The 72,089-nt window shown below is 40.2% G+C and overlaps 1 protein-coding gene across 2 annotated transcripts; it reads right to left on the reverse strand.

Moving 5' to 3' along the window:
- Positions 1-471: 471 nt before the first annotated feature.
- LOC127623259 (selenocysteine insertion sequence-binding protein 2-like) lies at positions 472-35,833 on the reverse strand. 2 transcript variants are annotated; one of them, XM_052097631.1, is made up of 18 exons: positions 35,454-35,833; positions 23,996-24,162; positions 22,743-23,058; positions 22,129-22,258; positions 19,613-19,830; positions 19,478-19,502; positions 18,703-18,812; positions 18,479-18,586; positions 18,293-18,385; positions 18,032-18,199; positions 14,578-14,719; positions 10,893-11,053; positions 10,672-10,792; positions 10,426-10,588; positions 9,751-9,971; positions 5,170-5,324; positions 4,845-5,064; positions 472-3,240 (listed from the first exon to the last, which is right to left on the reverse strand). In XM_052097631.1, the coding sequence occupies exons 1-18, from the start codon at positions 35,472-35,474 to the stop codon at positions 2,654-2,656; spliced, it is 3,126 nt and encodes a 1,041-aa protein (XP_051953591.1). In that variant the 5' UTR covers positions 35,475-35,833; the 3' UTR covers positions 472-2,653. The 2 variants fall into 2 exon arrangements, with proteins under 2 accessions (XP_051953591.1, XP_051953590.1); XM_052097630.1 differs by having other exon boundaries at positions 22,129-22,261; positions 35,454-35,832.
- Between the last annotated feature and the right edge of the window lie 36,256 nt (positions 35,834-72,089).

Consider the following 72,089-nt stretch of genomic DNA (forward strand, 5'->3'; position numbering starts at 1 on the left):
TCGTTGCATTTCCTGTTTCACTTGTAATTATATCACGTTATGGAAGTAAAATGTGTGGCGAAAGCAGTATCTCGTTGCATTTCCTGTTTCACTTGTAATTATATCACGTTATGGAAGTAAAATGTGTGGCGAAAGCAGTATCTCGTTGCATTTCCTGTTTCACTTGTAATTATATCACATTATGGAAGTAAAATGTGTGGCAAAAGCAGTATCTCGTTGCATTTCCTGTTTCACTTGTAATTATATCACGTTATGGAAGTAAAATGTGTGGCGAAAGCAGTATCTCGTTGCATTTCCTGTTTCACTTGAAATTATATCACATTATGGAAGTAAAATGTGTGGCGAAAACAGTTTCATGTTGACTTGGATAGGATTTCAACATCCAAATGCACAAACTTCACCTTTAAGCCTCCAGTCATACTTTCATCCTGCAAGTTCACATGACTCACACACTTAATGAGTCAAACACATGGTAGAGGAGGTAGTTTACTGAAAACAGTTTAATTGTATTAACGATCAGTCAACAGTTACTGCATGTACAGATGAAAAGACGCTGTGACTTCATAATAAATGCTAAAAATGACACATCAGAGATGAGTGCTAGGTTCACATTAGTTACCAAAGCATGTTCACGTTTATGTACATAGTGCAAAAGACACGCCAATGAAAATCACTCCAAACACAGAGAGAGAGAGAGACACAGATCCATTAGCTCCACGCCGACCCAAACATAGTGGTGCCAGAGTCCTGCTACAAGAAGCTTATTGCACTGAGATGTTGCTCCAGAAATTTTCAACGGTTTACACGAGAAAAACAATCACAACTGTTGCATTTAATTGGATCTGACAGCTCTTAAACATTCAATTCACCCTACCATTAGTCATTAATTAAGCCTTTCATATATACATTTACCATGAAATTCTTTTTGTGAATGTACATCGAGATAACGCCATTATATTGTCAGATATCCTTCATTTGGAGTTTAAAGTGGTTTAGCTTTGATTCCTTTCTCAAAAACACTCAGACCTGTTAATAATAAAGATTAAGGAGAAAGACCAGTGGAAATCAGAGTGAATAACAGTTAAAGATACACATGCCCACCGTGGAAGTCAGGGGGGAATCTCATGAGAACATGTCTGGCTCATATTTTACCCCAAAATCAAACAAAGGAAAATGAGGCCAATTTTTAGAACAATTAAAACTTTTGTCATTGTGACATTGCATCACAAACACATTCCAAAAACTCTCATTACTGAAATGCTACTGTACTATAATGATATTTTTATATTAATATTTAGACAATGTTTGCTGCTGATTTAAATCAAATCACATGTATTTTTACAGTATTATATTGCAGTAATGAATCCAATTTGTTGTTTTTTTTAATCACCTGAGAATAATACAAATTTGGAGGAAAATGTTAAATTGTCATGAAAATGTTACAATGCAAAAGATCTCAATGGTCCTTATGTATTATTGGAGTGAACTGTGACCTTGCCATGTTTTCATTAGACTCACTCAGATTCAGATGTTCAATTTCTGATTGGACGGAGAGCTGCAGCAGTTGTGACTGACGGTTCTTATGTCCAACTGAACCAGGACATTTTACCAGCCAATACCTACCCAAAACTGCTGCCACCCAAACCAAAAGCACCAGTATACAGTACAGCAATTTACCAATATAAACTACCTGCACAAAATGATTTAACCAGTACAACTAGTACCAGGAGAAATAAATCCACCTGAACGACTCGGACAGAACAAATGATAAACAAAAATAAAACCAAAGAAACACCCTCAAAACCAGCTGATCGGATTTAATTCAAGCACGACAAATACAAGTGAACAAGACTGAGTATTAGAACCATTTAAACATGTTATTTACAACAAAGATTCATTCATATGTTCATAAAATTAGTTCTGCATGAGTCCCTCTCACATCTTGTCGTCTGTTGTGTTTTTGTTAATAGTTTATATTTGTTTAGGTCGCATGTACTGGATTCTTGCTGACTGTTAAAGCAAACACACACTCAGACAAGAGACAGTGAGAAAACACACATCCATGTGTCCAGACATGTCAGCGATCTGCAGAAAGAGACGTGTGTGTGTGTGTGTGTGTGTGTGTGTGTGTGTGTGTGTGTGTGCGCGGAGGAATGGATGAGGAGTTTTGCTCCAAACCGGTATGACTTTTCTTTCTTCTGTGGAACACAAAAAGAGATGTTTAGAGAGCTCCTGGAAAGGGGAAGGTTTGAAATTTGGTTTGAAATTTAAATTTAGGTCTGTTCCTCACAAAGCTACTGTATGATTTCAGAGGACTTGGAATATAGCACATGATTCATATAGACTGCTTAATCAAATTTGTATGGTTCTTGAACGGCCTTTTTTGTCCTTTTTGGCGGTCTCTGTTAACTGTATGGAAAACAGCAGCGTGAACAGAATAAACATCTCTTGTGTTACACAGAAGAATTCAGACAGGTTTGAAATGATATGAAAGTGAATAAATGCTGAATTTTAATTTTGGGTGAACTATTCCTTTACAGTTGTGTGGCTACAGAGTGTCTGTGTGTGTGTTGGTCTGTCCATTTCAATTTCCTGAGTTAATGTTTGTGTTTTGTGACACTGAAACTTCGGGTAATGAGGTGCGTATGGTCGCTCAGCCTGCATGTGTGGATGGTTCAGGGGTTTGTTTGCCATCCGCCACCGGCTCAGCGAGATCAGACGATTCAAGCTCTTCCTCATCGCTCAGATGCCCCTCCTCATCTTCATCTTCCTCATCTTCAGTACTGCCGTCACTTGGTCTGTGCAGCTGCAGATTCTCCAGTGTTTTGGAGACCCACGATTCAATCCTGCAGCTGAGTGGGGGCACCTGCACTGAAAGGGGCTCGGGGGTGTAGTCTTCTTCCTCCTCCTCATCCTCGTCCTCCTCCTCCAGCATTCCGGGCACCAGTGTGCTGGTGGTGCTGGTGATGGAGGAGTTGAGCAGGTCTCGGCAGCTGCCGTCTAGAGAGCCGGTCTCGGTGCTCTGCTGCGATGCCCACTCAAGACAATCATCTGTGCGAGACTCCTCCTTCTCTGGAGCTCGAGTGGCCGCAGGGTTCGTGTTCGAGCTCGGGTTCTGGTTGGGTGCTGGCAGTGGATGGGATGACGTGACCTCTTTTTCTTTAATGGTCACTCTGCTAGGTTCAGATTTGACCGGTTCTGGCGCGTCTGTGTTCTCCACCATTGTCCTCCAGTTGGTCTCTATACATTGCACATAAAACACATCAGTCACTCACTCATGGCTGTGATAAAGACCTGATTAAAACTTTAAAAACCAAATGTTTTTTTTTTTTAAAGAGCTGCCCCCCAAAATATATATGTTTAAGTATTTAAATTAAAATCAAACATTCGACTAGTCGAATAATGCTTTAATGGCCTTGTCGTCAACTAGGAAAATCTTTGCTCTGGGGCAGCCCTAGAATATTTAGCATTTTATCCTCATTTTATCCTTTATTTATAGATGTTTACCACAATAACTAGTACACGCTGTGGTACATTAATGACGCAAATGTGGTTCCAAACCAAAAAAAAAACAAGCCAAGTGAGAACACAGGTATCCAAAAGGCAGGAGTAAAACTTGTATATTTTTCAGGGCTGCACAATTAATTGTAATCGCTATAAAATCGCAATATGACCATGTGCAACTTCTAAACTTCAGCAAGCTGCATTTATTAACACTGACGAAATGTCGCTACTCAGAATGCAATTTGCAAAAAAGGTACCAGCAAAGAAACCCCCCCCAAAACAAAACAGAAATCAGGATGGTTAATAAAAAAAAATATTAAAATAAGATTTTAAAAAATTTGTAAAAGATAAGGAAAAACACGAGCCAAAATCACATACACACAAAAAAACTATTTGCAAATCACATATATATATATATATATATATATATACATATATATATATATATATATATATATATACATATATATATATATATATATATATATAATAAAAACATTTGCTATATGATTTTTTTTGTCCATATTGTACAGCAATATGCAATACAGTATACTGTATATGACGGCTGCTTTTACTGCAGTGTAAGAAGTCCTTCAGACCATTCGTGCTCTTGTGCAAAAAATAAATAAATAAAAGCTTGATGCAGCACAACAAATACAACAGAATGCAGTGGTCTCAAAATACATTAAAATAAAAGTTAATTTTGAAGGGTCACTTCCCACCAAAATGAAAATTCAGTCATTGTTTACTCACCCCTGTCCTGTTATAACCCCATTTGACATTAAAAAAATGTATTTAAAAAAGGAGTTTTAAATTGAATGCCCTGTCTCGTGGCAGATACTGCTCTCCTGAGAGATGGACGTGACGCTGTATGGAGAATTCTGACTCGCTGGAGAGAGAGACGCAGTGATACGGAGTAGATAAATGGTCGGTCAACAATTTCATTAAATAATACATTGGATTTCAGTTTGTTTCTCACCAAACCTCATCGTATGCTTTCATAACAATTGAGTCTCATGGAACACTTTATTAGATTTCTGAATTATACTTTTGTGTCCTTTTGAAGCTTGAGGTAGAGCTGAACTGCCACTGCATGACATCAGTGAGAACAATTATTCTTTTGAATTTCTCAAATGGGGTGACACATGGGTGAGTAAACAATGACTGAATTTTCATTTTGGGGTAAACTAACCCTTTAACTTGACATGGCTTCTGAAAAACATTGCGCTCCTTCAAGAGACACTAAAAAACAGTGAGATGTGGTGCAACATACGGATGCAAAACCATGTTTGAACAGGCCCTAGTGTTCAAGAATAGTGTTACTGAAGTGCATGTTTTACCGTATTCCTTCTCGTTGACCTCTGATATGGGTTCTGATATGACGCTGCAGAAGGAGATGGCGCTGGCAGCAGAAGGGTTTCTGGAGTGGCCCATGTGATGCGTGACCTTCTTGACATTCTTCAAGGCCTCCTCGGCCTGCTCCTGCTCCAGAGCATTTACCATGTCCTTATACGCCCTCCGCGCCTCTTCCGTCAGAGATATGAGCTTATTAAACAGACCCTAAACATACACCACAAATACAAATCGTTAAATGTGTAAATACGGGAGTGTGCGAGAGGATGTGCATGTGTAGTATTATGAGAATGTGCATGTGTGTGTGAGTACCTCTGCTCCAAAGTAGTTAAATATCCCCACTACGCTCACAGGAACGAGTTTATTCACACAGCGGCCCAGAGCTTTGCGACCCAGAGCAAACACAAACGGGATCTCCTGTTCCCTCGCCATGGCAATCACGTTATATAGAGCCTCATCCAGTCCACCTGTGTGCGCGCGCACACAGAGAGAGAGAGAGAGAGAGAGAGAGAGAGAGATATCAACATGATTTGCTTCACCCTTTATAAAGTGCATTGAAGCTTTTGTACTTGCAATGTATGGCATTGACTAATATTTTAAATTATAATTAAAAAGTAGTAAAAAGTATGTGGACACCCTCTTTTAATTAAAGCCAGTGTCACAGGGGGTCTGGGTATCAGAGTGGTAAAGACGCTGGCTTCACTAGTTTGAATCCCAGGGTGTGCTCCAGCCGGGACTCCTAAGTAACCAAATTGGCCCGGTTGCTAGGGAGGGTAAAGTCACATGGCGTAACCTCCTCATGATCGCTATAATGTGGTTCTCGATCTCGGTGAGGTGCGTGGAGAGTTGTGCATGGATGCCGCGGTGGATGGTGTGAAGCCTCCAAACGCACTATCTTCGCGGTAATGCGCTCAACAAGCCACGTGATAAGATGCGCGGTTTGACGTTAGCGCAAGCTTAATTTACATAATTGCTGGCCAGTAGGAGACAGATGGAGCACACATTAGTGCCTGCCAGTGGGAGGCCATACATTTCTTGACTGACAGGACTCCGTGCAGAGTTAAAAGTTTCAGCATCTGGGAAAGCACATCAAACAGAACAGAAAAAAAAAAAACTTTCAGTCGCTGGGCTTGTAAATATCTCAAGTGACCAATGAGGTTAATTTACTGAAGAACTGTCAAGACGTTATGCTCTGATCTGAACGCTTGTAGTCGGCCAGCTTGTTTGGCTATTCCATAACACTACGAGGTCCATAAAGATATAATATACTGACTAAGGCTGTCAAATAAAAATTCGAAATTCAAAAATTCGCCGAATTTAAGATAAAAATGCTAAAGAGCGCATTCTAACTTTGGATGTGTCCCAAGCACTGCTTAAAACTTATAAGCAATATTCAGAGTTCAATACACATTAAGCTCAATTAACAGCACTTGTGGCATAATATTGATTAGTAGGGTTGGGCGATGTCCCCTAAATTGGCAGTTGACGATGTTGACAGTAAAACATCACGATGGACGATGATATCGTCGGTGGGGTGGGGGTTATATAATTTCATATAATTTTCAAAAATTATATGAAAAATTATCATTTCGTTATTTTACTAACCCAACCCATCGTCGGTGCTTTATCAGTAGGTTGCACGACACGTGAAGCATTTTTTTTTTTTAGCTTTCACTTAAGAAGAGTTGTGCACTTTTTATTTTAATATATCTCTTTACATAAATACTATTTTCCACTTAAAAACTATAACTTCGTTATTTTACTATCCCAACTGACTCATCCGGCTTTCCAATAGGTTGCACGTAAGGGGAAAAATATTTCTTCCACTTAAGAAGAGTTGTGCACTTTTAAGCACTTTTTATTTTAATATATCTCTTTACATAGATATTTTTTTTCTACTGAAAAACTATAATTTCGTTATTTTACTAGCCCAACTAATTAGTAGCCTACTCATCCGGGCTTTTTAATATATTGCGCCTAAGAAAAAAAAGTCGTCTTTGGGCAGCCTTCTTGCGAAGAGAGCAGCCACAGCCACACTCACTGATGAGCAAAAGGTGGAGGCAGAAATAAACATGTACCTGCAGGAAATGGCCATTGATGGGGAAGAGGATCCGCTGACTTGGTGGAAAACGAACGACAAAAGGTTTCCGTTCATGGCAAGATTAGCACGGAAATATCGGTGCATATGTGCTACCAGTACTCCATCAGAGCGGGTCTTCAGCACAGCGGGTAGTGTAGTTACTCCAATCCGCAGCTTATTAAAACCAGATAAAGTGAATATGTTGGTATTTCTGGCCAGAAACAACGAAATTTAAACATGGTCTATGGTGAAAGATATTAGACTTCTTTACACATTTTTCGCCATCCGTTGCGGAGCTATTCGATTTTGAATATTATTTTTTAAACGTTCATTTGTGTAGTTCATATGACCACTTTACAATATTTCAATAACATAATTTATTTTGTAGCCTGTGCTGAAGTTAATTGTGCTGCTAATTATAAGTGAAATGTTAATGCCGAGTTTCGGTCTGAGTGTTGTTCCCGTTTTCTTGTTTTATTTGTTGTTCTTCTATGTTTTAATAAATGTGTGTTATTCATATTCACCTTGTTTCTTTCATTTGATTTGACATTATGGATTTATGGCCAAGGAAATTTTTCTTTAAAAGTATTAACCAGACAAAAGTTATTTGACGTTCGCTGGTCTGGGTTTATCACTGCCGCTTCAGTGTATACAAGAGCTATGTGACAATGAGCAAGATTTTCTGAGACGCTACAACTACTAATAATTAATTAATAAAGGTTATTTTCTTGTAGCCTACAACATAAAATATTTTAATCTAAATGTACAGTGTAAGACATGTAAAAAAAAGACAAGAAGCTAACAATGTCAAGATCAATATTTGTGTAGCCTGCCTGACACGGTATTTTCACAGACAAACACGTCACGCCTCTGGCATATACTACAGTATTTAAAATAGCATATATGCATTAGTTATATTCTCAATTTAATTTACAGAGCAATCCCTGCAAAGTTTTTAGGTTAACTATAGAAGAGACTTGGATTAGTGGATCACACTAGCAAGACTCGCAAAAGGGGGCGTGGCATCACGATGGTGGCTCGACATCGTGATGTTGGTCAGCCATCACGATGGACGATGATATCGTCCATCGGCACAACCCTATTGATTAGCACAAAAAACTAAAAAAAAAATACTATCTGGGTTACGGTAAGGCACTTACAATAGAAGTGACTGGGGTCCAACAAGTTCATGTTAAAATAAATCCTGTCTCAAAAGTATAGCCACAAGCCATAAACAATATGCGTGTAAAGATGAATCACTAACCTTTTCTTTGTAAAGTTATGGCCAATTTTAATACTTAATTCGCTGACGATGGAATGTCAAACAAACCCTTAAACCCTAAGAAAACTAACAAAATTACAATTGAAACAACTTTACAGCTAAACAAAATACATTTTTAACAGTAGAATTAATGTAAATGCTTTTATAAAATTTTAAGCTTCACATTTCAGCCTTTAATCCCTCCAAAAAAAAAAAAAAACCCCATTGACTTCCATTGCAAGTGCCTCATTGTAACCTTGATTTTTGCTTCTTTTTTGTTAAAGGACTGACGAGTCAAAAATAATTTTTGTGGTAATCAATATTATGCCACAAATGCTGTCGATTGAGCTGAACTTGTATTGAACCCAGAATATTTCTTTAAATTCTTGGGCTTAAACAGGTGCAGTGCAATGAATAAAATAGGAAGCTGGTATCTCAAGATGTGTTTTATAGGTTGAATTTCTTTTTAAACTTAGTGTCTGGGAAAAAAAATGCATCGCTACAGCACGAGACACTGAAAAAAAGTGCGACACATGGCACAAGGGTCAAAGACGTCCATCTAGCGCATGCTTACATAAATAAAAAGACAGACGAATTCGGGGGGAAGGGCCCCCAGAGTTGGATGTCTTTGGCAGTCTTGATTAAGCCTTGCTTTCTTATCAGCATCTTGTTGCACAATAGGTACATACTGTACATACAACTGTATTTAATGAAAAACACTGTGGCACCGCCAGTATTATGAAGCTTGAGTCCGTGGTAGTACTATAGCACCTACATGGGTGTATATGCAACACAAAGTGAACATAGAACTGTATTTTGAAGGGATCTTTCCCCTTTTTAATTTTTACTTAATATTTGACAATATAAACTGTCTAAATCCTTTGACTTTATCATTTTACACAAATTTGTTAACAGCCAGATATGTTCTTTGCATAAATAAAATTAAATAATTAGCTCTACCACTGTGCTGACTGGTTTATTTTGATACGTTGCGCCTTCTTGTGGACGTCAAATCAGATGTTGTAGATTTTTACCAATACCTGAAATAATATCTTTAAAATTTGAATATAATTGGTATATAGTAAATATTTCAGTGGAAAAAAATAAATAATCTTTTTCTAAATTTGCCATTTTGACAGCACTAGTACTGGGTATGGTGTGGAAAAACTTGACTGGCCAGCACAAAGCCCAGACCTGAACCCCACTAAACACTTTTGGGATGAATTGGAAGTGACTGCTAGCCAGGGTCAATCACCCAACATCAATCTCACTGATCCTCTTGTGTCTTAATGGGAGCAAATCCTATTTCTAAATCAAATGGAAAGACTTTCCAGAAGAGTATAAGTTACAGCAGCACAGATTGAGATGAATCATTGTGGGTTTTAAATTAAATGTTCAACAAGCACATATCAATATTGGTGTTCAGGTGTCCACAAACTTTTGGCCTACAGTATATGTTTTAACAGAGTGTTACTTTGAGTGTAGAAGAGAATTACACATCTTAATTGTTGTTGTATAAGGACTGAGATTGTACAGAATGTTTCTCCCTGACCTTTGGCCTGGATCTTCTCACAGTTGGGTGAGATGATGACACACTTGATGTTGTGTAGTTTCATGTGTTTTGTGACCTCTCTGAGGCCCATCACCAGTCTGCGTTTGGCTTTGGCTTTGCTTGGCTCCTTCTGATACACTCGCTCTTGGAAGCGCACCAACTCCTGAAGGAGCATAGTCACGCTTTCATCGATCTCCTTACTCAACACCTGATTACAGTACCTGACAGAGACAGGATTTCAGGATACAGGCACTTCACTGAACATAAAACTGCTTTGCATAAAAACAAATGCAACATCATTGGATGTACAGAATAAATTCCCCTATAGCATGTTGTCACAGCATGCACACACACTCCATTGAGGAGAACAGAGCTTTGCACTGTTTCAAACCTACTGAATATGGTAGAATGGTAGGTCAAACCTACCAAGAGTCTCTAGAAAGAGCGACACAAAGACTCATCTCAGATGTGACAGAAACAGAACGTGATCAGGAGTTTTTTCTTTATAGCTGTGAACTCTTGTGATCTCTGACCCCTACAAGAAACTATTTCCTCAATTTTGTTCATTTTTGGCAAACAGAACTTTTTTTGGCAAACAGATCTTTCTAATAGGCTCAGCCGAATTAAATCGATGCTCTCACTAATTTAGTGAAACCAACAAGTGTGTGTACTCACTCTCTGAATCTACGGCTGTGTATTTTGGTGATGGCAGATGCAGCCATGGGACTCCCGATTCCTGAGCTCGCTGGAGACCCCTGAGAGATGGGCGTGATGCTGTATGGAGAATTCTGACTCGCTGGAGAGAGAGACGCATCACTGGGAACGCTGAGACCGTTCTCTACAACACAAACACAGACGAGATAAGAGCTGCTGCTCTCTACACTTTTGCAGCTGGATGTGTTATTAGATGTGTGTGTATACCATCTTGCTCTTGTGTGAGTGTGTCGGTGAAGGTCAGACTGTCTCTCTGCTCATCAGCGCCAGACGCAGTGACATCAGCAGAACCCTTGCCCTTCTTCACCTCACGCTCCTGCAGAATGATCTACAAACAGAAAGCATGTTAATGTTGTGTGATATCATATCCTGTCATGCTCAGTGTTGTGTTGTGTCATTTCCTGTCATGGCCTTGTGTTCTAGAGTACCTTCTTCATAGCGGTGGTCTTCTTGACTCTGGGAAGCTCTCGTTCTTTTCCTCTCTTGATGCGGGGTGCGCTGGAGTCCAGGATGTTGTGTGGGGGGGTGTATGTCACTCGACTGCTGCTGCTAGTACTGTCTTTACTGTGTAGAGCGCCCATTGTACCAACTGACCATCACACACACATATACACACATACACAACATCATGAAAATTTCATATTACATACAGTATATACATTTTACTGTGTGTACCTCTGTGAGCTTCATTCACAGAGCACAAATTTTCACTGCAACAAGACAAATTTGTATTGAATATGAATTGTATTGGTGTGGAAAAATGCTTGATTTTCTTGGCGATTTTAATTGCTTTGTCGTGTCATTTTAAGGCCAGAAACATCCTCTATGTTACGCAGACATGAATGTTTGGCCAACACATTGCAAGGGTGCAGTCCTGTTGTGCATACTTAACATGCATTCTTGTTAATGGCTGTAACAAACCTTATTACTCAAAGGGGCGATATAGTTTCCTTCAAATGTCTGTGACATTAAACCAGATGTGTTGTTCTTATTAAGGTAGATAGTAAAACACATCATGTTCAACTTCAACTACCTTGCTCAACAAGATTCTCTTCAAACATTTTCTCCACCATGTACTTTAACTGAAAGAGAAAACTGACCGAAAAAGATGCTAATGCCTGCTTTAGCACACCCTTGAATGCGAAGTGTTCCTGCATTACACGTAATTAATAAATTCTGACATATTTAAGAAAACTGTGACATATGAAATCAAGCTTGCATATCTAGAAGTGCTTGCATTTACCTACTTGCATAGGGGATGATTTGGGCCTGTGTGTGAATAGGTCTTAAGTAGAGATCCTTACTCGGTAAACCATTCAACGCGTCTATATTCGAATACCAAAATTATTATTCAGTTATTCTACACATGCAATAGAGGTCTACAACCAGACCCGATCTCAACAGGATCTGAGAAACCATCAGGTGTTGGGCCAGGTTCAGGTCAGTTTTTCAAGTATAGGCCAAGTTAGGGGCTGTTCACACGTGTCTTTGCTTGTCTCAATTGTTTTTCTATTTAAATGCACTGGACAGACATCCTTATCCATTGCATTTTTAGACACCATGTCAAGTTAAAAAAAATGTCAATATTTATAAACACACCTCCTCATAAAAGACACCTGTGTTGTTTTTCATTCGTTGCGGTGCTTGACTTCATGTGACTGGCACACTGTTACACATGATTCACCTGGCAAAGTTTCAGTGCTCGATAAACAGTAAGCCAATGTTTTCCCCTTTGCTCTGGAGTGCAGACAATAATTTAACAAGTTAAAGACTTAGCCCAGTGGTTCCCAAACATTTTCAGTCAAGACCCCCTTTACTAATCGAAAAATGTAATCATAAAATGCACCTTTCATAGTAAAATGAGTTGTAATTGTTGCATAGTCATAAAAAAGCTATTTATTGTCTCTGTAACAAGAATACAAAAGATAAAACTTGTAATTGTAATTAGTTACTAATTTCGAAATAGTTACAAATGTGCTGCACATTAAAAATGCTTCAACAGGGTTTTTCCTGGGTCAAAAATGGTCTGTGGTGTTGGGATGCAGGGTTTTTTTAAATTTTTTTTTAACATAATTGCAATTAATATTTAAGATACGTAGTTGCATTTCATGTTCGTAATGAATATAATTTATTCGATCATCTGAGCATCTAGAAACCTCTGAATTCAACAGAGTGCTGTGGAATGTCAAATTAACTTAACCCCTTATTTCTATAGACCAAGTTTTAATATTCATGAGTAAACCACTTTACTGATTGGGGAACTGTGCTACTATAGAAGAAAGGTTTGGATTCTACTCCGAAACAGTCAGATATTGTTTTCCTTTTACCAGACTCTTAATGATTTTGGATTCCAATAATAGAAATATCTGACACCAAACCAGGCCAGTTTATTTCCATCTCAAACATCGTCAGAACAGGAAATGTATTAAAATAGTAACCATGAGTTTGGTATTATTATTCTATGTTGTACATGCCCTTTTGTTTACCATAGTTCTTTCATTGTTTAACAGTTGCATTTGTAATGCCATAAATCACAAGAAAGACCATGGATGGCTCCTCATTACAGTCCTTCTTAAAAATAAACTGTTTATTTGTTTAAAAATAATAGCTTAAATACATTTAACACCACTTTTATACAACTTCCACAGCAGCGATGAAACATTCCGTTACAGTTTACGGTTTACTTTTAAATGTTAGTAAAGGTAATGTTGATGTGTAGATGAGAAAAGTCTTGTAATTGATGCTAGTGAAGAGCAGGTGTTTTCCCTTGTTCAGAGCTGTTATTGATTTAAATTGTTAAAAAGCTCCATAGCTCTTTAAAAAATGAAAACTCTCATGAAGAATTCAAATGGGTCACATAGGTTTTGTCGTCTGCACCACGATATTGAGATAAGCCCAGTTTAACGAGACAGTCATGTGATCCGCTCTGCACTATACTGTCACAGGAGCTCATGTATCGAGGGAAGCCTGGTTGACACACAATGCGCATACACCTGCACGCTCCAGAAATACAGTAGGATAGAGCAGAGCGTGTCTCACGTGTGATTCTAGGTGGATCGCACAACACTCAGGGAAACCAGTCTTTAAGCACCCCGTGCTCATCACGTTCCAGATAAGAAGCATATTTAGTGCTGATGAAATGGCAAAAGCAAGATTAATTTGAATGTCATATAATTTGCTTCTGCCGCTGAAATTTCACTTTGACAGTCGCCGAAAAAATTTAAATGCAGGAAAAACTGTTCTCACAAAAGCAGAGGATTTAACAGTGGATTTAAATAACACTTTAAACTGTACAACAAGAAAACAAACTTGGCAGCCATCAACATTATAGCTGAAATGTATCAGTCAAATGCACAATTGACACTCAACTGGATTGGAAGTATGTTTCAGAGTTTACGCTTAATAATAATAATAATAATAATACAAATTATTATTATTATTATTATTATTATTATTATTATCCAACTAGTTTTTTATGGATTTCTCCTCCAATCCCACCATCTCCCTGCACCTCCTCTGCAATGCCTTCACACTTTGGTGAACACTGGCATAACCATTTAAAAATTAAAGCATCCCAAAGAGGACTATTTGTTTGTAGATGAATTAGGAGTGAAAAGTGATTGAAAATACATAGGCAAAAAGGTCAATGAGAATGTTTATTTATAGGCATGTTACACCAGCAGAGTAGACTCAGCTGGCCCTGAGATTTCACCACTGACAATACTAGTGTTCGCTGCCTTATGGAAATGTGAACTTGCCCGGGCAAAGCATCAGGTTTTGCAATTAAATGACAAAATTTCCTTTTGTTAAGAATACTATGTTGCAGGCAGTGACAATTTAATTATTTGGGTTTGTCTTTATTGTGAGTGATTTTATCATTATTCTCATGCTTAAATGTTAAATGATGTATTGTGCTATTTACGCTCATCTGTAACAGTGGACTTTATTCTCTGGTATTTTGATGCATATCCATTTCAATTAATGTTCTTTATTCCCGACAAAAAACGGAATAACCGTTCATGAACCATCGTTGGTTAACAGATATTAAAAACAGTTACTGTGCACATCCCTCGTCTTAAGACAATGGTTTGATTTGTGTGCATGTACCTGTACCTGTATAAGTCAGTGGTTTGGTGTTGTTGAGTTGTCGAGCTCTCATGGCCTGCTGCTGTTTCTCTAGTGCCGCCAACATGTCACCCAGATCCAATTGTACTGGAGTCCGGCTCTTCTTACCTGCTGCTTTAGAGAGAGCCTCCTACACACAGACCAGAGGTGGGGACTCAAGTTAATCCTGCACTAAAAGGCTACATGTATCAACATAAAGTGCACTTCAAACTCCTCAACATATTCAATATTTGGAAGCTGTAGATCACTATAAGTAGAAGGAATAACCTAGCTATAAGAATGCATTCGAGCAGGGATGTTGTGATAATGCTGATTGAATATTTTAATCATTAGTTGAAATCCCACATGAACACCCCAAACACTTCAGCTATTGTTTCATATCTGTCCGAATTAGCATTAAGTGCTTGCTTAAAAATGGAAGCGAGTGTGTGCAGTTTCGGCTCACCTGCGGCTCTTTCTCTGGGTGATGTCGGCGTAAATTATTAATCATGTATCAATGTATTACTATAGCGGCATCTTAATGGCATTAATCAAAGCGCATTATTGATGCTCATGATAGATTGCAGCTCTGCGAGGAAATGGAAAAACTTAAGTGCACATTTTAAACAAACCCTCACGTGCATTATTGACATATATTACCAGTATACAGCACTCGTGTCGAGTGATGTCTGCAAACAGTGTTGGTTTTGTATATGTCTTTTGACCATCGCTGTTGTAATTTACAGCTAAAAAGAAAATGTTCCCACAAAGTATAAAACGCAAGGGGCTTCTGTATCAGCGTTTTGTTTTCTCCACTTGCCATTTTCAACTACACACAATGCTTGCAGAACAGTGATGTCATCAAGCTGACCCACGTGAAACACAGGTGGAGCGTATCCATTTACAGATCCATTCGCGGAGGTTGTAACTGTGCCTGTCTGTTTGACACTTTGTTTTCTTGACCAAAACTTGTGCTCCAGATACTTCATTAAACGTGAGGTGAACCGACCGCAGTGCCAATGCTTCCCGAACAGTGGGTGGCAAACCATACGATTCGTTTTTTTAATCGAGAACCCTTACACCCCTAGTCTTTTACATTTACATGCTGTTCGCTTCCCCTCCCTGCTGGCATTTGCCAGGAGGCTTCACACAGGTGGTTTCTTTTCATAAAAATCTGAAATGTGCTAGTCACAAATCTTGAGACATTCCCCAACGTAGTTCATTGAGATGATCCAAAAATATGTTTCTATGTGTGGTGTTCACATAAGAATGTTCTCATATAAAAAGACATCACATGCTATTCACTCCCCACCAGAGTTAGCCGGGATGTTACACGAAATGTTGTTTTCGTGTGATGTGCTAAATAAAGAAAGATCCTTACAAAAAGTGAAGTGTTTGTGATACCTTCACGAGATGCATAAAACCTTCTCATTTCTCTCCCTGCTGGAGTTTGTTGGGACTGGAATATTACACAGAATGTTGCTTATGTGTGTTGTGTTTAAATGTGGATGGAAGGATGTTCTCATATGGAAAAGCACTTGTTGCACTGCATGAGGCGCACACAGTCGAGGAAGCCCTTCAGGCTTCTTTTACCGATGCACCCATTATCTCGCTTACAACGTTTGGTTATCTATGGTTCTGGCTGGGATGCGCCTATGTTGCACTCAGGAACTCACAATCTCCTCAGAGAACCTGATAGAGATTGTTCCGAACTGCGGTGTACACAAAGGTTCTGCAGCTGATGTCTTCTGTTCTGTAGTGAGACAGCAGGCTTCGGCCCATTTTAGATCAGAGATGCTTGAATCATGTGCTCGCAAAGTGCCCTTTCAAAAAGTATCTCAAAAACAGATTTTACCGTGCATCTGCCCTCGGACTGATTTGTGTCAATAGATATAAAGGATGCATGCATACTTTCATGTACGAGTTGCACCTTGTCTCAGGCGGTTTTAAGATTTGCATTCGAGGGAACAGCTTATTAATTCAGAGTCCTTTCCTTGGCTTTCCCCACACTCAAAAGTATATCGATGCAGCCCTCGCTCCGTTGAAGCTGAGTGTTGTGCGAATTTTGAACTACCTCTATGATGGGTTTTAGCCTGATCAGAGGCTCTATTGTGTGGGCATGGGAATTTACTACTCTTGAGGCCCAGGCTCAACAAATGGCAATGTCAAATTGGGTGAAACACATCCGCCATCTCACTGTTTGTTCTTTTACACGAGACCTCTCCAACACTGGCGGCACACCGGTCACCAGAGGCGCATGCGCATTGGCTAAACTCGCCACTGTCTGGCTGCTCTAGCACCTTGGACAGCTCCAACGTTTTGACAGCATCACGCTGAGTCAGGTCTTCTGGCAAAAGGTGGTAATCAATGATGCGTTCAGCGCAGGCTGAGGCGCACTGTCCGGAGGGCGCCCAGCCTTCAGCACCTAGCACTTCAGTCGTCAGGATATACATCAGAAGTGTACATGCACCTTAGCCAAATACATTTAAACTCACTTTTTCACAATTCCTGACATTTAATCGTAGAAAACATTCCCTGTCTCAGGTCAGTTAGGATCACTACTTTATTTTAAGAATGTGATTTTTTTTTTTTAATTATAATTGATTATTTATTTCAGCTTTTAATTACTTCATCACATTCACAGTGGGTCAGAAGTTTACATAAACTTTGTTAGGATTTGGTAGAATTGCATTTAAATAGTTTAACTTGGGTCAAATATTTTGGGTAGCCTTCCACAAGTTTCTCACAATAAGTTGCTGGATTTTTGGCCCATTCCTCCAGACAGAACTGGTGTAACTGTGTCAGGTTTGTAGGCCTCCTTGCTCGCACACACCTTTTCAGTTCTGCCAACAAATTTTCTATCGGATTGAGTTTAGGGCTTTGTGATGGTCACTCCAATCCCTTGACTTTGTTGTCCTTAAGCCATTTTGCCACAACTTTGGAGGTATGGAGTTATTTCTTTTAATTATTCCATGATGTTAAGCAAAGAGCCACTGAGTTTAAATGCATCTACAGGTACACCTCCAATTGACTCCAATTAGCCTATCAGAAGCTAATTGCCTAAAGGCTTGACATCATTTTCAGGAATTTTCCAAGCTGCTTAAAAGGCACAGTTGACTTAGTGTATGTAAACATCTGACCCACTGTCTGTAAACAATTGTTGGAAAAATTACTTGTGTCATACACAAAGCAGATGTCCTTAACGACTTTCCAAAACTATAGCTTGCTAATATGAGATCTGTGGAATGGTTAAAAAATTAGTTTTAATGACTTCAACCAAAGTGTATGTAAACTTCTAACTTCAACTGAATTAAAATTTTGATAGTCACCTGTATATAGGCTGTTGTTGAAATTACATCCCTTAGAATCCACAAGGCATTTTCTATCCCCTAAATCTAACCTTTACACAAACCTCTTGGAATTTGTACATTTTACAAGCATGTTTGTTTCTGTGTGTGTGTACCTGTAGTTTCTTCTGCTCCATACTGATCTCTGAATACTCCTGTGCTGTGGCGAGGGCAGCGGCGAGAGCTTTCTTCCTTTGACTCTTGGCTCTTTTTGGCACAGAGCTGGTAATGGGGATTGGTGTCTGTACGATACTAATTGGAGAATTCTCTGAAAGATTATCCAGCTACACACACAAAAACACAACACTCAGATTTAGAGTGGGGTCTTTGTATGTGGAACTGATTTAATTTTCTCTCTTATTCTGTAAAACACTCACCAGGTTTTTGGGCAGTTTGGTCTGTGCTGCTAAGTCTGTCTTATTTCGCTGAGCAGCGCCACCTGTGGCCAGATCAGGAAACTCTTCCTCATCCTACATGGCAGGAAACTCTTCATTAGAAAAACAGACAGACAGACAGACGGCTGGATAGATGGACAGATAGATAGGTTATAAGTGTCTGTGTACCTGAAAGTAAAGTGGTTCAGGGGTGAGATGTGTGTTGGGTGTCTGTGATGACACAGGCTGTGACCTCCTCGGTCCTCCTCCATGACCTCCAAAATTCATCTGGAAGTCCTACGGCAGGTGATGTTATAGAATAATATACTACACATTTAATGTCATAGAAAATTACACATTTTCACATGAATGCAGTGATGTCACACATGTGTTTAATATGGCAAGTGTGTTACCTGCGAGTAGTTCCTCAGCTCAGGTGTTTTACTGCCTCTGTGGTAGGCCACAGATCTGTCTGTCCATGCTTTCTGAGTGACATGTGATCCAACATTCCCCCAGCTAACAGCTGCACACACACACGTTTCAAATTGTGGTTGACCGATATATACAATTTAATTAATGAAAATGTTCAAAACATTTGTTAATTTACATGAATAACTTTCTTTACCCAGTTTACTCAAAATTCACAAAAAATATTAGAAAACAGGAAATGTGCACTACAACAAGGCTGTCGGTAGATTTTGGAACTGACACTAGTTGAGCACTTCTGATAATCTGCAAATTAAGTAAAGGATAAATGTACAGTCAGCCGGTTATTGCAAAATAAACCTGACAGGGTCATCAGAACAGGTTTTCTATCAGCCTGAAGGGGTTTATTTTGCGAGAACAATTGGCTGACTTTACATTATCCTGCTTATTACACAGCTACTAACCAAATCATTAAATACATTTGATTAGCTTACTAGTTGAGATCTCACAGCGATCCATCAATTAGTAAAGATGGCTCGCAATACCCAGATGATCTGTGGATATGCAGATTTTACTCAGATATCAGACCGCTAGATGGTGCCACTGACCAATCAGAATAAAGAATTCCAGACAGCCGCGTAATAAGCACATTTATCAGTCGATGCCAATGATCTCAAAATTGACAGATTTCTGCATATTATGGCCGATATATCATGATTATGCCACAGTCAAACATGAGAGTTCAGGTGTGCGGTCTCTTACCTGTCATGACGCCTGCATCCACAGCCTGAATACAAAAGCACACACAAGAGATCAGCAACACTACATGCACTGCAATAAATAAAATCTGAAACAGACATGTGTATCAGGCCAGAGCTGTACTGGAGCTGTGCATACCGTTGCCGCTGTTTGTTGATTGGTTGAAGTGTTGGCGGCTGTCTGGTTGTGTTTGGGGCTGCAGTAGCCGCTGTCACTGTCAATGTCGGCCTCGCTGGCTCCTTGCTCACTGGACGACTCCTGCTGTGACGTGCGTCTGCGACGAGCTTTATTCTTCCACTGCAGAACACTCATCTGGTCAGATGAACATCTGCTGCTGCACGACTCTCCTGGGAAGTCTGAACAAACACAAACACACACACACACACACACACACACACACACACACACACATCAGGGTTATAATAGTCTTAAGTTTATAATTCAGATTTATTTCCATTTTATTTAGAATTCATCCTTACAAATAAATTTTTCACTCTGTGACTGTTAGTTTTATTTTATTTTTTAGTTTCTCAGCATATTTCATTTTTATTTTAGTATTAGTATTTTAGGGCTGCTAAAGTGAGGTTGGTAGTTCAAGGGAAAGATCATCCAAAAATGAAAATTCTCTTATTCACCCTCATGCCATTCATTCCTGACTTTTTTTCTTCTGTAGAACAAAAATTATGAGTTTTGGGAGAATAATTCAGCTCTGTAGGTCTATACAATGCAAGCAAATGGGTGCCAACATTTTGACACTCCAAAATGCACAAAGGCATCATAAAAGTAGGGTCTGGGTAGCTTAGCGAGTAAAGACGCTGACTACCACACCTGGAATTGCAAGTTCGATTCCTGGATGTGCTGAGTGTCTCCAGTCAGGTTTCTTAAGCAACCAATTGACCGGTTGCTAGGATGGGTAGACTCATGTTGGGTTAACCTCCTCACATTCGCTATAATGTGGTTCTCATTCTCGGTGGAGCTGTGCATGATGCCGTGGAGAATAGAGTGAAGCCGCCACATCCACTAGGTCTCCATGGTAATGCGCTCAACAAGCCACGCAATAAGATGTGTGGATTGACTGTCTCAGATGTGGAGGCAACTGAGATTCATCTTCCGCCACCAGGATTGAGGTGAGTCACTATGCAACTACGAGGACCTACAGCGCATTGAGAATTAGGCGGGGAGAAAATACCCCCAAATAAAAAAAGGTATCAAAAGTAATCCATACGACTCCAGTGTTTTAATCCAAATCTTCAGAAGTGATATGATAGGTGTGGGTGACAAACAAATCACTATTTAACCGATCAATATTTTTCACTTGAAATTCTTCTCCTTGCCAAGGTAGGGAGGCGGTATGCATTAAGAATGTAAATCATCAAAAACACAAGAAGAATGTGCAAGTGATCGGTTTCTCACCAACACCTATCATATCACTTCTGAAGATATTAAATTAACCACTGGAGTTTAAAGGATTACTTTTAAGCTGACTTATGTGATTATTGGAGCTTCAACATTTTGGCACCCATTCACTTGCATTGTATGGACCAAAAGAACAGAAATTCTTCTAAACATCTTTCAGAAGAACAAAGAAAGTAATATACATCTGGGATTGCATACGGGTGAGTAAATGATGAGAATTTGAATTTTTGGGTGAACTATCCCTTTAAAGTGATATTTTTTTGTTTAATGAAGTTCATTTTCTCAGGTTCATCTAGAGTTGAGCCCATCCATTGGTATTTCCATGTTTAATGAAAGACATTTTTTAAAGATTAAGTTTAATTAATGAATGACCGGTACATTTATACAGCACTGTTCTGACACTGCACTCAAAGCGCTTTACACAGTGAACAGGGCACTCCCCTCAATCACCACTACTGTGCTGCATCTACCTGGATGATGCAACGGCAACCATAGAGCGCCAGTATGCTCACCACACACCAGCTCTTGGTGGAAAGGAGAGAGTAGAATTATTGAGCCAATTAAAGGATGGGGATTATTAGGAAGACATGATTGATATGGGCCAATGGGGGAATTTGGCCAGGACATCGGGGTTACACCCCTAATCTTTTCAAGAATTGTCCTGAGATTTTTAATGAGCACAAAGAGTCAGGACCTTGGTTTAACATGTCATCCAAAGGACAGTGCCTTTTTACAGTATAGTGTCCCAGTCACTATACTGGGGCATTTGGACACACACAGACCGCAGGGTGACCACTCCCTGCTGGAATCCCTAATACCTCTTCCAGCAGAAACCTTAGTTTTCCCAAGAGGTCTCTCATCCAGATACTGACCAGGCTCAACCCTGCTTAGATTCAGTGGGCAACCAGTCTTGAGCTACAGGGTGATATGGCTTCTGGCAAGTTTAAAATTTCATAAACCAAAAAAGTATTTGTGGTCATTTTTATTTTAGTTAGTTTTTAAGTTAAATGTATTTTAGTTAAGTTCCAGTTTTTCTAATTATGTTAATTACAATTTTTCTTTTAGATTTATGAAAACACTGTAAAAACACTGATGCAAACACATACAAAGTCTGTGTCAGTCCTGAAGCACAGTCAACATTCCAGCATGAGTGTTTGGTTCTTTGTTTTTCAGGCCCTCTGCATGGGTTAAAGGTAAAGGGTCAGTTCAGAGTTAAAGGTCAAGAGTCAGTTTTGTACCAGTCTGCTGTGATGCATCCACCAGCAGCACAGTCTTGGATCTCCCATCAGGTCCGGCCGTGCCCACCTCCTTCTGTACCGCCACACTCTGCATCACAGGGCGCTTCACTCTCATTGGCTGAGACATAGGCTGCTGTAAACAAAAGGCAAATGACACAGGAGCATTTGTTTAGAATATTTTAATTTGTTTCCTAGAAAACGCAGCTGAATGGATGCCTGTATCTTCGAGATCTTGTGTTTGGAGTTCTCTTTCTGTGTTCAGAAAAGAATACTAACATACTTCTGATTGCATACTACATGCAGTACTGCAATTTGTCTACCTTTTAAAAATAGCATGAAACAGTATGCAACAAAATTTACAAACAGTACTTTGCCATGTTGTCAAATGAGTTTGTGCTGCATGTTTGATTCAGTGAGGGGCATCTAGATATCATCTTGGAAATACAGTTAGCTTGCATTTTAAATCCACTTGTGTAAACATGTCATCAAAATTAGTTCATTCATCACACTGCAAATGGAAAGTTGAGTCAATTGCATTGCTTTGTGTGATACTGTATTCCACAAACTGTGCTCTGTTAATTACTGCACATGTTGACAAATGTAGTAGATCATACCTTATGCATGACAGGGGCTCGTGATATACCCCTCCCTCTCTGTGTTTGCCCCTGTGGAGGAGCTCTTTCGCCGCAGTCTGACACGGGGTTCAACACGCCAGCCTGCAGTGGCCCTGTGTACGGCCCCGGGAACGGCTGGTAGAAACCCATCACAGGAGGGCAGGGCGTAGGCATGATGGCGTGATAGTATGTGGGATAATCACTGGTGACCGGGGGCTGAGGTGAGGAGAGGATGGGGTACGCCAGGTATGGCCCACCAGGACCTGGGTTTAACTGCTGCCAGCGATGGTCTCCATTATACATGGGAAGCTGCCGACTAAACACATGACATAATTATTAATAATTATGCAATGGGTTTTGCCATTATACATTATAACAGCCCTATATTCCATTCATCAGTCATCACAGGCTGTTCTTAACATATATTTTATATATATATATATATATATATATATATATTTCTAGTAATCTACTTTAATACATGAAAAAATCATATTTGCATATCAATATCCCTTCCACTCTAGAACTCACATAAACACTGAGTAGCCCAATTAATGCACTTCCTCAAATTCACTGTGAAAAGGAAGGAAAAGAGGCAGAATCCAGAGGGTAGAGTGTGTGTCAGGGTTCCCACTCTTTTCAATACACAATTTTCCAGGCCATTTTATGTGCCCAGCGGGTGTAATATTTAGCATCACGATGTATATTGTGATTAATCGATGGTTATTTCCCTATTCCATATTCGAGAATTGTATTATCAAAATGATGTCTAATGAAAAGAAATCATTCATTACAAACACAAATTTATCAAATTAAGTGTTTTTTTATTTTTTACAAAATCCTCGAACATTCCAAAAACACTTGAGATAATAAAATCACAGTAAATATGACATTACTGTACAGAAGAAATATAATGTGTTTTCCCTGTTTCATGTGCCCATTTAAATCAAGCTTTTATTTTGGCATTTCTGTTTGTTGCTGACAGTAGTATCTCACCTCTGGATTAGCAGTTTGCTACATGGCCAAGTGTAATTATTAAACCCCAAAAAGCCACACGCACGCACCAATAGTTGAATTATTTAATTATTGAATGTGTAAAGGTTGAATCACTACGCTACACTAAAATATTTTCCAGGACAAGATCATTCTTTTCCAGGACATTTAGGTATTTTTCTAATTTTCCATGACTGGAAAAATGCATTGCAAAATTCCAGGTTTTTCAGAACAGGTGTGAGAACCATGTGTGTGTGTACCTGTTGTTCTGGTTCTCCTGTACAAATGGGTAGCATGTGATCAGGTAGGAGGGGATTTGTGTGGGCTCAGCTCCACCCTCACTGCACAGACTCATGGGTAATAAAGATGCATCAACACCTTTCTTCTGAGGAATAAATGGCTCCACTTCAGCTGAGAGCTTCACATCCTAACAACACACACAAACACACACATTCATGTATTTACACATGTTCCAAGTATTATTTTAGAATTTCATCAGTGCTCATTTCAACGTTATTTCAAAGAAAAAAAAAGTTATCATCATAATGTAACGCTCCGCCTCGCTCCGCCTCTGAAATGACATTGCTTTTTGGCTGATGTCATGAAGCCTTTTTATTATTCAATCTCATAACATATAGAAACCACTTTACACCATCAAATCAATTCCTGATGGATAAAATAAGGCTTCATTAACAAATGTTACATAAGACTAGGTCTTGATAGGTCCAGATTCTATTACGATTTTGATTAAATATATTCAATATGTGTTTATTTCAGTTATAATGTCCCTTCTGCTCACATATGTAAGAAATTATTTCCCAACTTATTCTGTTAATTATACAGGGGACCTTCTAACTAGGTAATTTATGAAAATATAGATTTTATTAATCATATTTTATTAGGTTTTCATAATTGTGGTCAGATTTGGAGTTTTTAAAAATACGCAAATCCATGTATTCTATCAATAAATAAGATATTATATTTAATATATAATTTTTGGTTACATGTTTACTGCTTAATTGGTTAATTTATTTACAAGTATTTACATTGATTTGTTGAACATGTGAAAACTGGTATTTCCTCTAACAAAAGAGCATCTGTAGAAGAGCGCATGTTAACAAGAGCCTTGAATGGTTTTACATTATATATTCTATGCGTGATTAAATTAAATGTTACATTTTTTTTGTTTTTGAACAACAACTTACTAAAAAGAACAGAAAGGGTATTTCAAGAGAGACATTATTTAAATGACAAATATGTCACATGGAATTCGTCTTTGGACACACATTACACGGAACAACTTTTACGCTCAACATGCTGTGATCTCACTGCCAAATATTTCACCACTTTAATACACAATCACTGGTGAGTGCAATCTAAACATTTACCAGCTAATTGCAAAATATATACATTTACATTTTAGCCACATAGTGCAAATATTGGTTGCAAATGCTAGTGATTTCATTTCATTGTATTAGAGACGGTTGCGCATTGATTAAAACATTGATCTTGGGATTTAACAATTGATATTGAGATTGTCAAAATGTGAAATAAATATTTTTCTAGAGCTGCAACTAATGTTTATTTTGATAATCGACTAATATAACGATTATTCGACTATTCGGGTGATTATTGCAACAATTAATCATTACCTCTTAACCTACTATTCTCATTGTGCCTTGACTTAAAAGATTGTATTAAACGTGCTTACTAACAATAAAGAGGATAAAATCATCTTTTAAAAATACCTCTAAATTACATTCTCTGAATTAAACAACATAAGATATTTAGACTTGGTCTGAAATGTTGCTTCTCAGGAAAATATATCTTGTTATAAGGATTTTTATACATTTAAAAATCTTTAAATATGTAATATTATATTCAACATTCTCACATAACAAAATGTTTTTTTGCAGTATAGCTCCTAAAGTAAATGTATGTTGTTTTAAAAGGAGTTGTATATATTTATATTGGAAAACAAGCCAAAACATTTATTTTGTTGCACTGTATTATGGGCTAAGACCTCGCTTTTGTTCACTTTGGTTCATTGTTTTCTCCCCAATTTGGAATGACAAATTCCCAATGCCCTCCAAGTCCTCGTGGTGGCATAGGGACTCGGCATCAATCCGGAGGAGGATTCTCCACAGTTGCCTCCACGTCTGAGACAGTCAATCCCCACATTGAATCAGGAGGCTTGAGCACATTACCGTGAAGACGTGGCATGTGAGGAGGCTCACGCTATTCTGCGCGGCATCCACGCACAACTCACCGAGAGCGATCCACATTATAGTGACTATGAGGAAGTTAACCCAATGTGACTCAACCCACCCTAGCAACCGGGTCAAATGGTTGCTTAGGAAGCCTGACTGGAGTCACAACTCTCTTCTTAATTTAGCTGCGTATCAGATTTTCTTCATAAGATACACACCGAAACACATATATAGAATAATTCAATACATCATGAGCAGCACGTGCGGGGATAAGTGTCCCCGCACCAGAATGTGTATCAGCCGGGTGGTGTTTTAATCTCACCCCCTTAGATCAGATCAATTCACGCGACTCGTAGAAGAGGAGCTGACCGCACAGAGAAAAGTCAGTTTCGGAGTTTGTACATATTTACACCTTTTAACCTGCCTCATTACTATTGGGACTTTAATAAAGGATGCATTAAGATAGAATACCAAGGTGTTTCCTTTAAAGATACCGCTTTATTTCCAAACCGGAGTACTTCTGTATGCACTTATTTTGTATAATTCCTCATATTTTGCAATCTATATCACCTGAAGCTGTTTGGAAAGTTTGGAGTGCATCTGGACTTTGAGCTGTGTGTTCTTCCTCTCCTCAATCAGGCGCAAGTTGCTGGGCTCTTCAAGCGCACTATCATTAGAGGTTAATGTGATCTCATGTTAAGACTAATGACTAATCATTTCAGCCCTAATTTTTAGCCATCCCTAATATTACATTATGGAAATAAAATGGGTTGTGAACATGTTTTCACTGATTTTAAGACCCCGATCAGATGGTGGTGTTTGTTAGATCATAAAACATAAGCATTTTCCACTCAAAATACCAAACCACAGTAAAAATAAGGGGAATGGAATCAGAAAATAACGCAAGCCAGACTCAAACTTGCATAAGCCACGGGAGCACCATAGCTTAATGTGTCAGAGCACATTTAAAAACGACTAGAAGACAAGACTAGAAGGCTTCAACACTGGCCATTCTAACTCTTGTCCTGCATTGATGATAAGAGTCACTTGAGTGTAAAGATGGTGTCACCATATGAGGCTGAGTAAATAACAGTATTTTAATTTTTGGGCTATTCATTATCTCATTCTATGGCAACATGTTTATTTGGCAGTGTACTGTAATTTGGACAAACAAATAAGTAATGAACTTGATTGTAACTGAAAGCATTTTTTTCAAGGCAACTCTGACGGAATGAGTGCTTGAAGGCTGGTCATGTGTTTAAGATGTCATTGCATTACTCAGATACCCGAGTGTCTCAGGTGAAACCAGTGGAAACAAGTCCTGCTGTTTTACCAGCACATTACATAATCAAACAGGCAGAGTTAATGATTAAACAGCAGCAGGACACCAGAGCATGTATACATCCAGCAGTATAAACGAGAAGCATTCAACTCACACGCGCCAACATCATGCATCAGGTCAGAAGCACCTTGTCCATCTCAATGTTTACAAACATCACAACGACCATCTGCAACCAAATGATTGACAATGGAATGCCTGCAACATTATACTTCATAATACTGCATTGATATTCTCACCAAGATTCTGTACTTTTAATAAAAACTTTCATATTAACATTTCTGGAACAATTTATATTGACCACCACTCAGAGATTGTCTGCGAAAAGGTGAATTGTACTGTGCCGTTAGGTCAATGCACACTCAAGGATATTTCAATAAAGTGCAAACCCTGAATGAGGTCAGAAACAAGTTTATAACTTATTTTATTAGTAGTACTCTCTGCCCAATTAGCACAGTAGACAGCAAGGGTTTACATGTGAAATCTATTTATATAGCAAATTTAAAAACAACAGCAGTTGAGACAAAGGGAAGTCCCATTCAAAAAAAGCAAGAAAAAAGGAGACACAAAATGATAATAGAAGCACAATAAAACAATTATAATATATACACAATACAGTATCATAAGCTATAAATTATGAATACATTTGAATCAGAAAACAGAGAGACCAATTCTGTGAGTTACAAACACATGTCCCATGCTTGCCGCATTATTGAATTGAGTTGTTTTACTCATTCTTCTTTATTGAGTTGTTTACTATAAAACTTTTGCAACCGTATCAATAAAAATCGCAAACGAATCATTCACTCTGTTATGCGGCCCAGCCCAACCAGTTCATTGAAAATAATTTAAATGCAATTTCTATAAATATATTTATGCCACCTCTAGTCAACAGTATTAAAAAAAAATCTAAGTATTTGGATTTGTTTCTGTGGTATTCATGCAGCTACAGTGTGTAGACGGACGACTCCGGATAAGCTTTAGGTGGGTCATGTACACAGTGAAAAGTGGCAGACCATGTAGGTCTGTTGAGAAACACGAGTTATAAACAACAACAATAATAATAATAATAATAAATAAAATATGAAAGTACTGTAAAGACTGGGAGAGGGAAAAGGACTTGATGAAATAGCTCACAAGTGTTCCAAACAACAAAAACAAAAAAGCATTACATGGCAAATCATTTCTGGATTTTAGACATTCTACACATGTCAACACAATGCTCTATGCTACTACTATGGCTCTACAATGAAGTAGAGCAGGAAGTTCAGCACTTGAAAAAATGCACAATGACGATACATAACGCTGATGAGAAATGAGTAAGCTATTGCAGTAACACAGATCTGAATCACAACACACTAAAAATAAAGAATCACATTATTGTTTCCTGACCCGAACACTGAATACTGCTGTATCCCTGTTCACCCCTGGTAACTAGAGCAAAGAAACAAATTTAAAGGAATATTCTGGGTTCAAAACAAGTTATTGACAGCAATTGTGATGCGCTGTTTATTACCACAGAAAATAATTTCAACTTGTTCCTCAGTGTGTACAGTACAAAAAAGCAAAAAATTATATTTACAGTTATGCACTAATGAAAGTCTTTTGGTCAAGATATTGCACTAAGATAAATGATAAAATTCAGTTACAATCACTTTCTAACCTTATCTGTGTAAAGTGCATTCTGATCTTTCAACTTCAGTGGCTTGACCATTCAAAGCTGGTAAAGACAGTATCTTTTGTGTGATACATGCAAAAGACACAAGAAATGGACTGTTTATAGATATTATAGAGGAAAAATTCAGTAAAACACAGCAAGAAGCTCATTCACCTAGAATTCCAACCACTAAAAGGACGATTTAGGCAATTTACAACTCAAATAACACACACTTTTGTATGGCTTCATATTTCTACTTTCTCTCTGGAATACCTTGACACTTAGACGTTCAGAAAAGCATTGCAACTGTAACCAACCAAACGATATTTGTTTGTTTTCTTCAGAGAGAAATACACAGAGAGAAAGATGTTGGTGTCAAACTGATTTACCCACTGATATGAAACCCCATATCAGTGGGTAAAACTGAATAAAAGTTTATATCAATTAAACTTTAACAATAACATACAACATGATTATATCTAATAAGTAAATAGGTTCAATTAAATACACAAAATAAAGTTTTGGGAGTGTGTGTGAGAGAGAGAGAGAGAGAGAGAGAGAGAGAGAGAGAGAATGGAGTGTGTGTTATCTATAGCTGCAATTGTTTGGCAATATGTGGTGGGCGTTCTGTACTCTCTTCTGATTATGACATCACTCACAGCTGAGCAGATCTGCACCATCTGCCCTCTCGTCCAATCAGATAACTGAAAATATTGTCTGTCCATGCAGCGATGACATTCTGAACATATTTCATAACTTCACCAGTCACACTCATTTAACAACAGATTTACAAACACACAAGAATTCACACGCTTAACGACAGACTAAATGTGTGTGTTAAATAAACTGTCTTTATAGAGTGTGATAAGAATTATTCAGATCAAAGATCTAATCAATAAGGTGATTCAAATGGTTGAAAAAAAATAATGGTGGAATTCCCAGGTCTCAATTCTTTATATATTTACATGTGCGTCATCTGCGTTGTACTATTTTTGGGAGTAGCATACTTTATATATTTTTTGCCAGTATTTGTGTTCTCTGGGAACTGAATACACGATCATAAGTTTCCAAAGTTACACTTTAGAACTTCATTAAGAACATAATTAACAAACACGGTTACATTACACTGTATAACGTGCAACAGATCATGTGAGTGGGTGTCAATGTGAAAACCTGTATGTTTATAACCTAGAGCACACACTCCATGAATTGCCGCAACAAACTGCTATATAAACTCATGTAGAGAATCACTCAAAGTGCAGTGTTAATATAGAGCCACCCAATGAAAGATTAAAGTGAGGACAATCACAGTCATTAAGTTAATTACATAAACAAAAAGTCTGGACAGATTAGTGTCCACTTAAAATACAATGTTAAAGATGTGCCATGACTTACACTGTAATGCTCACTTTTTATAATATTATTATTTATAAAAGACAGTTGTGGTTCTGGATGCTGATTGGTCAGCGCTTTAGTAGTATAAATAAGTAAGGAATAAGGTATAAATAAGCAATAAATAAGGAATAAGGCACTCCATGGAGTTACTTCGCTGTGTCATGCAAAACAACGCCCTTTTGTCATGACTATCTTTACAATATGGATTTAAACGTGGCCAAAAGTGCACCACCAACTAAAGTATTTTTTAAATGCGAGTCATCAAGCAATGACAGTCAACCACTCTGGAACGCTGCAAACACAGACAAGCAGAGTAATACAAACAGAGAAGGATCCCAGTGCTGATACACTTAATATCAATGCCCAGTTGCATAAAGCACCTTAAGGAGTTATTTCCACTTAGCTAAGAGAATGACTTGAGGGAGTTGCATGTGATCCCTTAGAAACATCTCATTAGGGTTTTACTACAGTGGGCAAGGTTTTACCATAATATAATTCTACTGTTACCATGGACACGTTCATCATGTTCTACCACTGATCTATAATATAGATAATTGAGCAATTTTAACATAAAGAATCCTTTTTTTTAATTTTCATTTTAGTGACTAATAATCTCAGTAGTATCATTATTGATGTGTAAATTATTGTCCGACCTCTTCCAAATTAGTGCATAAACAGCATTGTCACGTGGCACCTGTTACTTTTCTCAGCGCTGTTTTGGATGCACTAATTACAGTCGTTTGTGATTACTGCATAAACATTTTTTACACAAGCAGATTTTCATTTGTTTCTCAGGTACAATCCTTAAAATTACAATAATGTAAAGATATTCTAAACCGATTATGCAAAAAAAACAACACCGGTAACGGATCAGCCGACACTTTAATTTCCGATATCGGAATTGGAAGAGAAAAAGTGGTGTTGGTGCATCCCTACTTTTATGCTGCCTTTATGTGCTCTTGGAGATTCATAGTTTTGATCACCATTCACTTGCATAGTATGGACATACAGAGCTGAAATATTCTTCTTAAAATCTTTGTGATTTGCAGAAGAAAGAAAATCATAAGAAAGTTTCTTAACTGAAGAGGATTCTTGTAGGGATTACATTTTCATGTAATGTTAAATTCTCTAACCCACAAAAAACAAGAAATTAATTACTCTAAAATTAAAATGTATGTTAAAAATAACAAGTATGACTAAACGTGAAATTTATATTTTGTGTTATACACAAACATTATCAAAAATAATTAGCAAAATAAGCAAATTTCTACAAACTATGCTTTTCTTTTTGGTAAAAATGTAATGAACAATATGCATAACTAAAAAAATTATAATAATGAATTACAGCAAAAAAGTATGTACTCACACGTAGCTTACATAGAAACTATTAACGAATTTGAGTAACACACTTTATCATTTCACATGTTATTATTCAGAAAAACAAGTGGTGAAGGTAGGCGGGAACACCATTTGAAACAAACTCTTGTACAATTAAAGAAATATTCTGGGTTTAATACAAGTACAGCTCAATCAACAGCATTTTTGGCATAATGTTGATTACCACAAAAAATGGTAATTAGAAAAATTAGAAAAAGAAAGGAAAAATCTATGTTACAGTGAGGCACTTACAATAGAATTGAATGGTGTCAATTTTTGGAGAGTCAAAAAAAAACACACTATATTGTGCATTGGGCATATATAACGCACATGGGCACTTCAGAATTCCGTAAATAATTCAAGATAACCTTTCATCCAAATTGTTTAGATTTTTCTGATCGCACATTAGTTTTTATTCCATCAACGAACTGAGATTTACAACACTGAGTATGCAGCACAAATGACACACTTGCACTCTGATGTAAACAAACCAGTGTGGACTAGAAGCATGGCTTAAGGAGGAATGCAGCCAACCCTTTATTCGCCCTCTAATATTACATTTGCAGCTAGCGCCTAGCAATATATTAGCAAATGTCATGCCAACCAGAAAAAAAAACATGCATAATTGTTGTAGCCTAGTAGCTGGCTTGATAAAATTAGTCTTGCCTTAATTTAATATTAGCCTCAACATAACAAGGTCTGTACTGATCTATAATGATCAGTGGCCCTGTGACATAATGACCATTTACATTTTAAGACATCAACTAAATGTTATATTTAGCTATGCATCTACAGTGTTAATGGTAGTTTTGTTTTGGTAGGATTTTCTCCTCTTTTCGGCATACCCAATGCGCTCCAAGTCCTCAGGGTAGCGTATTGACTCGCCTCAATCTGGGTGGCGGAGGACGAATCTCAGTTGCCTCCACGTCTGAGATGTCAATCCACGCATCTTATCACGTGGCTTGTTGAGCGCGTTACCGCGGAGACCTAGCATCTGTGGAGGCTTCACGTTATTCTCTGCGACATCCACGCACAACTCACAATGTGCCCCACCAAGAGTGAACCACATTATAGCAACTACAAGGAGGTTAACCCAACATGACTCTAACCACCCTAGCAACCGGGCCAATTGATTGCTATGGAAGCCTGACTGGAGTCACTCAGCATGCCCTGAATTCGAACTTGCGACTCCAGGTGTGGTAGTCATCGTCTTTGCTTGCTGAGCTACCCAGGCCCCCTGATAGTAGTTTTTTTACATTCAGGGTTCTTTTCAAAGTTCTTCATTTTCCGTTCATTGAAAAAGTAAATAAACTTATTATTAAGAGAACAATACATTTAGCTTATCTTTCAACCCATTTTGTAATGTAAATCAATATAGTGATAATGGCATATACGTGATAAAAGCTTAAGCGATTATTATGACGTAAAAACTTTATACCGCCATATGCCTAATTGTTCATGTATACCACACAGAAAAGGTTAGTAAGTGTTTACACACATATTGTTTATGTCCTGTGTCCATACATCTGAAACGGAGAGTATCTGAACATTTACATATTGTATCCATTTACTTCCATAGTAAGTGTCTCGTTGCAACCCAGATTGTTTTTGTTTTTTTAAGAAAAACGCACCCAACCGAGAACAAACCACATTATAGCAACCACGAGGAGGTTACCCCATGTGACTCTACCCTCCCTAGCAACGGAGCCAATTTAGTTGATTAGGAGACCTGCATGGCTGGAGTCACTCAGCACACCCTGGAATTCGAACTAGCGAACTCCAGGGGTGGTAGTCAGCGTCTTTTCCACTGAGCTACAAGTGACCCCAAACTTTTGAACGGTAGTGTACATTTTCGTAATAAGTTTCTGTAACACTACACCACAAATGCTGTCGATTGAGTTCGGAATAACTGTAATATTCCTTTAATAAATGAACCAACTCGATCTTAAGAACATTCGTACCTAATTTACGAGTTGGCTATTTCATATGGTCTCGAACGATGTTGTTTGCATAAACTCGTACGACTTAATCACGTGCAAATTCCCGGATGTGTAATGCGGAAGTGCGAGTTCCGTGCATGAGGCGTTAAGGACATACTTATTAATATTATGCCCTTACCCAAACCCCTCATCTAAACTTAACCAATAAGTAGGGTGTGTAAACTTGATAGGTAGCTGTTGTGTGTGACAAAAGCAATTCACTGTCACATATTAGATGGAAACAATGTCCAGGAATGTCATTAGCTGTATGAAAGTCAACTAATTCAAACGAGTGCAGTCACATGATATTATACAAATTAGCCAAATTTAGAAAAGTCATAGGAATCCTGATGATTTAGCCTGGAGTGTGTTGAAATGAACATACAGGGGTAGAACTTTCTGAATGACAGACATTCCAATTGTGTTCTACAGCAGATATTCCACGTGGGCCTGAATATGAAGGCTGACGGTAAGAAAGAGGGACAGAGAAAACAGTGTTCTGCTCAATGTGGGCTGATACACACACGCTAATGAGTGAGAGGATGGGCACTTTTGTCTTTTCAGCATTTCTGTTTCACGACTGTGTAAAACAGAGGGTTTGTTGTGATGAAAAAAAGACAGAAGAGAGAAACAGACACAGAGTGAAGAAGTAATGATACAAGAAAATAAGAAGACCATATTTGAGAATTGGATGCTGAAATTAAAACTGTACACAATACCAATTTGGAGAACACAACAACAAAACACAATTGTCACTTATATTATTAGAACGCTTCATGTGACAGAATCAAACATGAACACCTGAAGCAGGAAACAGAGAAAGAACCGAGTCTGCCAGACACAAACACACAGAGACTCGTGAGGAATGTTATCAATGCAGAAAAACGGGACTGATCAGATGTGATCTAGCCTTCCAGAAACCAGCATCACACACACACACGCGCACACTAAACCAACTGACCGGCAATAACCCAATAAATTCAACTCATTATGTAATAACACCGTAAACCATTATCTAATTCAATGTTCATCTCCGACGTCATGATTGCCATTCTGATCAATCATTAATGTTTAGCAGTAAAATGTCTGTCTGGTATTATCTCGATCTGCGTCAATAATCCACTGATCAATAAGCGTCTTAAAGCAGCTCTGTCGGTGACTGATCATTTAAATGGGTTTCATTTGATATTAATGCGTTTATAATTTTTCCAGGTGATATCCATAATCAAGAGTACTGTACCGTGGTATAATGGTGGTATCAGATCGTAATACCATGGTAATTTGTATAACATGGTAATGAACGAAAACCATGTTCATATAAACTTCAAGGAATATCATGACACTACTATGGTGTCCAAAAACCATGATATTATTACCAAGGTGATTTATGTAAGTATATTCATTTTACACCGATACGACACGGCGCAATTATAAACGTCCAAATTACTCATAATCGATTAATCATTAAAACTGCTGTAGTTTCGTAGCATATAGCGCTATATTTATGTATATAATTATAACGGGTCCTTGTTTTGACGCGTCGCGGAGCCATCAGTATCGCATCAGCGCTGGATAAAACACATAACACACACATATGACACATCAGTGAGCCACACGACACCTATGTTTGAGTGTTTTAAGAAAATAATCATCATTCATCTTCTGTTTTTTGGACTTTAATTGATCACGCGAAGCTTCTGCTAATGCTAATGCGACGTGAGCGGGTGATTCTCGCGTCCGAGTGTCGTGACATCGCCTTACCTTCCTCTCGCCGCCGTCCATGTCGCTCGCTGACACCGGAACCGAGCCGCGTGCAGCTGTCAGGACGCCGTGAACGTGTTCATTATCTAGTGCTGCTCTGGTTCGTATGTCCGTCACTCACTCACCTACTGACTGACACTGACTAAAGTCTCTCTATCAAGTCAGTCCACTGTCGGCCATATTTTGAACGCTCTAGGGTGGCTATTTCCAGTATCGACAGTGCTGCTCCTATCGACTTGAATGGGGAATGACCGAAAAATCAACAACAAAAAAATCAAGATTACGATCAAATAACATATTTAAAATTAAATGAAGTATTACTGGTATCATAAATTGTGATACCTCACATTATGTTACAAAATGCAAAATCCCGGCTTTTATATCTAATGCGCAAGCACGTTCTAGAGTTGATCGTCAGGCAATGTCTGTATCTAAAAGATGATTGGCTCTTTTAACCGTATGGCGGGACTTCCTTTCTACATCCGTTGAGCACAAGAGCTCCGTCGTAGAGCGTTCCTTTTAATAGAAGTGGTCCATCTCTGCCAAATAATCTCTGCTGATACTCATCTGTGACGGGGGCCGCAGAGGCTCAGACGGAAACGCGTTATTGTTATTTCGTTATACTGCCGCTAGGGTTCGCATTAGACAACACAAGATAAATGAGAAAATTTCACACAAAGCTCATCTTCAGTGTGTAGTTATTTTGATGGTTCAGTGAGCAAAGTAAAGGAGACTCTGTAGTATGCAGATTTTCTGTATACATGAAATACCAGAAGGGCTATTACATTGACCAATATGTGCATTATACTGTACAACAGAGCACACTGTACTGAGCACTGTACTCAGTCCAATGCACTGGATTTGAGCTTCCATATCCTGAGTGAGGAATGAAGCTGAAGCAATCTTGAAACAGACGGACAGATAAGACATTTTACACAAAATTGACGTATAAATGCAAGTGAAGCGTTTTTCTTTTCAAGATAACTGAATGCCACTCGCTGAATTAAACATGTCATGTAGTGAGGTCACGTGACAACAATGCACAGTAGAATATTACTGTTTGAAATTTGTATCTGTGCATAATGTTTACTGTTTCATAAACTGTATTCTGAGTAGTATGTTGCAAGCTAGTGTTCCATTTTGAACATAGTCAGTGTAAGAGGGCATTCACAATTAATTTTAGGCCTGCTTTCGATTTCATTTGATTTGAGTATGAAAAAATGAAGGGACACTTTTTAAAGAAAATAGATAGAATTCATTTTGATTTCATTTTCACTTATAAAGTCACTTTGTTACTGGTGATCTGTGTAAAAGCAAAGAATATTGGGACGTGGGGAGTCACATGACACCATGCGAGGAGAGGACGTGTAGGCGATGAGCTCTGCGCACTTTGCTCGTTTTTAGTTATTTTTGTGTTATAATCTGGTGAGATTTGATATACCCTGCTACATATTTGCTCTTTGAAGTTATTTTGTCAAAAAATTCAAAATCCTCGGGCTCTGGAGATATTAAGACACTTACGTGCTCAAGCTGAAACCTCTGACGGGCCTGTGGACCGGGGAATCAGTTTGAATAGTGCAGTGGAAGAACTCCAGCGTCAACTGTCCAACATGTTTGTGATGCTGATGAAAGTTGTTGCAGATTTAGAAGATCTCACTGTAATATGGCGTTCGATTACAGAATGAAACAAAATTATCTTTTACATCAACGGAAGATTGCTTTTGCACTGATGTTCCCGGCCAAACTGAGGATGGCCGCAAAGTATTTTTATGCCCCAAGCAAGCACTGTCCTTCATAAAAACATTGGAGTGATTAAGCCATTTGGTGTTTCTCATGTGAGTTGACTTGCTGTACTTACTCTTGGCTGAATGAGGAAGCTGGGCGGCATTTTTGTTTCTTTTTGTGTTGGTTCCACCAAGCTGCTGGAGTTTGTTTTGTGGAGTGACACTCCTTCAAGAAACTTTTGCAGTGATGGAAGATCGATTTTACACTGAAGTTCCCACCCATTGATAAGGATGACCGCAAAATATCTACATGCCTACAACAAGCGATGTCTTTTATTGAGTTGATGGACTGAGGAAATCATGGTGTGTTCCTTATGTGGCCTCTGATTCAACTCAAACCGTTAAATGTTGATTGTCCAAGTACCGGGATGCCTGTTTTGTTTCTTTTTGTGCTGGTTCTGCTTTGCTGCTCGAGTTTGTTTTGTGGAGGAACATACCTTCGGGACAGCTGTGGATGAATCTGCTTGTTCTTTGTACTTATGTCTTCTACTGGCTGGAGTTTGTTTTACAAAGTATTTTCGGTTATGTAATTTTGCCGTACAGAATTTGTATAGAAGCACCGGACTTGAGCAATCCGATGGAAAAGTTGTCATGGGGGCTCTCATGGCATGCATGGACTCTTTGAGTTTAGAGGGATGGGCGCCGGTTGGCGCTGTCGAGCGTGGGGTTAATGCACACATTTTTCTTTTTTCTGTTTGTTTGGTTTGGGGGGGAAATTCAGGGTTTTAGTGTTACACTACTGTTGAAATGTGGTCTTTATACACAACTAATTGAAACACAATTTATTTTTTCTATTAAATGAAATGTCAAATGTTAAAATGAGTGGATTGTCTCTCTCCACATGGAATGTGAATGGTTGGGGCACCCCATAAAAAGAAGGAAGTTTATTTCTTTTCTTAAATGTAAGAAATATTATTTAGTCTTTCTTCAAGAAACGCATCTTTCCCTGCAGAAAGCTGAAAAAGCTTGAGCAACAGTGATGCTTCATAGGATGTGTAATAATCTTGGTCTTATAGATATTTCGAGACTTTTGAACCCATCTGGTAGGGACTACACATTTTTTTCATCAGTTCTCAAGATTTAGTCTAGAATATATATATTTTTTATATCTAAATCCCTCATTTCATCTGTTGTTGATTGCTCATTTGAAACATTTTAGTCTCAGATCACAGCCTGGTGAATTTAGAGATGTTACAATATAGTTGTCCCTTTAATGTATCTCTTTTGCAAAATCCGGATTTCCAACAGATGTTAAAGGCTGAAATCAATGTTTATTTGGAGACCAACTGGTCCTCAGTATCTGTTGTGGGCGTGGCTTGGGAGGCACTTAAAATGGTTCTTAGGGGTTGGATCATACACTATGCCTCATTTATCAAAAAATCCAAAGCATGAGAACTCGTGGAACTGGAAGGAAATATTAAAAGGGCTGAGGCTGAGCTGAAACACCGAATGTTATCTGATGGCCTCAAAGAATTGACCCAACTGAAATACAGATATAACACTATTATCACAGAAAGTGGAGTTTTGGTTATACATGGCAAGACAGTCATAATTTGAGTTGGGGGACAAAGCAGGGAAGCTTTTGGCTAGATATATAATGCAGAGAGTCTTTTTAACCATTCCCTTAGTGAAATCTGCTTGTGGTGAAATATTTACCTTGGCCATTGATATTAATAATGCATTTAAAGACTTCTATCTTGAACTCTATAGTTCCACGTCTTCGTCAACTGATGAAGATATTAGAAACTTTGTGGAACCATTAGAACTTCCAAAACTGACGACTGAGAAAAAAAATTCTCTTGATTCTGAGATAAACTTGGAGGAGAATGGAAAGCTTCCCTCAACCATGACACAAGCCCGGAACAGTCTGATTCTTAAAAAGGAAAAAGATCTAAGTGAGTGTAAAAGTTACCGTCCAATTTCCCTGATCCAGCTAGATGTAAAAATTTTGGCTAACCGATTAAGTATAGTTATGACATCTCTTATACATATAGATCAGGTGGGGTTTATTTGGGGCCGTAGCTCTTCTGACAACATTAGGCGTTTCATCAATATCATGTGGTCAGTGGTGAATGACGAGACTCCGGTTGCTGCCATCTCACTTGACACCGAAAAGGTGCTTGATATGGTAGAATGGGATTATCTGTTTAAGATTTTATAAATATTTGGGTTCGGAAATACTTTTATTGGTTGGATTAAGTTACTTTATAGACACCTGGTAGCTTCGGTACAAACAAATGGATTAATTTCAGATTATTTTACTCTGGATAGGGGCATCCAGCAGGGATTCCCTCTTTCCCCAATATTGTTCTGTCTTGCCCAGGAACCATTAGCATCCACAATAAGAAAAGAGGATGATTTTCCAGGGGTGATGGATGGAGGGAGGTGCGGTGCATAAGCTTTTGCTTTACGCAGATTATATTTCATTATTGGAATTGATAATTCTGTGGAGGCAAGGCATAGATCTAGTAGGGTCGGAGACCTTTTCTACATTTTTGGGATAGAGTTAATTGGTTAAAAATGGTTATAAGTTGATTCCGAATGCATAATTTTGTGGTTAAATGTATTTTTTTCTGTGTTGGAATCAATAAAAAATTCAAATAATACAAAATAAATAAAAAAGAATATTGGGACATTAAGTTAAAAGAACCACAATTCCTTCATTAGAACCATACCAAATGTGTAAATCAGCACCAACATTACACCACACCACACACACATTCATTGTATCCTATGATAACTGGCTGATGTGATGCCCAGTATTGTAAAGCTGATATTTGTTTTGTGCATTTTTCCAAAATGAATTATGTAATTTTATTCTGAGAATGTGTAAAACAAACTGTATTTTTAATCCAACCCATCACACAAAACAATAGTGAAATCACTATTCTTTAACACAGCCCAAAAAATAATGGCACAGAGAATGTAAACCCTCTATTGAGTGCACAGATGTTTATAAAAAGAAACTATAGAAAATCTGTGACAGAAGTATTATCTGACATCCTGCTGTGATATGGAGAGGCTCCATAAGTGAATAAACAAAAACAAAATGAAAATGTTATGTACCAAGGGATTATTTTGGCTTAATCTGGTAAAGATGTTCAGAGTTATTCATTTACATTCACAACCTCCTACTTGTACTGTTTCCTCATAAAATGTGTAATGGTGGTGGTGTAGTGGGCTAAAGCACATAACTGGTAATCAGAAGGTCGCTAGTTCGATCCCACATCCACCACCATTGTGTCCTTGAGCAAGGCTCCGGGGGGATTGTCCCCGTAATAAGTGCAAGTCGCTTTGAATAAAAGCATCTGCCAAATGCGTAAATGTAAATGGCATGTTTAATATTTATTACATATATGAACAAATTTAGCATTCACAGTGATGAATTAATGAATTGAGACTACAGGATGGTCATGATGCTCAAATTGATTTTTACCTCTATCTATTGACAGTCACACATTAATTGTCAAATGGTTGACAGCTGATGGCTAAAATAATACTATTTTGCATATCCTACATGTTTTAAACTCAGCAGCCAATTTGTTTTTCTGGTATTGCTAGCTCGACAGGACCTACATTTTTAATAGGGCCTACTTAAAATTGTGCAAAAAATCCTGAACAAAAAAATATTTTTGAATGCATAATTATGAATTGAGACATATGCCTAAGGCATAAGGAGAAGAAATATGGAAAAAGAATCAAGGATGACTTTGATATTGCCTGATTTTAAGAATGTTTTAAATAAAAATCTGATCTGAATCGGTCTAATGCATCCACATGAAGCTTGATCCGCCATCTCAATTGCTTTTCTAGGCACTTAAAGTGCTTCACATAGTATTGGGTGAGTCTCCTAAACCACCACTAGTGTGCAGCATCCACCAGGATGATCTGACAGCAGCCACCGTGAAGAACACCCACCGCACAGCAGCTATTGGTGGAGAGAAGAGCTCAGTGATATAACTAATTCATATCTATAAGGGATTATTAGGAAGCCATGTTGGATAGTGTCCAATGGGTATATTTGGCCAGGACACCAGAGTTACACCTCTAATGTTAAGGGAAAGTGCCCAGAGATTTTTAATGACCACAGAACTCAGCTTAACATCTCTTCCAAAGGTCAGTGCCTTTTAACAGTTAGCATCCCCAACACTATACTGAAGGGGTGTGCAACCTATGGCACATGTGCCTGCATTGGCACACGGAGTGGTAATCACTGACACACCAGCAACCAGCAAGAGAGGAGAGAAGCACCTGCATTTCAGTTTGCATCTTGATGTAATCCTTCCTCATGATCACACAGCGTGTTTTCATCAGCTGAATGGGAGGCTAAACACTGGTATACAACAGTCTGTGGCGAGACTGCAGTATACCCAACAGACTCGTGCAGCAGTTTCAAGCCATTCGTTTTTTCACTTTCGGTTAATCGTGCAAGTTAGTCGGCACAGCCATTAACCAGAAAAAAGAAAATGGCACTCCATGTCAAAAAGGTTGCTAACAGCTGTTATACTGGGTGAGCACCCCCTGCTGGCCTCCCTGACACCTCTTCCTTCAGCAACAACTTTAGTTTCCCCCAAGAGATCTTCCGTCCAGGTACTAGCCAGGACCCTGCTTAGCTTTAGCACCTAAATGGCAGGCGCATGTACAGACGTTGAGCACAAATGATAACTGTCCACGTGTTGAGAAAATCTGGGCCGCACACTGACAGTACAGAATCCCAAGTTCACCTACATCTAAAAACGGCCCTGGGGACATGGCATGACAGCATCCACGTGATATGTGGGCCAAACTCACGGGCGAAATGTTGCTATATTCCGCCCCAACCTATTTTGCTCTCTGAGCAGGCTCACAAGAGTTTTTTTTAGATCTGTGCAGGGAAAAGTAATTAATTTACAGTTTTGTTATTCTGCATGCTGTTGGCTTTGGTTCTGTCTGTATTAATGAGTTTATGGTGTTCATAAACAAAAGAGGTTCCTTTTAAAGTGTTTGCACGCTGACGTTATCCAGCTGTCAGACACGTCTAAACTAAGACTTTATTGCCCGTTTAATGTTGGGATGCCAAAAAGTGTTTTATGCATCACCTAATGAGCATTAATGAATGTCTGATTCTGACATGCGCTAAGCATTAGCTCCATTTTCATGTAATTTTATGGGTTAAGAATAAAAGATCTCACGGAAGGTCGTGCACACTGCTCCCCTCCACTCACCGTAACGGGATGCGTGACTACACATTTTGTGTTTTTTACTTTTACAAGCTACATGTGCGATTCTGCTTTAATACACTCATTCACCTCATTATTTAGTATCATTATGCCAACGTTGGGACATTTGTGGGCATATTTCACAGCTAAAATGTTATTTGACAATATGTTTATTGTCATATATTTAAAATTGATAATATTATTATTAATGTACTTTTAGAGGATACAATTGTAGACTTCCATTAGTCAACTATTTGATAATGACTGCTTGGATTCAGAAGATGAGGCAGATGATGAGACAAGGAGTGAGCTAGATGGTAAGTTTAGAAGTTAGCAGAATATATTGTCTTATATCTTTATGCTATACACTCAACAAATTAGTAAATATCTCATGTTAAATATTAAAATTGAGAATAGTTTAAAAGTGAGTAAGTGTGTGGTGTTCGTATTTTTCATTGGTTTAGAGAGGGACAGAGACAGTGGAGAGTTTCCTTGCACAACAAAAGAACTTGAGGTAGCAGATGAGGTTGAGGTAGAAGCCAGAGTAGAGACTGAGGAGACACAGGAGCATGAGGAACTGATAGATGTCACACTTACCAAGAAGGAGATTAAATGGCATCATAAGCCATAGGCCACGATAATATTGTGTAGGTCCCCCTCGTGCCACCAAAACAGTTCTAACCCGTCAAGGCATGGACTCCACAAGACCTTTGAAGGTGTCCTGTGGTATCTGGCACCAAGATGTTAGCAGCAGATCCTTTAAGTCCTGTAAGTTTGTGAGGTAAGGCCTCCATGGATCAGACTTTTTGGTCCAGCACATCCCATAGATGCTCAATCGGATTGAGATCTGGGGAATTTTGAGGCCAAGTCAACACCTTGAACTCTTTGTCATGTTCCTCAAACCATTCCTGAAATTTTTTTGCAATGTGGCAGAGCATTATCCCTCTGAAAGAGGCCACTGACATCAGGAAATACTGTTGCCATGAAGGGGTGTATGTGGTCTGCAACAATCTTTAGGTAGGTGGTTTGTGTCAAAGTAACATCCACATGAATGCCAGGACCCAAGGTTTCCCAGCAGAACATTGCCCAGAGCATCACACTCCCTCTATCGGCCTTCCTTCTTCCCATAGTGCATCTTGCTGCCATCTCTCCCTCAGGTAAATTATGCACACACACCCGGCCGTCCACATGATCTAAAAGAAAACATGATTCATCAGACCAGACCACCTTCTTCCATTGCTCCATGGTCCAGTTCTGACACTCACATGCCCATTCTATGCACTTTCGGCTGTGGACAAGGGTCAGCATGGGCACTCTGACCAGTCTGCAGCCACAGAGCCCCATATGCAGCAAGCTGCGATGCACTGTGTTTTCTGACACCTTTCTATCATAGCCAGCATTAGCATGGCAGGTTTTTCAGCAATTTGTGCTACTGTAGCTCTTCTGTGGATTCGGAGCAGATGGTCTAGCCTTCGTTTCCCAATTGCATCAATGCGCCTTGGGCACCAATGACCCTGTTGCCCTTCCTTGGAATAATAATAAATAACTAATAAATAATGTTATTCACTTCACCTGTCAGTGGTTTTAATGTTGTGGCTGATCAGTGTATAATTGATAATTTTTTCACCACATACAATGTGTTGGAGGTACTAGCAGAGAAGAAATACCATGCTGATGGGACAGCAAGAGCCTCCCGTTTTGCAACGCCACCACTCAGATCCGATAAAGACATGTCAAGAAAGGAGGGAGGAAACTATGATGAAGTTGTGAACCATGATGGGAGGGTGATGCTGGTCAAACGGTGCGAAAATAGGTCAGTCCTCATGGCTTCGAACTCTGTCGGTGCTGGCCGTAAGGATGAGGTGCAATGCTGGGACAAAAAGCACAGCACATGTGTGAATGTCACTCAGCCAGAGGTGGTAAGGCTCTATAATAAAGCAAAGGGGGGTGTAGACCTACTGGATCAACTTATCAGTCTGTTCAGGACTGAAAATCAATCCAAAAAGTGGACCCTGAGAAAGATAACACATGCCTTTGACCTCGCTGTAATCAACAGCTTGTTTGAGTAAAAGATGGATGCTGAGATGGCGAAGATCCCAAGAAAAGATGTCTTGGATCTCCTCCATTTCAAAATGAATGTGGCCCAATGTCTGGTGAGAGTGCAAAACATGGAAGACCCAGCAAGTCTCCTGAGCCAGTCCATGGGTAAAGACAATAAGTTCAGGATGCAAGTGCAGTTCAACATTTACATTTAACATTTGGCAGACGCTTTTATCCAAAGCAACTTACAGTGCACTTATTACAGGGACAATCCCCCCCCCGAGCAACCTGGAGTTAAGTGCCTTGCTCATGGACACATTGGTGGTGGCTGTGGGAATCAAACCAGCAACCTTCTGATTAACAGTTATGTGCTTTAGCCCACTACGCCACCACCACTCACATAGTGGACCACATGAAGAACAATGATGAAAAGAATGAGGCCACCAGGTGCAAGAGGCTACACTGCACAGGAAAAACACACGTCTTTTGTGAAAAGTGCAGCGCTCATCTGTGCTTTGAACCTCACCGAAATTGCTTCAAGGAAGCTCATTGAAAATGAAAGACATATACTGTACAATGCACACAGTGATACTTTGAAGCTCCAACAAATATCAACCAGCATGTACACACAAACACACCTGCACATGTGCGCACGCACACACAGAGCACAGTCATATACAGTATAATCACAAGTGTGCAGAGATATATACACTAAGTCATACACACAGATATAAACATGTACACACATACAGAGAAATAAAAAAAAAAAAATCTTTAACATTTGAGACTTTATTTTTAAAGTTTAACTTTTTACATTCTATAGTTACTGTTCAACACTATTTCCTCTTCAAAAACTTTATGAGTACTACAATAAAATCATAAGGATTCCTCCTGAAGACTTCTTGACATTTTACATTGTACAGTCGTGGTGTCCATTGTAATGGACATAAATCTAATAAAAACATGAGTTGACAAAAAAGTTTTTTTCATCATAATGGATTGCTTGTTCTTTTCATTTCTGCAGATCAACATGAGAACAGAGGGAAAAGAGAGAAATAACTCCTGACACTCAAGACAAATCAGATTCATCAATGTCGCTGACAGCTGTGTGAAGGGTTTGGAAAAATAAAAAAATTAACTAACATTAACTAAGATTAGTAAATGCTGTAAATAATGTATTATTCATTGTTTGTTCATAATACCTAATGCATTAACATAATGCATATATTTATATCAGAAGCATAAAGCATTTGAAAGTCATTTGAAAGACCTCTGTGCTGTAGGTGAACTCAGTTGGATGCTCATGACGCAGTGCTGTTTACCAAATCAACAACATCAGGCCAAAATACACAAACAACCATGAACACACAGAAGACACGATTTTGGAATGAAAAGCACTGAGAGGAAAATATGAACATGAGTCCACTGGAACCATCATATCTCTCATTCAGCATGCCATCTGTATAAAAAAACATATTAGCACACAAATTACAACTTCTCATGGATAAAGCCTCATCTGGCACATCACTCACACATTTTACCATGGAAACTATAAACTGTTATTCACTCCTGACACAAACTCTCTTCGTAATGGTTTGTTTTGCAGGATGGATTTTCAGCAGGTGTACAATACGACGCCAACACGTTTGATTAATGACACAAGCACACCATGAAACACAATAATATGTTTTATAATGTTATGTACTTGAAAACAAAATAACACATTATTCTGAAAATAAATTTTAAAGGTTTAGTTCACCCAAAAAAAATCGTTTACTCACCCTTGTGCCATCCCAGATATATATATCTTTCTTTCCTCTGCAGAACACAAATGAATTTTTTTTTAATAATATTTCAGCTCTGTAGGTCCTTACAATGCAATCAAATCCTTTTTACTGTAAATTCTCATCTGTTGCCAGTAGTTGGTGATATGCACAAATAGTGCAAATTGCCAAAATCAAAAATGTGAAAGAAAAAGAGGAGATTTATAGTAAAAAGGACTTAAATATTGATCTGTTTCTCACCCACACCAATCATATAACTTCTGAAGACAGGGATTTAAACACTCGAGTCAAATGGTTTACTTTTATGCTGCCTTTATGTGCTTTTCTGAGATTAAAAAGTTCTGGTCACCATTCACTTGCATTATATGGACCTACAGAGCTGAGATATCCAACCAAACAACCCAAACTCTGATATTTAATTGACTCGAATCCACAGGAAACTATTTGCGTTATTTGCCCTACATATATTTATTGAATATTAGCAGGTCTTTCTTTCCAAATTGAAATATACTAGAATCTTTCCATCAACATTCATTAGATCTATAATGTATGTGCTTGACAAGAGAGTGAATCTGTAAAATTAGGATATTTCTGATTTTAGCAACAGCTTTAAACAGAGAGACAACACCAAGAGATTCATGTTGAGTCCATTTGAGCTTTTAGTGAATCCTTGAGACCTGCAGCTGAGGGCCAGATCACTCTGATAGCATCATGATGAATCATTCAAAAATGTTGTGGGCTTCCAAACCCCTCCAGTATTGTTTCCAACATCCCACCAGGACAGGAATCCAGCATTGATTTACTGTTGGATAATCAGTCAAGTTTACCGGAGGTGGAGGGGGCACAATCTATGTGGCAACAAGAGAGAGACAAGGAGAGAGAGATGATAATATCATGCCTCAATTTGTGTGGTCATGATGACATGTAGATAATGCAGCTGACAGTCAGACACTTGGAGCAGATGCAAGAATCTTCAAATTGCAACTTAGCATGCGAACTGTGAACAGATGTGAAGAGCAATTAGAGTGGTACACTGTCACACAAACACACACACACACACACACACACACACACACACACACACACACAGGTTGGTCTACCTGTCATTATGAGGACTTTCCATAGATATAATGATTTTTATACTGTACAAACTATAGATTCTATCCCCTAAACCTAACACAACACCTAAACCTAACCCTCACAAAAAACTTGCTGCATTTTTACATTTTTAATAAAACATTGTTTAATATGTTTTTTGAAGCTATTTAAATTATGGAAACACTAGAAATGACCTCATGCACTACATTTATAGTATAATACCCTTGTAATTACCAGTTTGTAACCTAAAATTTTTATTTTATATTCTATTGTCCTCGTAAATCAACTAAACATGCCCACACACACACAGTGTTATGAACGAGCAGCGAAGGCAGACGAGGAGATGCGGATCCAGTTGCAGTTCAACTTTATTTCATAAACAAACAGGCAAAACACAAAGGAAAACCCTCAATGGGGAAATAAACATAAAACTAGAAAACACGGGCAGGGAACACACACCAGGCTAACAACATTCAACGAACGACAAGGAGTGAACAAAAAGCAGGGCTTAAATACACAGGGAGTGATAATACAAATGAGACACAGGTGAAAACAATGAACAAAATGGCAGTGATGACGGCAGGTGGATTGTGGGAAATGTAGTTCATAAACAATAGATTAGTGAGACATACGGCAGACAAAAGGGGAATGAAGAGAAAACTAAGGAAAGCAAAGGTGACAAAAAAGGCAAACAAGGGCAACAGTGAAACAAGACAAGGAATTCCTAACATAGCCCCCCCCTCAAGGATCGGATTCCAGACGATCAACATAAAACAAAACAAAAAATGTCCATAGACTGGGGGGCTTGTGGTGGGCAGACAGGCAGTCCAGGGGGCAACGAAGGGTAGACAGGAAGTCCAAGGGGGCACAAAGGGCAGGCAGGAAGTCCAAGGGGGCACAGAAGGCAGGCAGGAAGTCCAAGGGGGCACAGAAGGCAGGCAGGAAGTCCAAGGGGGCACAAAGGGCAGGCAGGAAGTCCAAGGGGGCACAAAGGGCAGGCAGGAAGTCCAAGGGGGTACAAAGGGCAGGCAGGAAGTCCAAGGGGGCACAGATGGCAGGCAGGAAGTCCAAGGGGGCACAGAGGGCAGGCAGGAAGTCCAAGGGGGCACAAAGGGCAAGGACAAGTTCAGGTGGTCAGGGAGCTGGCCACCAGGCAAGGACAGGTTTGGGGAACCTGGGAGGAGGCCACTGGACAGGGACTGGGTCAGGGGGCCTGGGCAGAGGCCACAGGACAGGGACCGGGTCAGGAGACCTGGGAGGAGGCCAGAGGACTGGAACAGGGTCAGGTGGCCTGGGAGGCGGCCACAGGACAGGGACTGGGTCAGGAGGCCTGGGAGGAGGCCACAGGACGGGAACAGGGTCAGAAGGTCTGGGAGGAGGCCACAGGTCAGGGACAGGGTCAGGACTCCTGGGAGGAGGCCCTAAAGGCAGTGACCTGGAAGGCTCTGGCGGCGGAGCCGCGGGAGGCTCGGGAGGCGGAGCCGCAGGAGGCTCGGGAGGCTCTGAGGGCGGAGCCGTAGGAGGTGGAGCCGAGGTAGGCGGAGCTGAGGGAGGCTCTGGAGGCTCAGAGGCCTCAGGGGGCGAAACCGTGGGAGGCTCAGGAGGCAGAGCCGAGGGAGGAGGAACCATGGAAAGCTCGGGAGGCTCAGGGGGCAGAGCCGTGGGAGGCTCAGGAGGCAGAGCAGAGGGAGGCTCGAGAGGCGGAGCCCTGGGAATCTCGGGAGGAGGAGCCCTGGGTGGTTCGGGAGACTTGAGAGGCGGAGCCCTGGAAGGCTCGAGAGGCGGAGCCCTGGGTGGTTCGGGAGACTTGAGAGGCGGAGCCCTGGAAGGCTCGAGAGGCGGAGCCCTGGAAGGCTCGAGAGGCTTGAGGGGTGGAGCCCTGGGAGGCTCAAGAGACTTGAGGGGTGGAGCCCTGGGAGGCTCGAGAGGCGGAGCACTGGGAGGTTCGAGAGGAGCCCTGGGAGGCTCGGGAGACTTGAGGCGGAGCCCTGGAATGCTCAAGAGGAGCCCTGGAAGACTCGAGAGGCAGAGCCCTGGGAGGCTCGAGAGGCTTGAGAGGCGGAGCCCTGGGAGGCTCGAGAGGCGGAGCCCTGGGAGGCTCGAGAGGCGGAGCCCTGGAAAGCTCGGGAGGCGGAGCTCTGGAAAGCTCGGGAGGCGGAGCCCTGGAAAGCTCGGGAGGCGGAGCTCTGGAAAGCTCGGGAGGCGGAGCTCTGGAAAGCTCGGGAGGCTCGGAAGGTGGAGCTCTGGAAAGCTCGGGAGGCGGAGCTCTGGAAAGCTCGGGAGGCTCGGAAGGTGGAGCTCTGAGAAACTCGGAAGGCGGAGCTCTGGGAAGCTCGGAAGGCGGAGCTCTGGGAAGCTCGGAAGGCGGAGCTCTGGGAAGCTCGGGAGGCTCGAGGGGTGCAGGCTCTAGGACGGGCATGACCATTGGCGCTGGCTTTTGGTCAGTCCTGGCTATTGGCGTTGGCCCGGGAACGGTCGAGGCTACAGGCGCTGGCTCAGGGACGGTCGAGGCTACAGGCGCTGGCTCAGGGACGGTCGAGGCTACAGGCGCTGGCTCAGGGACGGTCGAGGCTACAGGCGCTGGCTCAGGGACGGTCGAGGCGACAGGCGCTGGCTCAGGGACGGTCGAGGCGACAGGCGCTGGCTCAGGGACGGTCGAGGCGACAGGCGCTGGCTCACTGACCTCTGAGGCGACAGGCACTGGCTCACTGACCTCTGAGGCGACAGGCACTGGCTCACTGACTGTGGTATGCGCTGGCTTGGGTTCGCTGACCGTGGCTGACGAGGGCTCTGGCTCGCTGACCGTGGCTGACGAGGGCTCTGGCTCTCAGACCGGGGCAGGCGAGGGCTCTGGCTCTCAGACCGGGGCAGGCGAGGGCTCTGGCTCGCAGACCGGGGCAGGCGAGGGCTCTGGCTCGCAGACCGGGACAGGCGAGGGCTCTGGCTCGCAGACCGGGACAGGCGAGGGCTCTGGCTCGCAGACCGGGACAGGCGAGGGCTCTGGCTCGCAGACCGGGACAGGCGAGGGCTCTGGCTCGCTGGCCGTGGCAGGCGGAGACTGGGGAGCAGAAGCCTTTCCTCTTCTCCTGCTCCACCGGGCAGACGAAGTGGACCATGCAGGCTCACTGACCAAGGCAGGTGTGAAGGTACGAACCACGGGCGAGTGGAGGGTTATTACTGTGGGAGGAGTGGCAGAGTTCTCCTCGATGGCGCCCACAGTTAACAGCGAACCGCAGGCCAGCAGAGTCTCCTCCACGAACGCGTGGAGCGTCCAGCCGCGCGTTGCCTGTGGCAACCGCTCCTTAAGTGCGGGGTGCAGATTGCGCCTGAAGAAGACCACCAGAGAGGAGTCCGGGAAATCCGAGATACCCGCCAGCTTAAGGAAGTCGCGGATGTGGTCCTCTATAGGGCGGTCCTCTTGCTTCAAGCAGAGCAGGTGGAAGTTTGCTCGTTGAACCGCTGGATCCATAGTGTGGTCGTTCGTTCTGTTATGAACGAGCAGCGAAGGCAGACGAGGAGATGCGGATCCAGTTGCAGTTCAACTTTATTTCATAAACAAACAGGTAAAACACAAAGGAAAACCCTCAATGGGGAAATAAACATAAAACTAGAAAACACGGGCAGGGAACACACACCAGGCTAACAACATTCAACGAACGACAAGGAGTGAACAAAAAGCAGGGCTTAAATACACAGGGAGTGATAATACAAATGAGACACAGGTGAAAACAATGAACAAAATGGCAGTGATGACGGCAGGTGGATTGTGGGAAATGTAGTTCATAAACAATAGATTAGTGAGACACAGGGCAGACAAAAGGGGAATGAAGAGAAAACTAAGGAAAGCAAAGGTGACAAAAAAGGCAAACAAGGGCAACAGTGAAACAAGACAAGGAATTCCTAACACACAGACACACACACACACGCACGCACGCACAAACGCACACACACACACACACACACACACAAGAACCTCTAATATGGACAATAGTTTTCATAAAGTCAAAATTAACTTGGAAAGAAACCTGCTACACGTTTGCACCACCATAGCAACATTTGTGCCCAATTATCACTCATGCAATTTTAAAGTTTTTCTTATTTTCATTTTATATAAAAGGTTTTAATAAACAAATAAGCAGAAAATATTTGGAGAAAAGTGTAACATGTCAGCAATATGAAAGCATTATTCTCTGAATTAAATAAATAGAGCTTAGGCTATAAAATGAAAATAAATAAATGTGTAACGTTTGAAGAATATCACGAGAGAGGGATCTAGGTGCAGCAAACTTGAATGATAAATCAATAAAAATACAAAAACAGGATAAACGCTGGAACAGGCAAGACTGGGAAACAAAAACAAACATCTACAAACAAGATATCACCCGGAACATGAACTGGAGAAAAACACACAACAACTGACAACAACTAGGTAGAAATCAGGGCATTATATATAGAGGGGTCAATGAGTGAATGAAACACAGGTGAGAACAATAGGGAACAGCTGGCAGTGATGAGGGCAGGGAATTATGGGAAGTGTATTCCAGGGAAACAAAAGTCAGAGGCTAAACACAAGGTAATACAACAGAGAATCATAACAAAATTATTGCATTTTCACGTTATTTTTTTCATTACATTGATCATACATTTTCTTTACATTGTTATTTAAATAACTATTTTACTTTCAATAAATGTACTTTAAACATCTGTAAACTGCTTTAGTTAAGATTAACACCACTCAAGCAATCAACAGGCCCAAGCACCGTGAGCCCATTTCCTCCTGGCGGCTTTAGTAAAACTAAACATTGCATTTTTTTTTTAAGCGATTTGTGAAAATGTAAATGGATTTTTACAAAGACTGTTGTAAGGGCCACACTTCCTGCTGCCAATTAGTGGCATTATGACCGTGACCCACAGTAGATACATCAATGTGATCAGCCCTCAAGGCCAAACATACGTTTTTATGTAAGTCACACGATGCACGCAGAAGATATGAGACAATTCTTTCTTCCTATTTTTTTGTTAATTTATCGGGTTGCCATGGAGACAACGTTTGAGACATCAATATAATTCATTATTCAATATAAGACAATTCATAATTTAAAATCTATACTATCTTGAAATTATTATAATTTTTTTTTGAAGCAGTTCAGATAAAAATAAGAGTGCTATTCCAAAGTCTGTAAAAAGTGCTACACTTCCTGCTGCCAGTTGGTGGGGCTATAACCGTGCCCCACAATAGTCATATCCATGTGATCAGCCTCCAATACCAAACAGAAATAAAAACAATGATCTAAATCGCACAATGCACGCCAAAGATATGACCACTTCTTGTTTTTCATTTTTTGCCATTAATTTATTGCCTCGCCATGGCAACACCATTTGAAATATCAAAAATCTGTTCACAATTTAGCATCTTCAATGTCTTGGCATGATGTTGGCTATGTTTTGTGCCTGTCACATAAATCCCCTAGGAGGAGTATTCAAATTCCAGAGCATGCATTTTTCAAACAATGCAAAATGGCAGACTTCTTGTTGGGCAGAACCTATGACTATGAGGATGAAAGTTGTCCAGCTTGATGAGATCTATATGTGTACAAAGTTTGGTGACTGTAGATGAAAAGGCGTGTGCTACAGAACCACCCAAATATAAATTTTCTAAGTGTGACCCCCCATGTGAACTTTTGCCAAGCTCTAATTGCCGACCATTCTGATGTGTGTGCAAATAGTGTGAGTTTTTGAGCATGTTAAGGGACCTAAAAGCCTCTGAGTCCTTAGGAAAACAATAGGGCCTCTGCACTTACAGTGCTTGGGCCCTAAAAATAGAAAGATTTAACAATTTATACTGGCAAGTATTTATAGGACGCTTTAATCCAAAACAGCAAATATAGTTGAATAAAATTATAGAAATCTATGTCATGTTTGTGCATCATCCATAGGGAATTTGCAAGCGTGATATTATCAGCCTATATTAATTTTCGATATTTTGCAAGCTTATAGGTTACTAATCTAAAAGACTGGCCCGGTTCTTTAATATGCTCAGGGTTGCCAGATAATAGATGCAACACCCCAATCAGAGAATTATACTTGCACAAATTGGAAATATTTCACCTTATGTCATACTTAATTTATGCAATCTGGCAACCATGCATGCGAGTTCGCGCACTCTCTCCTCTTCGGAAAAAAACATTAAGTGCTCAATACTGCAATAATGTACACTAAGAAAAGTGTGATGCAGCCACTCCATGTCCATTCTTGATGCTGTGTATGCTGTTTTGTGCCAAGTGTGCAAGCAAACCTTTTCAGTGATGAACTTTAGTAAAATCCCAATAGATCTTCGCTTCATTCTCACATGGAGGGGACAAGCGAGCAAAACCAAGTAAGTTCTTTGTGTTATTTGTAAAATGCGGAAGTCCCTCACACCTGTATGTGAATGTTACTATGGCAGTAATCATTTATCAGTGTCATGCAGGCCGTTTTATTCAGTTGTGTGCTGAATGGTATGCCAAACAAACCATTGATTGACAAGACCCACATCATGACCCATGAGCGTGTAAACGGGTTGATAATGTTTTGAGAATAAAACAATTTTATCCGCTTTACAGCGAACATTAAAATAAGCATTAAGAATCTATAATTTGAGAATATTTAATTTTACTATTAAAACCAGACTCCTGATGTAGAGTGTTAAATTGAATACTAAATGACCACTATATTGAAGTATGGTAAAATAAACAATTAATAATTCAACTTCAAGCAATTGCAGAATGGTCCCATCAGAATACACTCCAGAAAATTGTGCATCCTTCATTGAGTGCATGAGTGCACTACTACTTCTGGAATTAAAAGATACAACTATGTAGAATTTTCTATCTTCTCTCTTTTTTGTTCTTCTTAACGACTGATGTGGCCCCTGTACCAAAACTATTGCACACCTCTGCTCAACTGTATATGTAAGTCTAATACTGTAAATTGTCAAGCAGATTTCCTTGAATCCCATCAAACACACAAAAATTCCTGCAGTTTGTGAACACACAATTGCTGCATCAAAACGTAGAAAACATGTATGATTGTGCAAACCAGTATGTCCTAATCTGCACATGCAACAGATCATGTGAAAAAAAAAAACGAAGCAATAAATGTTTTGTACATAAAAACAAACTGTTATTTACGTTGTTTTAGAAGCTTCCACGTCATTATTAAATTTTTATTTTTAAATGTGAAGTTACGATACATCTCCACTTTATACAGAGCACCCCCACTATTTTCAGAAGCACCCTCAGTGATTTTGTTCTGGAACTAGGCCTGCTAAAAGAGGAGAAATACGTACTACACTCACCAAAAGGATTATTAGGAACGCCATACTAATACTGTGTTTGACCCCCTTTCGCCTTCAGAACTGCCTTAATTCTACATGGCATTGATTCAACAAGGTGCTGAAAGCATTCTTTAGAAATGTTGGCCCATATTGATAGGATAGCATCTTGCAGTTGATGGAGATTTGTGGGATGCACATCCAGGGCACGAAGCTCCCGTTCCACCACATCCCAAAGATGCTCTATTGGGTTGAGATCTGGTGACTGTGGGGGCCATTTTAGTACAGTGAACTCCTTGTCATGTTCAAGAAACCAATTTGAAATGATTCGAGCTTTGTGACATGGTGCATTATCCTGCTGGAAGTAGCCATCAGATGATGGGTACATGGTGGCCATAAAGGGATGGACATGGTCAGAAACAATGCTCAGGTAGGCCGTGGCATTTAAACGATGCCCAATTGGCACGAAGGGGCCTAAAGTGTGCCAAGAAAACATCCCCCACACCATTACACCACCACCACCAGCCTGCACAGTGGTAACAAGGCATGATGGATCCATGTTCTCATTCTGTTTACGCCAAATTCTGACTCTACCATCTGAATGTCTCAACAGAAATCGAGACTCATCAGACCAGGCAACATTTTTCCAGTCTTCAACTGTCCAATTTTGGTGAGCTCTTGCAAATTGTAGCCTCTTTTTCCAATTTGTAGTGGAGATGAGTGGTACCTGGTGGGGTCTTCTGCTGTTGTAGCCCATCCGCCTCAAGGTTGTGCGTGTTGTGGCTTCACAAATGCTTTGCTGCATACCTCGGTTGTAACGAGTGGTTATTTCAGGCAAAGTTGCTCTTCTGTCAGCTTGAATCAGTCGGCCCATTCTCCTCTGACCTCTAGCATCAACAAGGCATTTTCGCCCACAGGACTGCCGCATACTGGATGTTTTCCCCTTTTCACACCATTCTTTGTAAACCCTAGAAATGGTTGTGCGTGAAAATCCCAGTAACTGAGCAGATTGTGAAATACTCAGACCGGCCCGTCTGGCACCAACAGCCATGCCACGCTCAAAATTGCTTAAATCACCTTTCTTTCCCATTCTGACATTCAGTTTGGAGTTCAGGAGATTGTCTTGACCAGGACCACACCCCTAAATGCATTGAAGCAACTGCCATGTGATTGGTTGATTAGATAATTGCATTAATGAGAAATTGAACAGGTGTTCCTAATAATCCTTTAGGTGAGTGTATATCCCACCTTTTTTGTTTTCTCCAATGTGAACGGAGAAGTTTGTAATTTTTTGGGCCACAAGAGTTTTTATTTCAACAATGAATATTTGCTTGGGGTAGCTCATTATTACTGAAGGCTACCTCCCACACTGATGTTCATTCTCAGCATCTGTAATTTTCTGTATTTGTGATCAGGCTGTCTTGTAAATGTTAGCCTATTCTCGTGATGGAGTGGTATTGGAGAAACGGAAATGCTAATATCCTGACTTTCAGAGAGAAAGAAACAAAATGCTCCTCCGTGCTGGGTAAATTTCACCATTTTGCTTCTGTTCCACAACACTCCCGTAACGTGAGTCATGTTCACTGATCGGGAAGATTGGGAACCTAGTCGGCGATATCAATGCGTTCATATTGCACAGTCTGACAAGCAACCATTTTAAAGGACTGTAAATATTCTACAGTGTATAGCGGGCTTAAGAAAATGAGATTCCCCTTCTGTCACTCACTCGACGAAGTGTACTGTCGTAACCTCCATTCCCTGATGGAGGGAACGAGACGGTTTGTCTATGAAGTGACACTAGGGGTCACTCCTGGGAGCCCCAGACATCTCTGATCTTTAAGAAAACGGCAATGAAAATTGCAGAGTGGAATTTGCACGTGTAGCATATTTAGGGGTTTCAATGAAAGTTCGCTAACTGGTAAGTTTAGCGGTGATGGGTTATGCTATTAGCTTAGCTGTACTGTGTTTACAATATGGTGTTGGCACGTTGCACATGCGCGGTAAATTGCCAAGGAAGGGTCTCTTTAGGACTAACCTTAAACTTTTGTCGCCATAGCAACCAACACCAGTGATTGGTGATCTGGGTGATGAAAACAGATTCAACGATGCCTATGAACGTCAGCACGTTCCACAGTGCACAAACAAACAGTAATCAGTTAAAGTGCCAAGATTCTAACACCAATATATATATAGCGAATTTGGTATGATAAATGTTCACTGCACTGGTTAAAGTGTCATGTACATTACCATTATTTGTAAGGGAAACAGTACGTGTGAGCTAGGAATGAAATTAAACAGTCCTATTTCTACATTACTATGTAAGGAAATTTATAATGGAATCAGTCGCATTTGACAACCGTTATAATTGAGATAAATGGCAAACAAAATAGCCACTGCTCCCAGCATATGATCACATGTGAACTCCAGTTTTCAGGTGTAAAATCCACAGAAGTGAGTTGTGAAGAGGAATGCATATATATTAACTCTACCCCTAAACTTCAACCAGGGTCTTTTCTAGTGACAGTGCTGTGAAAAAGTATATGATTTCTATTTTTGTGTATTTTTCATGCTAAATTCTTTTAGATCTTCAAACAAGATATAACATAAAAACAAAGGCAACCTGAGTAAACACAAAATACAGTTTTCAAATATATATTTTTATACATATATGTCCATCACCTATATCACCCATGCAAAAAAACTAACTGCCTCCTTAAACTTAATACCATTGCCACCTTTAGCAGCAACAACTGCAACCAAATGCTTCCGATAACTGGAGATCAGTCATTCACAACGCTGTGGTGGAATTTGGCCCACTCTTCTTTGCAGAACTGAGTAACTTCAGCCACATTGTAGGGTTTTCGAGCATGACCTGCCCATTTAAGGTCCTACCACAGCATCTCAATCGGGTTAAAGTCAGGACTTTGACTAGGCCACTTCAAAACTTTGATTTAGCTTCTTTTGAGCCATTCAGGTGTACTTACTCCTATGCTATGGATTATTGTCTTGCTGCATAATCCAGTTGCGCTTGAGCTTCATCTCACGGACTGATGACCGGATGTTCTCCTTTAGGATTTTCTGGCAGTATTCACGTTTAACTCAAGTTATTGCAAGTGGCCCTGGCCCTGAAGCAGTAAAGCATCCCCACACCATCCCACTATCACCACCATGCTTGACCCTAGATATGTTGTTCTTGTTGTGGAATTCTGTGTTTTATTTGAGAACTTTTAGCCATCTTCATGCTGCTGAAAAAGTTCTTATTTAGGTGTTGATTTGATTGAACAGAGCTGGCAGTAATCAGGCATGGGTGTGTATAGTCCAGCTGAACCCCATTATGAATGCAGTTTCATAGATTTGGGGATTTAGTAACTAAGGGGGCAAATACATTTTTCACACAGGCTCAGTTGGTATTGGATAACTTTATTTTGCTTCAATAAATAATATTATCTTTGAAAAACTGTATTTGTGTTTACTCAGATTGCATTTGTTTTATGTTAGATTTTGTTAGAATTTTTGAAACCGTTTAGAATGAGATGTACTGTACACAAAAACAGAAGAAATCAGGATGGGGCAAATACTTTTTAACGGCACAGTATTAGCCATATAAGCAGCCGCTTGGAGCTCCCGTGCCATGTGTGGGGTTGCACCATAATCGTAGTTGCCTAATCAGTGACGAACGCGATTCGGAGGTTCAATTTTTCCCTCTAATATTACATATTTACTATATTGATGGTTAGGTTAAGTTTGGGGTTGGGGGGTAGACTACCGTTTATAAAACATGCATTCCTCATTACTGTATTACAGCCTGTACAACTGAAAATAACTCACTTCACACCTCGCTTTTGCCGCCATTCCGTGGACGTTACACCCGGAAAATTGAGCTCACACGTGCCCATATGCCCGACAACAAAATGTTTTCCATTTCAGTAACCACAGGCAAATTTATCTGAAGAAAAGTAACCTGTTGTTTATGATTTCACTGTGAGATCAGTCTTTCCTACACTAGTTTGCATATTGTAAAGTCTATATTAGGGAAGTCCCGATACCGATACTCAGTAGTAATTGTATTACACTGTAAAGCAGTTCAAGGGAAAGGAGGAGGCGAGAACCGGCTTGACAATATAAATAATAGTTTAATGATAAACTGAACAGAAAACACACAAACACAAACACACAGAGAAGCTGCATGTCATTCTCTCTCTCTCTCTCTCTCTCTCTCTCTCGGACAGTCGTCACTGGCCACCTTTATCCCTCGCGTGCCCCCATCAGCCTGATTGGGGACCGGGCGTGCGTTGTTCCAGCCCGGCCTCGCCCTCCTCTGCTCTACACTCCTCCCTAACATATATTTTTACCCCACAACATTGCTTTACAAAATGTTTCGGGCAATCGTCATTGTGGACTTTAGGTAGCTCAAAAAAAGTCTATTTTCAAGGCCATAAATGGATTGAGCACGTGCACATAATGTGGGGAGAACATTCTGAGAAGTATTGTAGGTAATTATTTTTTTTTTACATCAACATTTTATATTTTAATTAGCAGAAAATACAAATGGTACAATTACAAAATATTCACGTCAAAGTGCTTAACATTGCGCTGTTATTGGCATTAAACCATATTTATCTAATAAAATGCTGTTCTAGTAAATAGGCCAAATGTCCGTGAACCTTATCGTCTAGGGCTCTAGGCATAAAACACATGTATAAAATCACATCTGTTGCTCAATCACCCATTCTCACACACGCAACATTAGTACAGAGACACGCATATGTGCATGTGTTGATGGTGAAGAGTTAAAGTTCGTGACTGCACAGCTCATAACAGAGATTGTTGAAATAAAGAGAGAACACTGCTCTGCACACGGGTCAAAGCATTACATCACACTAACGATGACAGCACGACCTCATCACTCACTCACACAAACACATGAGTGTGATTGACATGTCGTCTGGCAGTAATTGTCCAGCAGGCAGAGATCACAACTCCAATCAGCTTTGGAGAAAACACTGTTTTCATCATTCTCTGATAAGGGTAATAAGACTACACTTTCTTTATAAATGACAAAAAAACACTTGTATGATATTTCTGCATGTAAAAGCCTTTAACTTAATGGTATCCTTTCAAAGATTTGTATAACTTTATCTGTTCTCTTAAGATCCACTTATCATTTAAGTTGTTGTGCCAAAAATTGTACTGCATGCACAGTTGCAAGTGCTACATACAGCCAGGAACAGCACAAGGTTTCACAGACTTTACCACATTTGATCACATCTTATGGTTAGTTCTTTTGGGTAGGGTTGCACCAGCTGTGCGTGAAGTTCAAACTACGGCATAGTAACTATTTTTTAGTTTGTAACTGTCACGATTACCCTAGTGACCACTAGGGGTCGCCACGTGTGTTTATTGTTTCCCTGCCTGTCTTGTGTTGATTATGGATTTTGTAGTTCTTGTCATTGTCGTTTGTTTCACTGGTTCTTGTGATTTATTAGTCCCAGATGTTCCTTGTTTCCATGTTTTCCCTTGTGTATTTAATCCCTTGATTTTCCTATGTTCTTTATCGGTTATTTACCATTCATGGATGTAACGGTTTGTTTTGTTTTCGTTTCCTGTGTTTATTTTCCTGAGTTTTTATTAATTACGCCTGTATTTATATCCTCTTTCTCTTGACTCCTTCCTGCAAACATTACAGAAAGTTAGTTCTTAAGCACCAACTCTTAAGGCAAGACATAGCTAGGTCATAGGCTCTTCATAAAGTGTAGTCGCATAATATGTAAACCTTGCTTGAATTAAGAAAATTTAGTAGAGAAAAAAAATTGCCAGTGGGGTAAGAAAAATCAGCTTAATTCAAGATTGATGGAAGCATTTTGTTTCTTACACCATTGGCAAACAGTTTTTTCCCCCTTTTTTCGAGCATGTATAAGCTTAATTAAAGATATATATTCAATTATTATCCCTGTCCCTAAGAAACCAAAAATCACAGGACTTAATGTCTACAGACCTGTCACCCTGATATCTGTGGTCATGAAGTCATTTGAGAGACTGGTGTTGGCCCACCAGAAGGACATCTCTGGATCCTTTCTAGATCCCCTTCAATTTTCTTATCGAGCAAACAGGTATGTGGATGATGCAGTCAACATGGGATTGCATCATGTCCATCAAGGCTTTCAGCACAATCATCCGAGCTATTCTCCGGACTAAGTTAAACCAACTCCCTGTTCCCACATCTATCTGTCAGTGGATTACCAGCTTTCTGACGGACAGGCAGCAGCTTGTGAGGCAGGGAAGATTCACTTCCACCACCTGTACCAATAGCACTGGTGCCCCCCAGGGATGTGTGCTCTCCCCACTACTCTTCTCCCTCTACACCAATGACTGCACCACCAAGGACCCCTCTGTCAAGCTCCTGAAGTTTGCAGATGACACCACTGTCATCGGCCTCATCTGAGATGACGATGAGTCTGCATATTGAAAGAAGGTTGAACGGCTGGCTGTCTGGTGCAGTCAAAACAACCTGGAGCTGAACACGCTCAAAACTGTGGAGATGATTGTGGCCTTTAGGAGGAACACCCCATCATTGTCCCCCTCACCATACTAAACAGCACTGTGGCAGCAGTGGAGTCATTCAGGTTCCTCAGCACTATCATCTCACAGGATCTGAAGTGGGAGACACACATTGACTCCATTGTGAAAAATGCCCAGCAGAGGTTGTGCTTCCTTCGCCAGTTGAGGAAGTTCAACCTGCCACAGGTGCTGCTGAAACAGTTCTACACAGCAGTCATTGAGTCTGTCCTCTGCACTTCAATTACTGTCTGGTTTGGTTCAGCTATAAAATCAGACATCAGAAGACTACAGAGGACAGTTCGGACTGCTGAGAGGATTATTGGTTGCCCCCTGCCCCCCCTTCAAGAACTATACACTTCCAGAGTGAGGAAAAAGGCTGGTAAAATCACTCTGGACCCCACTCACCCTGCCCACTTTTTTGAACTGTTGCCTTCTGGCCGACGCTTCAGAGCTCTGAACACCAGGATCGTCAGGCACAGGAACAGTCTTTTCCCTCAGGCTATCCATCTCATAAACAGTTAAATTGCCCCATTGAGAAATAATTATGTGCAATACACAGTTAAGTCTATTTATATTATCCAACATGTCCACTTCTGCCATTACATACATTGCACTGAACATAATATACTACACTGTCGCCTCACAGCAAGAAGGTCGTGGGTTCAAACCCTGGTTGCCCCGGCCTTTCTGTGTGGAGTTTGCATGTTCTCCCCGTGTCTGCGTGGGTTCTCTCCGGGTACTCCGGCTTCCTCCCACCATCCAAAAGACATGCAGGCTAGGTTAATTGGTGTCTCCAAAAAAAATTGCCCTAGGTGTGGATGTGGAGGTGAGTGTGAGTGTATGTCTGTCTATGTGTGGCCCTGCGATGGACTGGCGACCTGTCCAGGGTGTCCCCGCCTTTAGCCCAATGTTAGCTGGGATACGCTCCAGCCCCCGCGACCCTGTACACAGGATAAGCGGTTGACGATGGATGGATGGATGGATATAACAGATTGGTAATAGATTTGCACTACGTGTGTGGGTATGTATGAAGTTGAGTGTATGTACGTATATGTATAATTATTTCTTTTTATTATTCTTTTTTTTTATTTTATTTTTTTTATTATCTATGTCTTGCTACTGTTTTTGTATTGTTGTACACTGGAAGCTCCTGTCACCAAGACAAATTCCTTGGAGCTATTCTCCGGACTAAGTTAAACCAACTCCCTGTTCCCACATCTATCTGTCAGTGGATTACCAGCTTTCTGACGGACAGGCAGCAGCTTGTGAGGCAGGGAAGATTCACTTCCACCACCTGTACCAATAGCACTGGTGCCCCCCAGGGATGTGTGCTCTCCCCACTACTCTTCTCCCTCTACACCAATGACTGCACCACCAAGGACCCCTCTGTCAAGCTCCTGAAGTTTGCAGATGACACCACTGTCATCGGCCTCATCTGAGATGACGATGAGTCTGCATATTGAAAGAAGGTTGAACGGCTGGCTGTCTGGTGCAGTCAAAACAACCTGGAGCTGAACACGCTCAAAACTGTGGAGATGATTGTGGCCTTTAGGAGGAACACCCCATCATTGTCCCCCCTCACCATACTAAACAGCACTGTGGCAGCAGTGGAGTCATTCAGGTTCCTCAGCACTATCATCTCACAGGATCTGAAGTGGGAGACACACATTGACTCCATTGTGAAAAATGCCCAGCAGAGGTTGTGCTTCCTTCAGCCAGTTGAGGAAGTTCAACCTGCCACAGGTGCTGCTGAAACAGTTCTACACAGCAGTCATTGAGTCTGTCCTCTGCACTTCAATTACTGTCTGGTTTGGTTCAGCTATAAAATCAGACATCAGAAGACTACAGAGGACAGTTCGGACTGCTGAGAGGATTATTGGTTGCCCCTGCCCCCCTTCAAGAACTATACACTTCCAGAGTGAGGAAAAAGGCTGGTAAAATCACTCTGGACCCCACTCACCCTGCCCACTTTTTGAACTGTTGCCTTCTGGCCGGCGCTTCAGAGCTCTGAACACCAGGATCGTCAGGCACAGGAACAGTCTTTTCCCTCAGGCTATCCATCTCATAAACAGTTAAATTGCCCCATTGAGAAATAATTATGTGCAATACACAGTTAAGTCTATTTATATTATCCAACATGTCCACTTCTGCCATTACATACATTGCACTGAACATAATATACTACACTGTCAGCCTCACAGCAAGAAGGTCGTGGGTTCAAACCCTGGTTGCCCCGGCCTTTCTGTGTGGAGTTTGCATGTTCTCCCCGTGTCTGCGTGGGTTCTCTCCGGGTACTCCGGCTTCCTCCCACCATCCAAAAGACATGCAGGCTAGGTTAATTGGTGTCTCCAAAAAAAATTGCCCTAGGTGTGGATGTGGAGGTGAGTGTGAGTGTATGTCTGTCTATGTGTGGCCCTGCGATGGACTGGCGACCTGTCCAGGGTGTCCCCCGCCTTTCGCCCAATGTTAGCTGGGATACGCTCCAGCCCCCCGCGACCCTGTACACAGGATAAGCGGTTGACGATGGATGGATGGATGGATATAACAGATTGGTAATAGATTTGCACTACGTGTGTGGGTATGTATGAAGTTGAGTGTATGTACGTATATGTATAATTATTTCTTTTTATTATTCTTTTTTTTTATTTTATTTTTTTTATTATCTATGTCTTGCTACTGTTTTTGTATTGTTGTACACTGGAAGCTCCTGTCACCAAGACAAATTCCTTGTATGTGTAAGCATACTTGGCAATAAAGCTGATTCTGATATATATACATATAATCTGAAAACAAGTCTTAAGATGCTTAAGTAAATTCATCTTGTTTTAAGGACGTTTACATATTTTGATCGGAAAACAAGGCAAACATACTTGTCTTGAAAGTCATTTTGTTCAGTGATTCACATAGTGCCCATTTACAGAAAACTAGTTGTAACTTACGCATGGCTGGTGCAACCTGGTGTAATCCTCAATACCTCACAGTGACTGGATGGGCCAAGTTTCTCTACAAGTGTCATTGCTATGTAAATGTAGACCGTAATGTGTTCATGTGTTAATGTATGCATTAATGTTTCACTTATGTAGGTAAGAATTGTAGAAGTTCAGAATGAGTCATTTTGCAATTTAGTTTAATTAAATACTCCTTTTGGAGGAGGAAGTTTGGGGCTCTGAAAAATATAGTATGTTTCCATTGTACAATTAACTGTTGTATTTCACAAGAACAAGATAAATTTGATTCATCATGCCATTATACCTTAAATCTTTTGTTGTCATGTTATTGGTATGGAATTTATCCTATTTCACAGCTAACACACATGTTCAAATTCACCTACCATTTGAGTGTGAGTTTGTGTGTTGTGGCTGAATGTGTTGTGTGGTGATCTGGCCAGCAGTGATGGTCTCCCATGAGTGGTGGTCTTTCTATTTGCTTGGTGCTGCAGAAGGTCTGAAATTAAAAACAGACATGTTTGAGTTCCTTATTTGCACTACTACTGTTCAATTATGATTTACTAGAGAGTGTGAGCTATAGACCTCTCTCACGCAACAGTGTGACTGAAAAAACTGTCTGTCTGTTGGAAACTGTCTACAGTTGGTTTAAATTTGAATAATTCTCTCCTGCAGCTCAGAGATTCAGTTTAAAGTATCATAAACACAATGAGAACAAAAGGGAAAAAGTAGGCAGAATGCTAAGTTGCTCTTTTCTTCTATTTACTGCCAGGCTTCAAAAAGGACATAAAGGGCCTTTTCCAAAAACCTAGCGAGCTTTCTCAATAAGACGCAATTTAAGACATCATAGGCACGCTCTCAATTCGAAGACAGTTCCAAAAGGTTGGTATCTTATTTATGCTGCCTCCTAAGATATCTTGTTTAGGCCAAATTCTAAGGTAGCATCATATGCATCCTTCCCCTGGTAGGAGATCCCTGAATGCATTGTGATGAGCTCAGCAGAAAATAAATCCATGATGGATGACGAAGCGAGATAAATTGAGATTATAAATGTATTTATAATCCATTTGTAACACTTCCCTGGTAGAACAGGAATGAAGACGCAGGAGACAGAGCAGCAAAAACCACACATGCCGTATATTGATTTTACTTTCTTGCTTTTCAACAATCTTTGAGAGACAACATAAACACACACATAGGTCTGGGTCTCCCTTGCTTCCAGCGGTCTAGACTGCCCTTATATCTCTCTCCAGCTCTCACTGCAAAACAAAACATCTGTTAGAGATCATTTCCCACAGGTGTCAATCCTTAAAGCTCTTCCTCTCCCAGGCTCACACCCCCATCTCCACACCATTCAAGACTAAAAAGCACAGATAAATGACATGATAAAAAAATTATTATTTGACCTAAAATGTGTGTGCTTTGCTCTTTAGTGTTTCATGCCGTTCCTCTCGCGTCACCTGAATTGAAATCAGTTGTGAGTCGAGTCTCCCGTGCACTGCATGTGAGGAGCGCTATTTGAATTATGCGCGGAGCTGCTGCCTATGTAGAGCATTCCAAATTAGTCTCTTATGAGGCATAATTTCAGTTATTATGCTTCCATAGTAGTCTATATGATTCGTGCATTTTTAATGATCTATAGACCTTATTCACAGTAGCACTATATTTTATTTTTGACATGAATGAAAACAAGGCTGTGAGGGATAGGCTTACAATACAATCTCTTCAATGACATGCACTGTATGAAGCTGTATAAAGCTCCTAGATTACATCTAATTTTCCAGAACTCATGTTTTATGGAGATTTTTGTCTAAAATGTATTTTTTTTCCCCCAATTTGGAACGTCCAACTCTAGGTCCTCGTGGTGGTGTAGTGACTCGCCTCAATCAGGGTGGCGGAGAATGAATCTAAGTTGCTTCCACGTCTGAGACCGTCAATCTGCGCATCTTTTCACGTGGCTTGTTGAGTGTGTCACCACGGAGACATAGCGCGTGTGGAGGCCCATGCTATTCTCCGCCGGCATCAACGCACAATTCGCCACGCACCCCACCGAGAGCGAGAACCACACATTATAGCGACCATGCGGAGGTTACCCCATGTGACTCTCCCTATTGGGCCTATTTGGTTGCTAAGGAGACCTGGCTAGAGTCAATCAGCATGCCCTGGATTCGAAATCGTGACTCCAGGGGTGGTAGTCAACAACAAGACTCACTGAGCTACCCAGGCCCCCTTTGTCTAAATTTAAAGGGTTAGGGTTAGGGTTAGGGTTATATATATATTTATATATATATATTTATGTTTTGTCAGCAGAATGATCTAAAACACTTTAAACAACAGTACAACCCATTGAAAAGACTAAAAGTCCATTCCTCACAGCCTTGTTGCCAAAAATCAAATAATACAGATGCCGCTACTGTGAATAAGCTCATGGAGCTTGGCAGAACATGGTTTTGCATGCTTTCAATGTATGGAAAAGATAAGCATGATTATGCTAAATATCTCCATAGTGTTCTACAGAAGACAGAAAAACTGTTTGGAATGACGAGGTTGTGTAAATGATGACATTCCTTAAAATTGCTTTTGGCAACGTTTCAAAAGTACTAAACACTAACCAAAGGTTATTTTCTATAATTTTTCCATTGCATCCCGTGTGAATCCTACAGTGTTACATACATGTGCACATACACACTTTCAGCATGTTATGAAACAATTGCAGCTGAGCCCTGAGCCTGAATGATCTGTCTGTCACACATGCAGACAGATTGACACATAGACAGCTCATTCCACACAGATATCCTGTATTCATTCATCAAACACACAGTCAGACCGCACCCACTGTGGCTACTGATTCTGCCAAGCAGAGCATCTTCATATTCCGTCCAGATAGTGAATGATTGGATTTCTGAATAAATCAAAATTAATTTATTCTGAATAAATAAGTCGCTCATTTGAACAGTGAATTCTAGATGAAATATCTAAACTGAGTGTTTTTATTTCTGACTGACATGAATCATTTTGTTATTAAAGAGATGCATGTGAACTTTCAACCTGTGCAGAACATCAGTGGATTTATACATCTCTGCTGACATTCACACTGATTAAATGGCAGAGCAGTACTTCTGAGCTGCAAAATATCCTAAAGTATAGACCATTCCATGCACGTAAATAATAGCAAAAAAATTAAACACAACGATTCCATAAGCACTTCCGGTATTATTAATGGATCCTTTAAATAAGGCTCTGAGTTAACATATTTTCCTTAAATAACATCAAACGTTTACCTGAAGTGACTTATCCAGACTTGTTGCTGATACTGAACATCTACACGAGAGAGACGATGAAATTGTATCCTAGTTCAGATGCATACAGTCATTTCCTCAGCTGAATGCTGGGGAATATTGGATTGCTCCTATTCTAATCAATGAAGCTGTTGAATTAAACTGTTTGTGTGACCTGCAGACAAGGCAAGGATTTAATTTTTGTGTTCCAAATTTGTAAGTCTTTTAGGATAAAAGTGTCTGCTAAATGACTAAATGTAATAGTAAATAACTTGCGCAGCTTCATTCATTATAATGGGAGATATAGTCACTTGTAGGGCTCAACAATAAGGTTCATTTGGAACTTAATTTTTTTTAAGTCATTTTTATTTGAAATTCTATTTGAAGTGATCTTACAGTATGAATATCATGATTGTATTCCCTTCAAAGTGCCCTTCAGAGGGTGATTTATGTCTGAGTTTGACACCTAGCAGGAATTGTTCAAGGAACAAAAAGATGTCACTTCCTTACACTATCTTGAAATAGTTTAAAGAACTAAATTATACAAGATACAACACTGACATGTCAGCACTCTCAGATGGGCAACTGTACACCCTGCTGAAAAGTCCAGCATTGATTGTCACCAGCTAATTTTGTGTTGGGTGCTGGTCCTCCAGCATTGGTGCTGGTGTCTCACTCTGCAATAGGCTTTTAATCTTAACGAGCTTCATTAGGAACACCATGCTGGTCAACCAGCTAGATCAGCACCAAACCAGCACTAAACAGCATAAACCAGCCTAGACCATCATGGGACTTGCACACTAGTTAAGATTGAAATGTTGAATAATCTGTCAAGATCAGAGGACCAGTGATACTGATGCAAACACTTCCGCTGATAAAGATTCAAATATTTTACAGCTCAGGGGATGAAGTGGCCATCCACGCAGTAAATAGAGTGAGCGGAACTCTGCGTGAGTGTGTGTGAGTGTGTGAGATTTGTTTTTTGTGGTTTACAAATAAATTTTTTAGACACTAGCAATTACGATGGCATTATGCTATAAATGTGGTTTTTGAGGACCCCCCTAGTGTCCACATAATTCAAACGGCTTTAAAAACAAAGTAAATAAACATACTTTTTTTGAAAATGTAAAATGCCAAAAGGTTTCTGTGAGGGTGAGGTTTAGAGGTAGTGTTAGGGGATAGAATATATAGTGTGTACAGTATAAAGATCATTATGTCTATGGAAAATCCTTGAAATGACAGGAGTACCAACAATTGTGTGTGTGTGTGTGTGTGTGTGTGTGTGTGTGTGTGTGTTGATGGTATTTGAAAAAGCTCTATTTGAAGAACAGGAAATATGATCAGATCAGGTTACTGAGAGGTCAGAGGTCACAGAACACTGATCTTTAGTACTACCAAAGTAAATATCTCTCTGCTCCTGCTTAGTTAGACAAATTATTAAAAAAATAAATAATTATAACTACCCAACATAGATGATGTTCATTATGTAAGGAATAATTAACGACGGACTGTTGAATTGTTGTAAAATAATGCATACCCGAGGTGGTAATGTGGTCACGGAGTGCAGCGGAGTGTAAATACTGTAAATACCTAAAGAATTGAGACCTGGGAATCCCAAAATGCTGAACCATATTTTCAAAGGATCTCAACACTCCACTCTCATTTAGGTCACTGAGTGTATTAACCTCCCTCACAATCCACTCTGACCAGCAGAAAGGGGATTTATTAATACATAATTTTGGGTTCAGCCATGTGCTCTATCAACATTTAAATAAATGTCTGAATTAAACACTCTGGACACTTTTGTCCATACCGAGTGCAAATGCGAGATAACGGGGTGTGACTTAACTTCTCTGGTTAGTTTGATAAAAAGGCTTTGCAATGGCGAAATAGGGGCAAGAACTTCCTGTTAAATACAAAATCAGGGAGGCTCTCTCAGGTGGAAGCATCCAATGAGCCAAATGTCTGAGACCAAATGAATAATAATAAAACAAAATCTTGGGTAGGCCTAGCCCACTTTTGACAATCAACCTATGTAACTTACTGAAATGTAATCTGGGACGTTTACCATTCCAAATGAAGGACTTTGCTATGTTATCAAATTGCTTGAACTAAGAGAGGGACATCTATTAGGAGGGACTGTAGTAGATAGTTGAATTTTGGAATACAATTCATTTTAATAACATTAACCTTCCCAATCATAGATAAATGAAGCCCATCTGCCCACATCGCTCGAAAACCTTTTTATTAAATGGTCATAAAGTAACTAAATCACACAAATTTGGTGGGAATAAAATACCCAAATACAGGGAAGGCACCTGGTTGAAAAGCTGATACCAGACAGTATGTTCTCAGTGCCAAAGCTTCCGATTTAGACCAATTAACTCCCAAGAACAAAGAAAGGAATGAATAATTCTGTGGAGGCAAGGCATAGATATAATAGATTCAGAGATGAATAATAAAATATAATCTGCATAAAGAAAAAGTTTATGCTCCACACCTCCTGACACCACCACTGGAAAATCATACTCCTTTCTTATTGCAGCTGCTAATAGTTCCAGGGCAAGACAGAACATTAATGGGGAAAGAGGGCAACTCTGCCGGTTGCTCCTATCCAGGGTAATATAATCTGAAATTCCCATCACAGCAAGATCCTCCAAGTCAGCAATGACCTTCGTCAACACTGCGACATGTTCAGCATCTCTCGCTGCATTTCCCTCACCTCTCTGACCAAGTCGACTCCCAGGCCCGCGGCCTGCTCGGTAGAGCCCTGCACGGGCCTCAAATCTTGGCCCTAGCCCGGCCCGAGATGCTCAGGCCCTAGCCCGACCCTTGTCCGGCAGCCATTAAAATTGTTCAGTTTTGTTTTTAATGGCAAAGCAGTTATATTTCTTTTCATTTCTTTTCATTTCTTTACCAAGTTAATTTAGTTTTTGTTTTTTAAAGTAACGAACAAGCGACCAGCTGTTCGTTACTTTAAAAGTGAGTTGATCACGTTTTATCAATTTAGCCTCTCAAATCAATACTTGACTTGCAAACAACAATAAAATCCATAGATAAAAAACAAACACTAGGAGTATATCATACAATGTTAGTTTAAATGTTTATTATCACCACCACTGTTAAAAGGCATTTTGACAAGCTGAGGCAGGCTGCTCTGCTGTTCTACAATACGGGCTATACAATATAAACAAATAAAAAATATGCAGGTTATCTTACCTTACCTCAAAAATCAAGGCTTCACCACAGAACATGGTCATTCTTATTTCCAATAGTTTCCAATAGTTAGACTAATGAAAATGAAGTCCAATCAAACGGAAAACAAGTCTTAACATGGCTACAGCCAGAAGAACAGTCTCTTACAGAGCATCGTGGACAAAAAGCACAGCATCCACAGTGGAAGATTTCAATCCAGTCCTCCTTTATTCTACAACTATTCCAGCTGCGCTGAAGGCACGCTCGCTGCTACTGGCGGGGACACTAAACACAGTGCGAGCCAGTCTTGACAGTCGTGGTAGCATGGTCTCGTGTTGTTTCCACCAGCGCAGCACATCTCTTCCATCACCTTCCATGTTGGGATTGAGGCGCAGGTAATGTTGTACTTCATCGTTATCCTCTTCATGCTCCACAATGTTTTCCCTCTCTTCCTCAAATTCGGCCAGCGCTCTCTTTGCTGCATGGCCCGCAGCAACAGGTGCAGGCACAGCAGTTTTAAGTTCGCCATTGGCGATTTTTCTCTTTAGGTTCTCCATTGCACGTGAGGTGAATCGTGGGTCTGTGGGAAACCTGTGTACATTTGTGTGTGTGTGTGTGTGTGCAGACTGTGTCAGTGTGATAGGTTAAAAAACGTCTTTCTATGTTTGTTTTACCATCAACTTCTCGTAGTTTCTTTTAATAAATAAATGTCTAAAATATAAAAATTGAGGATCATAAAACAGGCCCGATGCCCGGCCCACGTGTGAACTATGACGTGAAAATTGGCCCGAAGCCCGGCCCTATGGGCATAAATAAGTCGGGGCCCGTCGGGCTTGGGCTGAAATGCAGGGCTCTACTGCTCGGGGGTGTCAGTTTGAGCACATAAGTGTCTTTTTATGTCTCCAGAGCCCGAGGATTTTGAATTCTTTGACATATTGTCCTCCTAGAACAGATAAGGAACAGAGTGTATCGAATCTTACTGGTTTATGTCATAAAAACTATTAAAACTAGCAAAGTGTGTGGCCGAATAAAGATGCTGACAACCACCCTGGAGTTGTGAGTTCGAATCCAGGGTGTGCTGAGTGACTCCAGACAGGTCTCCTAAGCAACCAAATTGGCCCGGTTGGGAGGGTAGAGTCACATGGGGTAAACTCCTTGTGGCCTTTATAATGTGGTTCTCGTTCCCGGTGGGGCACGTGGTGAGTTGTGCGTGGATGCCGAGGAAAATAGCGTGAAGCCTCCACACGTGCTATGTCTCTGCAGTAATGTGCTAAACAAGCCACGTGATAAGACGCACGGATTGGTGGTCTCAGATGTTGAGACAACTGAGATTTGTCCTCCGCCACCATGAGGACAAATAAAAAACTAGCAAAGTGTGCAGAGCTCGCCGTTCACACGTCCGATCCTCGCATGGCGTCATGTGAAATTTCATCTTAATGAAAAA

Source organism: Xyrauchen texanus, chromosome 29 (genome assembly GCF_025860055.1).
Source record: "Xyrauchen texanus isolate HMW12.3.18 chromosome 29, RBS_HiC_50CHRs, whole genome shotgun sequence".
NCBI lineage: Eukaryota > Metazoa > Chordata > Actinopteri > Cypriniformes > Catostomidae > Xyrauchen > Xyrauchen texanus.

Coding starts and splice junctions, on each gene's coding strand:
- LOC127623259 (XM_052097630.1), bottom strand. CDS start 35,474: ATGGACGGCGGCGAGAGGAAG. Junction 10,793..10,892: donor AGACCACCGCTATGAAGAAG/GTACTCTAGAAC, acceptor TTCTGTTTGTAG/ATCATTCTGCAGGAGCGTGA. Junction 3,241..4,844: donor GGTCAACGAGAAGGAATACG/GTAAAACATGCA, acceptor TGCAATGTATAG/AGACCAACTGGAGGACAATG.